Source organism: Oncorhynchus masou, chromosome 23 (assembly GCF_036934945.1).
Source record: "Oncorhynchus masou masou isolate Uvic2021 chromosome 23, UVic_Omas_1.1, whole genome shotgun sequence".
NCBI classification, from domain to species: Eukaryota; Metazoa; Chordata; class Actinopteri; order Salmoniformes; family Salmonidae; genus Oncorhynchus; species Oncorhynchus masou.
Window position 1 is genome coordinate 43,371,310 of NC_088234.1, and position 72,089 is coordinate 43,443,398.

The 72,089-nt window shown below is 41.9% G+C and overlaps 1 protein-coding gene across 1 annotated transcript; it reads right to left on the bottom strand.

Moving 5' to 3' along the window:
- Positions 1-18,798: 18,798 nt before the first annotated feature.
- On the bottom strand, positions 18,799-32,901 carry LOC135510873 (vertebrate ancient opsin). Its single transcript, XM_064932171.1, has 5 exons — positions 32,535-32,901; positions 30,531-30,741; positions 30,117-30,234; positions 29,684-29,917; positions 18,799-19,072 (listed from the first exon to the last, which is right to left on the bottom strand). Exons 1-5 carry the CDS (start codon positions 32,899-32,901, stop codon positions 18,836-18,838), a joined length of 1,167 nt encoding a protein of 388 aa, XP_064788243.1. The 3' UTR covers positions 18,799-18,835.
- Positions 32,902-72,089: the final 39,188 nt, after the last annotated feature.

Consider the following 72,089-nt stretch of genomic DNA (forward strand, 5'->3'; position numbering starts at 1 on the left):
ACAAAACAGTTTTTTTGGTTTCCATATAAACCCCTTGCGTTTCTGTATTATTTGGTTTCTCAACGATCACTTATGGTTGGTCGTTGACCAGCTCCATTATTGCAATAATTAATCGATATTGCAGGTTGATCATTTGAAGAAATTGAAAGTCTCTTCCCCCTTACTTGAATTAGAATTTCCACGACATAGGCCACGCCTATAGAAAGCTGATGGGATTCTCCTTTTTTAATGGAGGCCATCACTCTGTTTTCTAACGCAATTGCATAGCTTATAGAAATGTTGCGCAACATGAGCTCACGGGTTTTCGATTACGGAGCTAGCCAACAACACAGCTAACACAATCACTGAAGCTGTAAAGACTGCAAATTAGCTGCACCATTTCGTTCTACCTTTTTTTCTTTGTACAGTGCCACTGTATATATCTATAAAAATGATGCCAGCTGATTTATGATTTTGACTGGCTGAGAAATGCTGTCTGCCTGTCTGTATTGTCCCTACTCCTGACCCTGACACATGGAGATTGAATGTGAATATTGAAACACTTTTGCAAATGTCGGAGAGACAGACAGCGAGGTTTATACAAATCACCGCAGTTGAAAACTAAATGTTAGTCTAAAAGAAATGTGAGATAATGTCTAGATGCTTTAATAGTGGAGATCAATTTTATAATTTGCCTGGCTGGGCAGATGAGACAGTGGATTGTGCCGTCAGATGGAACAGAGTAAATAGGCATTTATATTGGTTTATTGATAACTTGTGGAGTAGACACCGGTTGGAATGCTCTATTAACCAATCAGCATTCAGGATTATAAACAACTGTTGTGTAAGTATAGCTAAACCCTGCACATTTCCACAATGTATGTCCTTAAATTTAGATTTTAAACCTAACCCTAACTAATGAAGGTGAAGTGTGATGCGTTGGTCAAACAGACCTTCCCCGCATTTGGGTGAATGTGTCTGGGAACAAGATTAGGTGTAATGTGACTAACATGACATCACTTTAGAGCATATGCAATCCTTCAGCACAACATGTCACACTTTATAAAGCACATGTTTATATTTGACATAGTGGGCTGTGTAACTTTTGACACTGGTGATTGCCACACGTTAATGCCACATTTATGATGCCTTTTATATAGTGTAAAGTACGGTTATGATGCTTTATGTTGTGCTTATGAAGGCTTTATGAAGCCTTTATAAGGTGAACTTCATTTAAAGTGGGACAGTCAGCTGTACTCACAAGCGCAGCCTGCCTAGCTACTGCCAGATTGAGAAATATTACTTGACAGGCTCCATTCTCACTATCCGTACATTGAGTGAGACAAATTTGACAGAATTACCAAAAGTAACAAACATTCTAGTCCAAAACCATTTTATATTTTCTAGTATATACCCTATGAAAGTCCCATCATCTTGAGATATCTGTTGCATTGTGTTGTGTGATAAAACTGCACATTTTAGATTGGCCTTTTATTGTCCCCAGCACAAGTTGCACCTGTGTAATTTCTTATAATAATAATTTTTTCACCTTTATTTAACCAGGTAGGCTAGTTGAGAACAAGTTCTCATTTACAACTGCGACCTGGCCAAGATAAAGCATAACAGTGTGAACAGACCGCAACACAGAGTTACACATGGAGTAAACAATAAACAAGTCAATAACACAGTAGAATTTTAATTTAATTTTAATTTAAAAAAGAGTCTATATACATTGTGTGCAAAAGGCATGAGGAGGTAGGCAAATAATTACAATTTAGCAGATTAACACTGAAGTGATAAATGATCAGATGGTCATGTGCAGGTAGAGATACTGGTTTGCAAAAGAGCAGAAAAGTAATTGGGTGGGCTATTTACCGATGGACTATGTACAGCTGCAGCGATCGGTTAGCTGCTCAGATAGCAGATGTTTGAAGTTGGTGAGAGAGATAAAAGTCTCCAACTTCAACGATTTTTGCAATTTGTTCCAGTCACAGGCAGCAGAGAACTGGAAGGAAAGGCGGCCAAATGAGGTGTTGGCTTTAGGGATGATCAGTGAGATACACCTGCTGGAGTGCGTGCTACGGGTGGGTGTTGCCATCATGACCAGTGAACTGAGATAAGGCGGAGCTTTACCTAGCATGGACTTGTAGATGACCTGGAGCCAGTGGGTCTGGCGATGAATATGTAGCGAGGGCCAGCCGACTAGAGCATACAGGTCACAGTGGTGGGTGGTATAAGGTGCTTTAGTAACAAAGGGGATGGCACTGTGATAAACTGCATCCAGTTTACTGAGCAGAGTAATGGAAGCCATTTTGTAGATGACATCGCCGAAGTCGAGGATCGGTAGGATAGTCAGTTTTACTAGGGTAAGTTTGGGGGCATGAGTGAAGGAGGCTTTGTTGCGAAATAGAAAGCCGATTCTAGATTTGATTTTGGATTGGAGATGTTTGATATGAGTCCGGAAGGAGAGTTTACAGTCTAGCCAGACACCTATTCTAGGTCGGAACCATGCAGGGTGGTGATGCTAGTCGGGCGTGTGGGTTCAGGCAGCGAACGGTTGAAAAGCATGCATTTGGTTTTACTTGTATTTAAGAGCAGTTGGAGGCCACGGAAGGAGTGTTGTATGGCATTGAAGCTGGTTTGGAGGTTAGATAGCACAGTGTCCAAGGAAGGGCCAGAAGTATACAGAATGGTGTCGTCTGCGTAGAGGTGGATCGGGAATCGCCCACAGCAAGAGCAACATCATTGATATATACAGAGAAAAGAGTCGGCCCGAGAATTGAACCCTGTGGCACCCCCATAGAGACTGCCAGAGGACCGGACAACATGCCCTCTGATTTGACACACTGAACTCTGTCTGCAAAGTATTGGAGAACCAGGCAAGGCAGTCATTACAAAAACCTAGGCTACTGAGTCTGCCGATAAGAATATGGTGATTGACAGAGTCGAAAGCCTTGGCCAGGTCGATGAAGACGGCTGTACAGTACTTTCTTTTATCGATGGCGGTTATGATATCATTTAGTACCTTTAGCGAGGCTGAGGTGCACCCGTGACCGGCTAGGAAACCAGATTGCACAGCTGAGAAGGTACGGTGGGATTCGAGATGGTCAGTGATCTGTTTGTTGACTTTGGTTTTCGAAGACCTTAGATAGGCAGGGCAGGATTGATATAGGTCTGTAACAGTTTGGGCCCAAGGTGTCTCCCCTTTTAAGAGAGGGAAGACCGCGGCAGCTTTCCAGTCCTTGGGGATCTCAGACGATATGAAATAGAGGTTGAACAGGCTGGTAATAGGGGTTGCGACAGTGGCGGTGGATAGTTTCAGAAATAGAGGGTCCAGATTGTCAAGCCCAGCTGATTTGTACGGGTCCAGGTTTTGCAGCTCTTTCAGAACCTCTGCTATCTGGATTTGGGTAAAGGAGAAGCTGGGGAGGATTGGGCGAGTAGCTGCGGGGGGGGAGGGGGGGGTGGAGCTGTTGGCCGAGGTTGGAGTAGCCAGAAGGAAGGCATGGCCAGCCATTGAGAAATGCTTGTTGAAGTTTTCGATTATCATGGATTTATCGGTGGTGACCGTGTTACCTAGCCTCAGTGCAGTGGGCAGCTGGGAGGAGGTGCTCTTTTTCTGCATGGACTTTACAGTGTCCCAGAACCTTTTGGAGTTAGAGCTACAGGATACAAATTTCTGCTTGAAAAAGCTGGCCTTTGCTTTCCTGACTGAATGCGTGTATTGGTTCCTGACTTCCCTGAACAGTTGCATATCCCGGGGACTTTTCGAAACCATTGCAGTCCGGTTCACTCAGGTCTGGAGTGAACCAGGGGCTATATCTGTTCTTAGTTCTACATTTTTTTAACGGAGCATGCTTATCTAAGATGGTGAGGAAGTTACTTTTAAAGAATGACCAGGCATCCTCAACTGACGGGATGAGGTCAATATTCTTCCAGGATACCCGGGCCAGGTCGATTAGAAAGGCCTGCTCGCAGAAGAGTTTTCGTGAGCGTTTGACAGTGATTAGGGATGGTTGTTTGACTGCGGACCCGTAGCGGATACAGGCAATGAGGCAGTGATCGCTGAGATCCTGATTGAAGACAGTGGAGGTGTATTTGAAGGGCCAGTTGGTCAGGATAATGTCTATGAGGGTGCCCTTGTTTACAGATTTAGGGTTGTACCTGGTGGGTTCCTTGATGATTTGTGTGAGATTGAGGATATCTAGCTTAGATTATAGCATGCCCCAGTTTAGGTCACCTAACAGAACAAACTCTGAAGCTAGATGGGGGGCGATCAATTCACAAATGGTGTCCAGGGCACAGCTGGGAGTAATGATCCTGATGTTTAATCAGTTTCTTCATATGCCACACCTGTCAGGTGGATGGATTGCCTTGGCAAAGGAGAAATGCTCACTAACAGGGATGTAAACAAATTTGTGCACAAAATTAGAGAAATTAGCTTTTTGTGGGTATAAAACATTTCTGGTATATATCTCCTCATTAAACATAGGACCAACACTTTATATGTTGCGTTTGGATTTTTGCTGAGATTTTTGCTCATTAAATCCTAAAATTTCTTCATGAAAATAATTTACGATATACAACGTGTAAAGTTCTATTAATTTACCTTTACCCAATGCCTTTTATGAAGGTTTTCAAGTACAAAAAAATGCAATTGAAAACCTTCTTGAAAAGGCATCAGGTAGAAGGAAATGAATCCACAAATATGAATATAATTTTACATATATCTGAAATGAACATGTTTTCCTGAATTTGATTATACTGTATAAACTTGAAGCCCATTCAAAAACAGTAACCAGGAAGTAGGCAGGACATTCATAGCATATTAGTAATTTCCGGTGTGTGACTTTGGGAACTACAGGTAAAATAAGGGATATGGGAGAGTGCTTGACGACGAAATGTCCAACCTTAATCCTGCAGTGCAACAGATTACTGTTCTTTCTCTGGTTTAGAAGTGCAGCATTCAGTTGTTCGATCAATGAACAATGGATTGATAGATTGACGATTGCAGCTATAAGTAATAGATCAATTTCTACTTTAAGGGATGTCACATTTTTCATTTTGTATTATTGAGTGGAAAGATGGCATGTAATACTTTCACCTTTTCAAGAAATTAAAATAAGCTTGTTTTACAGTGTCATTGATTATACTACTGGCCCTCATTTCCACTGCTTAAGTGCGGCAGATCAGCTGCAACTTGTCTTGTATATGTGCTCTTTTGTTCACTTTTAGTTCCAAGTGTCCTAAGTCTGATGAAGTTTGCTACTTTAAGTTTTATTTTCAACTTTTGTCATTTTAAGGTTCTCCTGCAGTCATGGACCAGATGCTCGAACAGATGTCTCTCATTTGCGCATGTCCCTCTTGAGTCGGTGGCTTGTACCACTCTGTTGCTTGCTGTGACTATTACACAGAAAGGAATGTCGGGCCCCTATGTTGGAGCCTAATTGCAGGAGCTAGTGAGATGGGCAAGGCCAGGGCTAGGGTCTAGGGCAGGGGACTGCAATGTGTGGCTCTGGAGAAGCATGTAGCTCTTTAACTGCTTGTTTGGGGTTCTAACTAGGAAACTGCAGCTAACAATGCACACCATCCTTCACCATCACGCACTTTCTTTTCAGGAATTCTGCAGCGAAAGCAGCATTTTACCTTTCCAGCACTTTGTTAAGTGTTTTAGTGGCCTGATAATGGATTGATTACATGAACAAATTAAGTCTAAATAGTACAGATGATTGAACGTGAAATAGATTAATCCATTCTAGGTCCAGCATTGTGGAGAGAGCCATGTGTCTCACACTTTAGTGAGGTGAAATTAATACGGGAAATGTCTGGTCTGCTAGTGGCTTCCCATTTCACCTCCTCTGTGCCCATTTCACAGTTCCCAAAACCAGTCGAGCCATCACCACCACAGACATCAGCCATCTGTTTTGGATCTGCTCTCTGCCACACAAAATGGCAGCCTGGTATCAGCAGAAAAGGTTAAATCTGGTACTTTTTCCCCAAAAGATAGCAATCAAACAACATGAAGCTTATATTGCATTCAGTGGGGGGAAGATTAGTGTCACAATATTGACGCCGAGAGACAAGCCTCAGAGACATGATGACTTGGTGAATACATTGCATTCAATGAGATTGATGCATTCATACTGTATAGGTCAAGTTGTTGACACAAATCAATTGCCTTCATGATGTCAAATCTCTCTATTCTCTAATCGAGGAATCAACTATTTCATTCAGTCACGGGCCAATTTTTTCTAATAGCTATTGACCACAAAAAGCCCAAAACAGATATATTATATAATATTTGACTAAAACATAATAATTTCTAACCTTGCTTACATTTGTATACGATCAGATATCTCTCTGTTATGCGTGGGAATACCTGGGAACAGATGTTCAACATTTGAATCATTTAGAGCTGATTTCCTGGTGTTTTTAGTATTTTTTGTCCAACAATGAGCCCCCCCCCCTCTCATAATGTTGCTACCTGTATACTAGTAGCATTACAAGCCTACACTGCCTGCAAAGTTTTTTTTACCAGATAATTTAGCCAAAGCATCATAACCTCTCTTTTCTAGCTAGCAACCATATTCAGCTTGCCAACATGTGACTGTGACCTGCTCCAAAATCATGTCTACACATTGATGGGATTGAGACATGGGAGCCAGCCAGCCACATCTCTAACTTGCCAAGTTAGCTAACATCAGCTAAAAATAATTATGCTGATGGTCGTGTTGGTCAATGTCATGGCATTGCATACCAAAAGTTGTCTGCCAAAGTTTAAGCGCCAAACATTATCAGCCCAATTTAGTCAATATAATTGTACTGCTTACCAAAAGTTGAGCGCCCAAAATTGCCTGCCAAATTAGTCAATTTACCATCTAGAATATAACACAATATTAAAGATACTAGTTACAGTGCTTTACAAAAGTATTCATCCTCCTTGGCATTTTTCCTATTTTGTAGATGGTGAAAAAGCGTTTGATTCGGTGGGATGGGATTATCTATTCCAAGTCTTGGAAAGATTCGGTTTCAACGGAGAAGTGATACAGTGCATCAAAACACTGCATTCGTGTCCGACTGCTAGAATAAAGATAATTGGACATTTGTCATGAATGACGAAATTAGAGCGAGGGGCAAGACAAGGCTACAATCTTCTCCTTGTACATCGAGCCATTAGCACAGGCAATAAAACAGGACCCATCTTTAGAGAGAATAACAATAAGAGACAGTGAATATGAGATATGCATGTATGCTGGGATATGCATGTATGTTATTCCTTAAAGACCCGGGCTCAAGTGTACCTAGATTGATGGATGTTTTACAAACATTTGGAACATATTCAGGATATGTGCTTAACGTACACAAGACCCAAGCCCTAGTATATAATTATACCCCACAGGAAAAGCAGAAGAGCAGGTATAACTTCCAGTGGACCTCTTCATCCATTAAATAACTTGGAGTAAATTTACCAAAAGATCAACCCAAACTTTATGACATGAATTATGATCACATCAACAAGACAATATATGATGACCTGGACAGGTGGAATCTTAGTAGTAGAATTGAAACAATCAAAATGAACATCGTGCCAAGGTATCTGTATTTGTTCCAATCACTGCTTATAGAAATCCCGCCAAAACAGTTTAGAGAATGGGATAAACGGATATCAAGGTTTATCTGGAACAGTAAGAGACCAACAATTAGATATACAACATTACAACTACCAAAACACATTGGGGGTATGGCCTTACCAAACCCCCTATTTTGTGTCAACCCAATTGAGACCTCCGGTGTGTTGGTGCAATTCAGAATCCAAATCCAAATGGAAAGACATACGACCCCAGCTTCATCCCTGCAATTCAAGATAGCAGATTTCAACAGTGGATGCAGAAAGGCATCACATCATTTAGTACAATCAAAAGGAATGGGGACCTAGAGAACCTCCAGGATCTAAGTAAAAAACATGGTTTGGATAAACAAGATTTTTACAGATACCTACAAGTTCGACACTATTTCTTAACCTGTCTAGGACTGGGGTTCCGCCAGGGCTCCAAATGCAAATCAACAGAAATCTCATAAATCAAATTTCTCAAACATACAAGTATTTTACACCATTTTAAAGATAAAATTCTCGTTAATCCAGCCACAGTGTCTGATTTCAAAAATGCTTTACAGCGAAAGCTCCACAAACGATTTTGGTACTTCACCATGAAGCCACAGAAAACCCCAGCCATTTTTCCAGCCAAAGAGAGGAGTCACAAAAAGCACAAAGAGTGAACATTAACCTTTTGGATTTAGGGGGCGATATTTTAATTTTTGGATAAAAACGTTCCCGTTTTTAAACAAGATATTTTGAAAAGATGAAAAGATGCTCGACTATGCATATAATTGACAGCTTTGGAAAGAAGACACTCTGATGTTTCCAAAACTGCAAATATATTGTCTGTGAGTGCCACAGAACTGATGTTACAGGCAAAACCCAGATAAAAATCCAACCAGGAAGTGCTGCATTTTTTGAAACCGCCTCATGCCAATGACTCCTTATATGGCTGTGAATGAGCTACGAATGAGCTTACGTTTTCCACGTTTTCCCCAAGGTGTCTACAGCATTGTGACGTCTGTTTAGGCATTTCCATTGAAGAATGGCTGTAAGGGACCATATATGGTATGTGGTCACATGGTGTCTCCCACAGAAAACCTTGCGTAAAATACTGAGGTAGCCATTTTTCCAATCGCTTCTTATGAGAAACCAACTGCCTCGACGGATATATTATCAAATATATTTGCTAAAAACACCTTGAGGATGGATCCTATACAACGTTTGCCGTGTTTCTGTCGATATTATGTAGCTAATTTTGAAAAAAGTTTGGCGTTATAGTTTAAGTATTTTTCAGTAGATTTCTCAGCCAAGCATGGTGAAGAAACGGGAGCTTTTTCGCCTACAAAAATAATATTTTGGGGAAAAAGGAACATTTGCTATCTAACTGGGAGTCTCCTGAGTGAAAGCATCCGAAGTTCATCCGCAGGTAAATGATTTAATTTGGTTGCTTTTCTTATTTTCGTGAAAATGTTGCCTGCTGCCAGCAGAGCCTAGCATAGCATTATGCCATGATAAACTTACACAAATGCTTGTCTAGCGTTGGCTGTAACACATATTTTGAAAATCTGAGATGACAGTTTTGTTAACAAAAGGCTAAGCTTGTGTTTGAATATATTTATTTATATTTATTTCATTTGCGATTTTCATGAATAGGAAAAGTTGCATTATGCTACTTCGCTTGAGGCTATGATTACGCTCCCGGTTACGGGTTTGCTCGTCGCAAGAGGTTATTCACTAACCTTTGATGATCTTCATCAGATGACACTCACAGGACTTCATGTTACACATTACATGTATGTTTTGTTCGATAAAGTGCATGTTTATATAAAACAAATCTTATTTTACACTGGCGCATTACGTTCAGTAGTTCTAAAACATGCAGTGATTGTGCAGAGAGCCACATGAATTCACAGAAATACTCATTATAAATGTTGATGAAAATGCAAGTGTTATGCATGTAACTTTAGATACACTTCTCCTTAAAGGGAGATAAAAGTGATTGACCTGCGAGCACCTCAAAAATGTATCCAAGTATTCACTAACACATACAACTTAGAGAGTAACAAAAAAAACTATTTAAAATCTTTACTTGGGTATTCAATCCTCAAAGAAACAAACTACAAACTATATTAAACAGATATGGGAGGAGGAACGTAACATTGAAATAACTGATGAAACATATTTGAGACACAACAAAGCTCCACCAACTCAAGGTCATGGAGAGAATTCTGTTGGAAGAATGTTATACGTTTCTTAACACCTAAACTGAAATCAAAACAGACTGGCTCCCTACACCCTTGTTGGAGAGAATGTGGGCTATCGAGGGTGGATCACTCTCATATATTTTGGCAATAAATGTAGGAGCATATAACACATTAGATCTGGTAAAATATATATTTTTTTGTACCATCATCTTTGAAATGAAAGAGGAAGGCCACAATGTATTATTCCAGTTTAGGCGCAATTTCGATTTTGGCCACTAGATGGCAGCAGTGTATGTACAAAGTTTTAGACTGATCCAATGAACCATTGCATTTATGTTCAAAATGTTGTATCAAGTCTGCCCAAATGTGCCTAATTGGTTTATTGATACATTTTCAAGTACATAACTGTGCACTCTCCTCAAACTATAGCATGATATTATTTCACTGTAATAGCTACTGTAAATTGGACAATGCAGTTAGATTAATGAGTATGTAAGCTTTCTGACCATATCAGATATTACTATATCCTGGGAAATGTTCTTGTTACTTACAACCTCATGCTAATCACATTAGCCCACATTAGCCCAACCCTCCTGTGGGTGGGGGGGGGGGATCACTGATCCCGTTAAGCAAATGTTTACTCCTGAACTTATTTAGGCTTGCCATAGCAAAGGGGTTGAATGCTTATTGACCTTTCAGCTTTTTATTTTTTAATTAATTTGTAAAAATGTCTAAATAAAAAATTACACTTTGACATTAAGGGTTATTGTTTGTAGGCCAAAAACATCAATCTAAATGTAATCAATTTTCAATTCAGGCTGTAACAACCAAATGTTGAAAAAGTCAAGGGGTGTTAATACTTGCTGAAGGTACTGTATCCTAAGATTAATGCATTAACTGTAATTCAGTGTCTGCTAAATGATGTAAATGTAAAAAGTACTGAACTTTACTGTACTGTTCGGTTACTGTCCTGTACTCTACTGATTGGTTCAGATTTGGTCCGGTCCTGTCTGTGCATAGATTAATACCCACGTATGCAAAGGAGGATATTGCATATTGCTACCATTGAGTACCTACACTGAAAAAAATGCATTATCATGATGACACATGAGGTGATGGAGGAGGACAAATGGCATGACAATGGGCCTCAGGATTTTGTTACGGTGTCTCTGTGAATTTAAATAGCAGATGAGCTTCCCTGAGACGGTTTATGACATTTTGTGCAGAAATTCTTTAGTTTTGCAAACTGAGATTCATCAGTTGTGCGAGTGGCTGTTCTCAGATGATCCCGCAGGTGAAGAACCGGATATGGAGGTCCTGGGATTTTGTGGTTACACGTGCTCTGTGGTTGTTAGGCCTGTTGGACGTACATGCCAATTGCACCATCCCTTCAAAACTTGAAACATCTGTGGCATTTTGTTGCGTGACAAACTGCACATTTGAGAATGGCCTTTTATTGTCCCCAGCACAAGGTGCACCTGTGTAGTGACCATGCTGTTTTATCATTATATGCAACACCTGTCTGGTGGATGGATTATCTTGGCAAATGATAAATGCTTACTAACAGGATGTATACTAATTTGTGCACAACATTTTAGAGGAATAAGCTTTTTGTGTTTGGAAAATTTCGGGGTCTTTTATTTCAGCTCATGAAACATGGGACCAACACTTCACATGTTGTGTATATTTAGAATAAATCAACATGAAGAGGATGTCATTCATATCCATAATTATGCATTTATGTGTAGTACAGATCAGGGACCCATGATGACATTTTGTTACTGTTATTCTATTCTATTCCCAGGTTGTTACGCTCATTTGAATGAGGAGACCAAGGTGCAGCGTGGTAGGGGAACGTCTTACTTTTATTAAAATGAACACCGAAAAAAAAATACAAAACCAACGTAAAGTTCTGCAGGCTACACAGTAACTATACAAAATCAAGATCCCACAAACTAAGGTGGAAAAAAGGCTGCCTAAGTATGATCCCCAATCAGAGACAACAATAGACAGCTGCCTCTGATTCGGAACCATACCAGGCCTAACAAAGAAATAGGAAAACTAGATTGCCCACACTAGTCACACCCTGACCTAACCAAAATAGAGAATTAAAAGGATCTCTAAGGTCAGGACGTGTCACAGGTGTAAATCATTTTCACTTACTGTAGTTCAATAACCAAAAAAGGTTAGGGTTATGATGTCATAGATAAATGTCAAGGTGTCACGTTATAGCTGACACCCTATTCTTCCTGCATCTTAGAATTTTTCATTAGGAGATGAAACAGTATTTAACAGAGGTTTTGGAAAAAGTGGTCACATAAAAAACAGGGACATTTTACTGGAATTCTGTTAGCAAACTTTGCATTTGCACAGTTCTTCCAGTAAATCTGTTTTTGTCAAATGTGCAGTGTAAACTGTTATACAGTGGCTTGCGAAAGTATTCACTCCCCTTGGCATGTTTCCTATTTTGTTGACCTGGAATTAAAATAGATATTTGTGGGGTTAGTATCATTTGTTTTACACAACATGCCTACGACTTTGAAGAAGCAAAATATATTTTATTGTGAAACAAACAAGAAATAAGACAAAAAAACTGAAAATCTGAGCGGACATAACTATTCACCCCCCCAAATTCAATACTCTGAAGAGCCACCTATTACAGCAATTCCAGCTGCAAGTCTCTTGGGGTATGTCTCTATAAGCTTGGCACATCTAGCCACTGGGATTCTTGTACATTCTTCAAGGCAAAACTGCTCCAGCTCCTTCAAGTTGGATGGGTTCCGCTGGTGTACAGCAATCTTTAAGTCATACCACAGATTCTCAATTGGATTGAGTTCTGGGCTTTGACTAGGCCATTCCAAGACATTTAAATGTTTCCCCATAAACCACTCGAGTGTTGCTTTGGCAGTATGCTTAGGGTTATTGCCCTGCTGGAAGGTGAACTTCCATCCCAGTCTCAAATCTCTGGAAGACTGAAACAGGTTTCCCTAGAGAACCTGGATGGTCAGCTCCCAGTATTTTCATGCAGTGTAGTAACGACAAGATTTGGCACAATGTTCATTGTTGTTTTACTAGCTAATGTTAGCTGGCTGGCTTCCTTGCTGACAGTGTTAGTCGTATCCTACAACTGTTTGCTTCCCTAGTTATAGCCTGATGTTAGCTAGCTAACATTGAACCTGGATGGTTAGCTCCCAGCGTATTCATACAGTGTAGTAACGACATGATTTGCCACTATGTTCATTGTTGTTTAACTAGCTAATGTTAGCTGGCTGGCTCGTTAGCTGACATCTTGTCCAATTGTGTGTGATCTTACATGTTGTTTGCCTAGCTAGGTTCATTGTTTACTAAGCTAGCTACATGTCTTAAGCTAAAGTGTACATCATGAGTTGAATATGGCCAGTGTCAGTAAACGTCTGCAAAGAAGTGCAATGAAATTGTTTCCAGCAGAGTTGGTTACACTGTTTTCGTGTTATCCATGGGTAAACAACTCATCGGCCAGAGCTCAACGCTCCGAGGGTGAAACAAGATGGGTGGGGCTAAAGCTTAAGAGGGTGTGAACGGTGCTGATTGGGTGTAGACAAAGAAGAGCTCTTCACTAGACAACAAAACATTCCAAGGCCATTTTCTCAAAAGTGTGTTACAAGTTTATCAACTTTCCCATTGTTCCTCAACAATGCATTATGATATACAAGTTTGTACCTCTACGTTTATCCAATGTAGAAAAAAACACAATTTCGAATTTTGCTACATAAGACCGAATCCAGGTGGTGAGTCAGATTTGTTGCCATGTATATCCTAGAATACGCCAAAATTTAGTAAGAAATGTACACATGGCTGATAAATGAGGCCGTGTTTACATAGGCAGCTCAATTCAGATATTTTGCCAGTTATGTGCGTATCTGGTATACAATCTAATATTTTCCCTAATGAGTAAACAGAAAAAAAAACATATGGAATCTGATGATTTTACCACCTCAACATGTGGATCTGTATCCTGATACAAACCCAATCCTTCATATGTGACCTCTGTCTGGACACATTTTTTTTACCATGACAACCACCCAAATTGAAAGGAACACTGACAGGAAATGAGCATTGCTCCTGGGTCATTCTTGAATGGTGGTGGAACAATGCAGTCCCTTGACTTTGGCACCATGTAAAAACATTGTAAAATATGAAGACCATGACAAATAATACATGTTCTGTTTGATTTAACTGTTATTTATTAAGAAAACATACACTGTGTGCACAAAAAATTAAGAACACCTGCTCTTTCCATAACAGACTGGCCAGGTGAATCCAGGTGAAAGCTATGATCCCATACAGATGCCACTTGTTAGATCCATTTCAATCAGTTTAGATAAAGGGGAGGAGACAGGTTAAAGAATGATTTTAAAGCCTTGACAATTGAGACATGGGTTGTGTATGTGTGCCATTCAGAGGCTGAATAGGTAAGACAAAATATTTATGTGTCTTTGAACATGGTATGGTTGTAGCTAGGTGCCAGGAGCACCGGTTTGGTGTTAACCAACAACACTCCACCAACAGGTCTTCACCCTGACTCTTTGCTGTCACTATATACAGTAGGCTATAGCCAGCTATGAAAGAGCATGGCTGCTCAGAGGACAGACAGACGTGTAGCTTGCAAGAATAATCTAGTAGTATGGTTCAGTGGTGGTCTCAGGCTAGCACCTAACGCAGTGAAAACTCAGACAGTGTTCTGACCAACAAGTTCTGAGCTTACAGCTTGTTGGCTAGTTTATTCTAGGCTAAGTTTCTCCGCTCACCCTATATAGATCTAGCAACTGTGACAATCTCAAAAGGACAGAGTCGGGACATGATTAGGAAGAGGTGGCCTGCATTCTCTGTAAGGAGCCTACATGGTGTGTGTGTGTGATCGGCGGTTTTTTTTTTTCAAAAGATGACTGATGTCCACACTGAGATTCAGCTGGTCCATCAGTGCTATTTGTCCATCACCCTCAGCCTTACCGCACCTCGACACGACAACCAGACGGGGGTGATGGACAGCACCTGTCAGCGTTTGGACTCGATGAGAGTGCAGACTGCTCTGATTTATTTATGGAAGGTCACTTAAAAAAAGATCCATCGGTGAATTATTAAATGAGAGTCGAACAAAGGGGCTTGTTTTGTTTTGCTGCATCATTGACCGCATATGTCCATGGCAGACAAAAGAAACACACATAGATATCAACAGCATTGTTGACGAACCCGCCTCTTGTCTGTCTGGATCATGTTTAAACTATTGCTAACCCCATTTGTGTAAGTACAAAATGGTAAGGGACTATAATAATAGAAACAGAATCAAAATCGGTGTCTAATGTAATGGTGTGTTCAATCATGCCTCAGTATATTTTTTTCTTCTCATTTGCACCCCAGTATCTCTACTTGCACATTCATCTTCTGCACATCTACTGTATCACTCCAGTGATTAATTGCTAAATTGTAATTATTTCACCACTATGGCCTATTTATTGCCTTACCTCCCTTATCTTACCTCATTTGCACACACTGTATATAGGCTTTTTTCGCCAATTGTGTTATTGACTGTATGTTTGTTAATCCCATGTGTAACTTTGTGTGATTGTTTGTGTCGCACTGCTTTGCTTTATCTTGGCCAGGTCGCAGTTGTAAATGAGAACTTGTTCTCAACTAGCCTACCTGGTTAAATAAAGGTGAAATAAAAAATGTAATATGTATGGACGTTGTTATTTTTCTCGAACATCACGTATTGATCTTCTGTGTCAGTGTATGTCACCTCCTCCCACTACACAGCTTCTATCATCTGACCTAGAACATTGTCCGAATGTTAAATGTCTTTCTGAAAGCAACATTTGTCCAAGCAGTTGTGTTGAATGAATCAATACTAAATAAGGGATCACAAGTCTAGCATTCATTCTCATTCTAAATCAATAATAGCTGTGGCCTGAGGACTAGTTGTTGTAATACTGTTTGCGTTATTCTTGCGGGGAGTTAACACTCCATTTGATCCCACATGTGTTGCTGTGCTTCTGGTGAACAGCAGTGGGGAGGTGAAAGATAGACCAAGTCCCGTTGAACAATTGGCAGATTGAAAGTGACATGTTGACCACGGCAGTCAGGCTCCCCTCTCCTCTGGTTCACAGAAACTTATGAGAGGTAAGAGCTGAGAGGGAGACATGGTGCAGGAGTGAAGGGGGGGGAGAGGAGGGAGGCCTCTCACTCTCTCTGTCTCTCTCTCATTGTCTCTCTACCCTTTTAGTGAATCAAATTCATCAAGGTCAAGGGACCCAGGTGTCCCTGATGGCTATACAGGCCAATTTAATCCACAGCAATAGTCCACTGTTAAGTTAAAGCATAAATACAATATGATGCAGGGGACACGCTCTGTAATATAGTCATAATGAAGGAGGTAATGGGACATTGTGACATCCCATACTTTCCATAATATCTGGTTCAATGCAACCTGGGCTAATAAGGATGGGATTGGCTCACTGATACATGCATGGAGAAATGTATATATCAACACAAACACAGATTGAAAATTGATTGTGATAGTGTATGGAAAAGAAAGAATAGAAAAGAATAGACAATGTGGAACTGCGTTTCTCTGAGAATTAAAAATTGAGACGGGATTAAGACTTATCTAATGTAATGTCTGTGGATGTGTCTGTGGATGTGCTATGTTATACATGCTTTCTGTGTATCTCCTCCTTTACAATGGTATGGTTCACGTTGATTCAGAAACCCAGAAAACTCCTTTTAAAAATATATCATCTTCATAATCAACCGTTTTCCTTGTATAGCCTGTGGACGTACCACGTTATGTCATCTCACAGATGCTAATGCTTGCTGAGTTTGCCCTGTTCTCCAATGGTTTTGTACGTCATGATTCAGAGACACAGACATCATCACCACCAATAATTGCTTTTAAAAAATATATTTTAATCCAGTACAGACATGAGTTTTTCTAACAACTAGCATGCATGACCTGCAACTCATGACGAAATAGTTACACTAAAAACACAGCAGAACAATTCTCAACGTGCCACTGTAAGTACAATACAACAAACACTGTCGGAGGTGCATGATAGTCCAGGCAAAAATGAGAAAAATATATAAATTATACTTATTCGTCCACATCTGGACTGCTTCCTCAACTGGTATATCAGTCTGATTCCTGTCCAAATCTCTGATGTGTTCTTAAAAATGTTCCTCTATCCTGTATTCTCGAAGGCGAGTTACCACCCCTACTACCTGCTCATGTATCCTGGAAAAAACAGAACATTGTCATATTGCTTTTGTGTGTGCATTTATTTGTGTGTGTTTTGGTTTTACTATCCTTCTGGAGACTCAACCCTTATTCATACAAACCTTCATTTTCCGGCTTTGTTACATTCGTTCCAATGGGCCAGTGAACAAGACCATGAAGTGTGGCAACGCAAGATTAATTTGTACATGTATGTATTTTTTGAGACTGACTCATGCAATATGATCAGGGTCTGTGCTGTACCCGGCAAATGGATATTATCACATATTATTATGGATATTATTATTATTACTGTTCAACTTATTCAATGATGGTGCTGCACAGAATGGTGAACAAGAGACATTGTCAAGATACATTTACATAAGTTTGAATAACCCTGAAACATATTACTACATCTACTGTAACCAGTTCTGAAGTCAAGTGTTACAGTATCTTGTGCTACAATATTGCTGACTGTAGACCCATGATCCTCATTGTACAATGCTTTTGTGTACATTGCTATGGTATTTATCGGCGCTAATGATGAGCAGAGCTACTCGGATTCACTGGACCCCTTCACAGAGTCCCATATACATTATTTCTCGACATACAATGTACAGTCACAGTGTGTTGAAGAAAGAAAGGATTGTTTTGTGGACTCATCATAAATATACAGTCCCTCAGTGTCCCAGCAGAGCCAGCAGGGGGCCAGCTGCACCAAGCTGACTGTCTTTGTTTTGAATGGAAACTTCGCCATCGAATCTGCTCAAGAAGAGAAAGAAAAATGTACAGAAACATAGAAAGCAATATCCTCTCAGCAGTCGCCATCACAGGCGCTTCAAAGGGGAGAAGAGCTACAGATTAAAGCATTCTGACGGTAGCCAGCTCTCATCTTCTAAGTCTGGCTTTTCTGGGTAAGAGTAGGACTCGACACCTGCCCCCTCTGACAACCGTGATAATGCAGGTGGTGCACGCTCAAGTTGTACAACTGATGTGCAGCGCATTTGGCACAGCATTTGTGATACAACAAAGACTACATCAGTTGTACAAGCTGAGTGTGTACGGGCCCCCTCTAATACAACAAACTGTTAGGTAGCTGATGACAATTAGGCCTACCAGAACAAAAATAACTCACGACTTGAGTAAAGTGGGAGGGAATCCGACAAGCAAATAGGACATTTACAGCCGCAATTTCTAGCTTGCTGAATTGTTAATATTTAATCACTGTCAACAAACATTTAATGTTCTTGTCATAATAATGACAAGTAATGATGGAGGGGACTTAAAGAATTAGCGGTTTTCGAGCTGGAAGAATCTTGTATTGTAGTGGAGAGAGGGCTAACGGGAGGATTAGGTGGCTATGATTGTATAAGAGTCAGGACCTTGGTTTAAGGGCACCCTTTGGGTGGCAGTGTCCCCATCACAGCCTAAGGTAATTGAGGCGGGAAGAATGCCTCTCACTGGCCCTCTAACACCACTTCCAACAGCATCTGGTCTCCTACCTAGACATCAATCAGGCCTAACCCTGCGCAAGCAGAGAGAGGCAGTCAGGGTAGTCTGTCTGCTTGCCATACATTAAAGTATTATGTCCCTCTTTTGTGCTCCGGTTTCGGATAAGTTTCCTCTATTTTTACTAATACATACAAAGTTAACCAGAGAACATTTTGTGGTTACAGCTGGCATCTTTAAACTAACAATTATCACAAGAAGTTTGTGAGTAAGAGAAGATGCATCTGTATAAGAATGGAAAGGGAGGATGGAAAGGCAGTGAGGACTGGAGGTGGAGGGGGGGGGTCTTCTGTTGGCCTACATGGGACAGACTTTGTTCTCTGGGATCGGTAGCTGGGCGACGGTGCTGCACTCGCTCGGGGACTCCTCCTCATTCTTAGGCTGAGCATTGCCGCAGACCGGGATGCGGGCGGCGATGGCTGACATCTCGCCCCCCGTGCAGCTCTCCCCCGTCATTCCCGGTCGCTGCGATGTTGCGTTCATGTTCTCTGGCGCAGGCTTGCCGGTAAAGAGCTGGATCAGACACTTCCTGAACTGGACAAAGTTCAAAGGGCATTATTAGAACAGCCAATCGAAAAGAAAATGTCAGAAAGCCAGTGTTCCTTCAGTAAGAAGGGGGATAAAACATTTTTAAACGGGAATGAAATAAATGTTATTTTTGGACAAGTTCTTAAAGTACCTTCATTGTTTCTTAACATGTAGGCTTCTGATTGGTGCCTTATGAACAGTACCCAGGTGATAAGGTGATAGTCACTTATTGCCTTGCAGTGTGATATCTGAACTGGCAGGATACTGTAGCTCCTCATAAAAAGAAGCAGATAAGCGGTAGACAGTTACATGGCTGTGCAGGTAGGAGATATGCATCATACTTATCAAGAGATGTTCAGCACATATTGCAACACTGCCATTGGTTTTTTGATATTTGTTTAAAAGACAGATAGGATGGAGTACTGACCACCATCCTCCTGCTGAAGAAAACACATCAATGGCATGCCTTTTTTGTCTAAAAGGGTGGGAGAAAAAAACTCTAAAAAGCTCTGAATCATTACTTGTTTCCACATTACCTTGCAGATAAAACTGTTACTTGACTGACCTTTTTTTTGCAAGCTTTTTCTGTCCCAAAAGCAGATTCCAGGAAAACCCTCAATGCATCGCCCCCCAGCAAATGTTGGTTCAACGTCATCACATCATTGATTCAACCAGTTTTTGCCCAGTGGGATGCTGCTTTTGCAGTGAAAGCAATCTCTGCGAACGTGGGAACTTTGCCATTAAAAGTTGCATTGACTACAACCCATGATCGATTTGAATCCTGGCCTATTCTCAAATGGATGTACACTTTAGATTCGCAGTGTTTTGTCCACTGACCTTGAAATCTTTAAGGCTTTAGCAGAGAATACATTTGAGTGTTTGTTTGAGAAAATGTGTTCGCTTGATGTTCCAAAATAGACCAACAAGAAAGCAACTATGGCACAGTATGTGTCATACCAAGCATAAGGTCATAAATGTGTCAACTTAATGGAACTATGAATGGCTTGAGCAAAATAATGTCAACAACACCTTTTCTGTCCCATTGAAAGGCTATTCTGGAGGCTAGATGGTTTTCCAAAATGAAGAAGGCAAACATCATAACATTTCACACCACTCAGCTAAATGGAGAACACATTTCAATTCCCATATTTCTGTGCACTGGACATAGACAGCAGGATTGTGTGTCAGGCGAGCTTTGTTGAGTGGTACAGTGTTTCTGTATAGCTCAGTTGGTAGAGCATGGCACTTGCAATATCAGAATAGTGGGTTCAATTCTTCGGACCACCCATGTAAAATGTATGCATGATGACTCTTGTTTTGAATAAAAGCTTCTGGTAAATGGCATATATTATTATTATTACTAATACTCGTAATAATATGCCATTTAGTATTATTATGGTACAGAGCAGGATGTACTGGCATTCTCCTAAAAAATTGTTTTTCATCTTGCCAAATACAGTGCCATGCAAAAGTATTCATCCCCCTTGGTGTTGTTTCCTATTTTGTTGCTTTACAACCTGTAATTATTATTTGGATTTCATATAATGGACATACACAAAATAGTCCAAATTGGTGAAGTGAAATGAAAAAAATAACTTGTTTCAAAAAATGTAAAACGGAAAAGTGGTGCGTGCATATGTAATCACCCCCTTTGCTATGAAAGCCCATAAATAAGATCTGGTGCAACCAATTACCTTCAGAAGTCACATAATTAGTTAAATTAAGTCCAACTGTGTGCAATCTAAGTGTCACATGATCTGTCACATGATCTCAGTATATATACACCTGTTCTGAAAGGCTCCAGAGTCAGCAACACCACTAAGCAAAGGGCACCACCATGCAAGCAGCATCATGAAGACCAAGGAGCTCTCCAAACAGGTCAGGGACAAAGTTGTGGAGAAGTACAGATCGGGGTTGGGTTATGAAAAAAATATCAGAGACTTTGAACATCCCACGGAGCACCATTAAATCCATTATTAAAAAATGGAAAGAATATGGCACCACAACAAACCTGCCAAGAGAGGGCCGCCCACCAAAACTCACAGACCAGGCAAGGAGGGCATTAATCAGAGAGGCAACAAAGAGACAAAAGATAACCCTGAAGGAGCTGCAAAGCTCCACAGCGGAGATTGGAGTATCTGTCCATAGGACCATTTTAAGCCGTACACTTCACAGAGCTGGGCTTTAAGGAAGAGTGGCCAGAAAATGCCATTGCTTACAGAAACCAATAAGCAAACATGTTTGGTGTTCACCAAAAGGTATGTGGGAGACTCCCCAAACATATGGAAGAAGGTATTCTGGTCAGATGAGACTAAAATTGAGATTTTCGGCCATCAAATAAAACGCTATGTCTGGCGCAAACCCAACACCTCTCATCACCCTGAGAACACCATGAAACCTGTTTCAGTCTTCCAGAGATTTGAGACTGGGATGGAGGTTCCCCTTCCAACAAGACAATAACCCTAAGCATACTGCTAAAACAACACTTGAGTGGTTTAAGGGGAAACATTTAAATGTCTTGGAATGGCCTATCAAAGCCCAGAACTGAATCCAATTGAGAATATGTGGTATGACTTAAAGATTGCTGTACACCAGAGGAACCCATCCAACTTGAAGGATGTGGAGCAGTTTTGCCTTGAAGAATGTGCAAGAATCCCAGTGGCTAGATATGCCAAGCTTTATAGAAGCATACCACAAGAGACTTGCAATAATAATGAATAAACTTAAATAATAATGGTGAATTCATTTTTTTTTCAATGTTCCAAAAATAATATTTTGCTTCTTCAAAGTGGTAGGCATGTTGTGTAAATCAAATGATACAAAACTCCCCCAAAAACATTTTTATTCCAGGTTGTAAGGCAACAAAATAGGAAAAATGCCAAGAGGTGTGAATATTTTCGCAAGCCACTGTATGGCCAGGGACATGAGTACACATGATGTAATGCTAGCAGAGTGTACTGAGTCAAGCATTCCTCTGCAACGATCCCTTTCTCAGTGCAGTAGCTGCTTGTGTACAGTGAATTTTGTGCTGGGACCGAAAAAAGATCTATATGTCTCTCTGTAGTAACTTTCTCTTTCTCTCTAACCTACTCTAATAGCCTTCACAACAAGGCTCATGGGTCTTCATGTAACAGTCAGAAGTACACCTCCAAACTCGCAGAGCCAGGGCTGAACAAAGCACACCCCAATCAGCTTAGAAAGGGAGAGAGGAGGAAGGGATGGGATGCTCCTTGATAATGCACTAAAGTAGCAAGCCTGTCAATCAAGTATTTCCCAAATGTTAATTCTCTTCAGGCTTCACAATGCTTAAAACATGTGTACGTGCCCCTCTGAGTCCTGTGTGGCTCAGTCGGTAGAGCATGGCGCTTGCAACGCCAAGCGTCGTGGGTTCGATTCCCGCTGGGGCCACCCATATGTAAAAGTAGTGGCCCCAGCCGACTTGTAAGTCGCTTTGGACAAAAGCGTCTGCTAAATGGGATATATTATATATTATATACTGTAGGACTGGGCAGATTACAGTCCCAAAATGCCATATAACTTATTTTGTATATAATGTTTCTGCCACCATTTCTTATGACCGAAAAGAGCTTCTACATATCAGGACAGCGATTACTCACCTCGTACTGGAAGATTTATTTATTTATTTATTTTTTTTAAGAGTCGGACACAAAGGATTTACTTCAGACACCCAACAAGGCCCTCATCCCCATCATATGAAGGAGAAAGAGACCGAGATATCGGGGAGGTAGGTCGGGGTGCCTTGTAAGGATCCGTCGGCGAGGAGTAATCTGCCTTTACCATCAGTCCTATTAGCCAACGTACAATAATTGGATAACAAAATAGAACTACGATCAAATATGTTCAACAATGAAATACTGTAATATCTTATGTTTCACCGAGTCGTGGCTGAACGACAACATGAATAACATACAGCTGGTGGGTTTTACGCTGCATCGGCAAGATAGAACAGCCGCCTCCGGTAAGACAAGGGGCACGAAATCGAATAGTAAGGAAGTCTTGAGGTTTTGCTCGTCTGAGGTAGAGTATCTCAAGATAAGCTATTACCCCACTATTTATCAGGAGAGTTTATCTATATTCTTCCTAGCTGTCTATTTACAACCACAAACCAATGCTGGCCCATAGCCGCACTAAATGAGCTGTATACGGCCATAAGCAAACATGAAGCAAACATTCACTGCACACAAGCAGCTACCCCCCACCCCACCCCACCCCACCCCTTGGGTTGTGCCGCTGCTCCAGTTTCAACTGTTCTGCCTGCGGCTGTGGAACCCTGACTTGTTCACTGGACGTGCTACCTGTCCCAGACCTGCTGTTTTCAACTCTCTAGAGACAGCAAGGGCGGTAGAAATACAACTTAATGATCGTCTATGAAAAGCCAACTGACATTTACTCCTGAGGTGCTGACCTGTTGCACCCTCGACAACTACTGTGATTATTATTATTTGACCATGCTGGTCATTTATGAACATTTGAACATCTTGGCCATGTTCTGTTATCTCCACCCGGCACAGCCAGAAGAGGACTGGCCACCCCTCATAGCCAGGTTCCTCTCTAGGTTTCTTCCTAAGTTTTGGCCTTTCTAGGGAGTTTTTCCTAGCCACCGTGCTTCTACACCTGCATTGCTTGCTGTTTGTGGTTTTAGGCTGGGTTTCTGAACAGCACTTTGAGATATCAGCTGATGTAAGAAGGGCTATATAAATACATTTGATTTGATGAAAACACTCATCCAGAGGTGGCGCTCCTAGTGTCCGGGGATTTCAATGCAGGGAAACTTAAATCCGTTTTACCTCATTTCTAACAGCATGTTAAATGTGCAACCAGAGGGGAACAAAAAACTCTAGACCACCTTTACTCCACACACAGAGACACATACAAGGCTGTCCTTCGCCCTCCATTTGACAAATCTGACCATAATTCTATCCTCCACATTCCTGCTTACAAGCAAAAACTAAAGTTGGAAGTACCAGTGACTCGGTCAATAAAGAACTGGTCAGATTACGCAGATGCTAAGCTACAAGACTGTTTTGCCTGTACAGACTGGAACATGTTCTGGGATTCTTCCGATGGCATTGAGAAGTACACAGCATCAGTCATAAATAAGTGCATCAATGACGTCATCCCCACAGTGATTGTACATTCATACCCCAACCAGAAGCCATGGATTACAGGCAAGATCCGCACTGAACTAAAGGGTAGAGGTGCCGCTTTCAAGGAGCAGGATTTATAGGAAATCCTGCTATGCCCTCTGACGAACCATCAAACAGGTAAAGTGTCAATACAGGACTAATATTGAATCATACTACACCGGCTCCGACACTCGTCGGATGTAGCAGGGCTTGCAAACTATTACAGACTACTAAGGGAAGGACAGCCGTGAGCTTCCCAATAATATGAGCCTACCAGATGAGCTAAATTACTTCTAAGCTCGCTTTGAGGCAAGCAACACTGAAGCATGCATGAGAGCAACAGCTGTTCCAGATGACTGTGTGATCACACTCTCCGTAGCCCATGTGAGTAAGACCTTTAAACAGGTCAACATTCACAAGGCTGTAGGGCCAGGCGGATCACCAGGACTTGTACTCTGAGCATGTGCTGACCAACTGGCAAGTGTCTTCACTGACATTTTCAACCTCTCCTTAACTGAGTTTGTAATACCAATATGTTTCAAGCAGACCACCATAGTCCCTGTGCCCAAGAACACCAAGGTAACCTGCCTAAATGACTTACAACCCATAGCACTCACATCTGTAGCTATGAAGTGCTTTGAAAGGCTGGTCATGGCTCACAACAACACCATTATCCCAGAAACCCTAGACCCACTCCAATTTGCATACTGCCCCAACAGATCCACAAATGTTGCAATCTCTATTGCACTCCACACTGCCCTTTCCCACCCGGACAAAAGGAACACCTATGTGAGAATGCTATTCATTGACTCCAGATCAGCGTTCAACCCCATAGTGCTCTCTAAGCTCATCACTAAGCTAAGGACCCTGGGACTAAACACCTCTCTCTGCAACTGGATCCTGGACTTGCTGATGGGCCGCCCCCAGGTGGTAAGGGTAGGTAACAACCCATCCGCCATGCTGATCCTCAACACGGGGGCCCCTCAGGAGTACTCAGTCCCCTCCTGTACTCCCGGTTTACTCACGACTGCATGGCCAGGCATGACTCCAACACTATCATGAAGTTATCCGATGACACAACAGTGGCAGTCCTGATCACAGACAATGATGAGACAGCCTATAGGGAGGAGGTCAGAGGCCGTGTGGTGCTGATTGTGGACTACAGGAAAAGGAGGACCGAGCAAGCCCTCATTCTCATCGACGGGGCTGTAGTGGAGCAGGTTGAGAGCTTCAAGTTCCTTGGTGTCCCCATAACCAATAAACTGACATGGTCCAAGCACACCAAGACTGTCATGAAGAGGGCATGATAAAACCTACTCCCCCTCAGAAGACTTAAAAGATTTAGCATGGGTCCTCAGATTCTCAAAAAGTTCTACAGCTGCACCATCGAAAGCATCCTGACTGGTTGCATCACTACCTGGTATGGCAACTGCTCAGTCTCCGACCGCAAGGCACTACAGAGGGTAATGCATACGACCCAGTACATCACTGGGGCCAAGCTCCATGCCATCCAGGACCTCTATACCAGTCGGTGTCAGAGGAAGGCCCTAAAAATTGTCAAAGACTCTAGCCACCAAAGTCATAGACTGTTCTCTCTGCTACCGCACCGAAAGCTTCTACCCCCAAGCCATAAGACTCCATAACAGCTAGTCAAATGGCTGGCCAGACTATTTGCAATGTCCACCCCCCCTCTTTTAGTTCCTGTTTGCTATCTATGCATAGTCACTTTAACTCTACCTACATGTACATATTACCTCAATTACCTCGACTACCCTGTGCCCCCGCACATTGACTCTGTAAAGGTAATCCCTGTACATAGCCTCGCTACTGTTATTTTAATTATTATTTTTTTTACTTCTCTATTTTTAACTTAACACTTATTTTTCCTAACTGCATTGTTGGTTAAGGGCTTGTACATAAGCATTTCTACACCTGTTGTATTTGGCACGTGACAAATAAAAATGTGATTTGATTTGATATGGCACAAGAGAGAGACTATGGCATGCCAACCTTTCATCACACAGCCACAGACAAGACTTAATTTGCTCAATTATTAATTAAAAACTTCTGCCTGACAACTGTGATCTTTGGGGACTGTGGTTCCTCATTTGTATTTTGAGGGACTGACCTTGTAAGATCAAAGCTCGTTCTTTTAAGAAATATCAAAGGATAATGGTAGAACGTTCCCCCTTGACCTTGCTGTGACCTGTGTATGATATACTTTGAACCTGTCTATGGTATAACTCTGCTTTACTGTACAGAAGTCATCCATTGTAGGAAGCCTCCTATGTCTCTCTGACACTATTGTGTAACTTCCACATAGACCCCATTGCTTAAGGTCAGTTGACTTTTCCAACTGTCCTACATCTGAGGTATGTTGATGCCAGGATCTGCCTGCTAGCTGTCCTTATTTATATTTATTCACATCCCCTGCTCTTTTATAAATACAGTGACCTACTTACAGGACAGATCTAAAGTGGAGCAGCCAGTCAGATGGACCGGCAGAATTCATGCACCCACCGGGTGACCAAAGTCTCCCTGACCAATACAGTATACTATACAGGACAGTCAAACAAGTATGTACATATGTTCCGTTTTTTTTTTACCAAATCAAAAATGTTATGTAAACAGCATGTTATTGAAGTTTTTAGATACTATTTTTGTGATTGTCCTTGGTTTTGAAAAACGTACCCCACCACAGTGATAGACATTCTCAGGCTACTTTGGCAACATGAGGGCATGCAGAAAACAAGAATAAATGCCCATATATCAAAGAGAATACTATTTATTTTGGTTGTCATAGAAGCCATCAGTCCCGAGAAACCAACAGTATCACCACAATGGGAACGAGAAAGCACGCGCATGAGGCTTTGTAACATCCATTTATATCAAAAATATAGATTTGGTTAAAAAAAAGGAAAAATGTGTTATTTAATGTCTTTCACTGACCAAATTCATTGTGGCTTTGTGTAAATCTAAATCTACAAAGTTTTCAGACACCTTAAGTTTTTCCAAATTTCCTTACGTTACAGCAATAATGACAAAGCGAAAAATGTTTTTAAAATTTGTGCAAATGTATTTAAAAAATAAATGAAAACAGAAATGACTTATTTACATACACTACCGGTCAAAAGTTTTAGAACACCTACTCATCCAAAGGTTTTTCTTTATTTGTACTATTTTCTACATTGTAGAAAAATACTGAAGACATCCAAACTATGAAATAACACATATGGAAGCTTCACCTGGAATGATTTTCCAACAGTATTGAAGGAGTTCCCACATATGCTGAGCACTTGTTGGCAATATGAGGGCATGGGTTCCTCTGTGGAGATGGGAGAACCTTCCAGAAGGACAACCATGTCTGCAGCACTCCACCAGACGGACGCACCTCCTCAGTAAAAGGCACATGCCAGCCTAAAGGACTCTCAGACCATGAGAAACAAGATTCTCTAGTTTGATGAAACCAAGATTGAACTCTTTGATCTGAATGTAAAGGGTCATGTCTTGAGGAAACCTTGCACAATCCCTACGGTGAAGCATAGTGGTGGCAGCATCATGCTTTGGGGATGTTTTTCAGTGGCGGGGACTGGGAGACCAGTCAGGATCGAGGGAAAGATGAACGGAGCAAAGTACAGAGAGATCCTTGATGAAAACCTGCTCCAGAGTGCTCAGGACCACAGACTGAGGCAAAGTTTCCGGACAATGACCCTAAGCACACAGCCAAGACAACGCAGGAGTTGCTTCAGACCAGTTTCTGAATGTCCTTGAGTGGCCCAGCCAGAGCCTGGACTTGAACCCAATTTAACATCTCTGGAGATAGCTGTGCAGCGACGCTCCCCATCCAACCTGACAGAGTTTGAGAGGATCTGGAGAGAAGAATGGGAAAAACTCCCCAAATACAGGTGTACCAAGTGTGTAGCGTCATACCCAAGAAGACTCAAGGCTCTAATCACTGCCAAAGGTGCTTCAACAAAGTACTGAGTATAGGGACTGAATACTTATGTAAATGTTTTTTTAATTTAATACATTTGCATACAAAATGGCTTTACATTATGGTGTATTGTGTGTAGATTGATGAGTAAAATGTTGTTTTTACAAATAGGCTGTAGTGTAACAAATTGTGGAAAAAGTCAATGGGTCTGAATACTCTGTATATCTCTCTTTAAATGAGCAGAGAGAAATCAAGAACCCCTGATAATAATATATATATATTTTTTGTTTAACCTTTATTTAACTAGGCAAGTCAGTTAAGAACAAATTCTTATTTACAATGACGGACTACCCAGGCCAAACCCTAAACCAGATGACGCTGGGCCAATTTTTACGCCGCTCGACGGGACTCCCAATCATGGCCATTTGTGATACAGCCTGGAATCAAACCAGGGTCTGTAGCGACGCCTCGAGCCTTAGACTGCTGCGCCACTCAGGATAATAAGAATAATACATTGTTTAACGCATTTCCCATTCTCAATGTGCAGAATATCTTTTGGTAATTGCAAAAAAAACTGGTACCTCCCTGCGGATCGAGGAGCTGATGCATTTTTAAAGCAGCCAGCCAGCATGGACAGTTCTACATTCTATATTTCACGTCATTTATTCATACACCATACATTATTTAAGGACAGGCTAACACCCAAAAACAAACAAAGAACTGTCAGCTGAGTTTTCCTCAAAGGCTTTCATCCCAGGACTAACAATTGATGATGCCTCTCAGCTCTGTGTCAGTTGAGTGAGACTTGCCACAACCTGGCAGAGAACTGGTGGGCATTTTTCCTCCTGAAAACTGCCAAATTGTATTTCCATTCATATTGCAGAATTTAGAGAATTCATAAGCAACAGTCCAGGATTAAATCAGATCAGCAGTAACCCATGTTAGCCGACAAACGCATCATTTTACATTGCTTTTGTTTAGGCGGTGTCAGCGGTGTAATTGCGTTAGAGCTGTCAAATCCGTAATTGGCTGCTCTTGTGGTAATTGTCATGAAACCACACCTGTCCTTAAATCCAACCCGTGTTAGATGTTCAGAATGAGAAAGTGTAGGCTACATAGAAATAACGATACCAATAACAGGGATTTATAGAAGCCTGGCCGAGGTGTAAATTATATCACACATTCCAGTCTTCAAATTTTGTAATGTAGCTGCATGGGATTTCTACTAATGCAATTCAGTGCATCCAATGGCATGTCCACGATAGGTAATGCCAGGAGCAGCTTGTGGATATGACAGCTCTAACACAGTTACACCTCCGACATCACCGAAACAAAAGCCATCACAAACTATGTTACTGTTGATCTGATTGTATCCTGGCCGCATTCACATTACACCTGGGAACGGTTGTCTAAAACCTTGGACAACAATAATAACAGCAATATCACAGTTCCCTACGGTGTAAGCCTTCAATGTAATTAACAACTCTGAGAATGTCATAAGTAGCCATGCGTTCGCGGGGGGAAAGAGGGAGATACCTGTTTGTTCATGAAGACGTAGATGACTGGGTTGTAGACTGCGGCCGTCTTGGAGAAGAAAGCGGGCGCGGCAGCCAGTCTGGGGTCCAGGTAGATGGTGGGACAGGCTGTGACAATGATGGAGAAGGCTGCGTAGGGTGTCCAGCCCACCAGGTAAGCGACGATCATCACCACCACCATGCGGCTCACCTGGCGCTCCGGTTTCTTGGCATTACCCAGCCTGCCATGGGACACCTGAGGAGTGACGTGACAACAAACAGCTTAGGTTATTGAGCTATATAGTCTGTTATGTAAGTTTATTTAAAGGACATAATGACAAGACAATTACAAAAAAAATATTCCCAAGCATGTGCTTGCTAGTCAACCAAGGACTACTTTGGTTCAGTTGCATCCTCTCCCAGTAAGTGCCAGTATTCTATACATGGAAACTGACCTTCCTCAGCTTCTGTAGGAGCTTCCCATAGCAGTAGATGATCACCCCCAAGGGCATTATGAAGCAGGTCACAAAGAAGGTGATGATGTAGGTGTGATTCCAAATGTTGTTGGAATACCTGAGGTCAGAGGAACGTAGATCATAAACATTTGAATTACATTTCCACCATTTTCTACATGGCCCAGTCATATTATGACAATGTTAACTATTCCTTTAAAGGGGATATCTGTAGTTCACACAACCATTTTTGCCATGCCCAAATGCCACTGCAATTCGAAAATCCCAATGCTATTCAAGAATGACCCGTGTGTACCTAAGTGCGTGTATGATACAAACAGGAGGTTGATGTTGCTGTACATCCACAGTATGTTTACTATAGGATGTGTGCCCTCTGCTCTCTCTGTTGCCTCTCACCAATTGGGCTCGCAGGTGGTGCCGATCTTACTGACGGTGTAGCTGCACCAGCCAAACACAGGAGGGATAGTCCAGATGAAGGAGAAGGTCCAGACGAACAGCAGGCCCAGCGCTGCATGCTTCCCCCTCAGACGGACATTCCCCAGAGGCCGGCAGATCACAAAGTAGCGCTCGAAGGACAGGACCGCCAGGGACCACATAGCCACAATCCCTGAAAGAAGGGTATTATGAAGGGTAAATACTGTTTCAAATATGTTTTATTGTGGAACATAGAGTCAAATGTACAAGTTTATAAACAGGATTGTGGGCTCCCTTTGAAATATAGAAGCTAACGGTGAAATGCATGGAAAATTAAAGAAAAGGGGCTAACTAGAAGCCTAAAAGTATTTTAGACTGTTCCTGTAGGATAACCCTTTCTGATTCCAGATAGAGCACTTTTTCGTTCCAGGTAGAACCCTCAAATAACCCTTCGGTGTTAAGGTTCTAGCTGGAACCAAAAGGGTTCAGTTCTACCACAGGGACAGCGGAAGAACACTTTATGGTTCTAGGTAGCTCCTTTTTCAAAGAGTGCATGTACATAATATTCACAAAGCATTGTGACAATGTCAGAGAAAAGGCAGAGCATTATGATTCCAACCACAATAGGATTTTGAGTAACATTCTCAGCGAGAGTTATGCAAATGTGACAGCACTTAGGGTATAGCTACAGCAATTTGCAGGATATATATAATCCATGTAAGAGGTACATATTGAGGTACACTTACCTCAAATAGACTAATGATGCAGTAAAGGTACATTAGGCTGCCTCCTCATAGAGTGAAAAATCTGTACTTAATTACAGTATAATTCACTCTCAAAGGTTTGCTTATGTACTACAGTCTCTGGAGCAAGACTACAGTCTCTCAGAATTGTTGTTGTAGAAAAGCATATAAAGGACCCAAATAAGTGCTATTTGGGTCACACGTGAAATAAGGAGCAGCCCCTATTCCTTTTGTATAATTATGAAAACTGCTCAACTCCATTGCTATACTAATACTATGCTAATGTTAATGCAATGCTGTTACTAGTGTAATGACAGTGATATTACACAGGTATACTTATTATAAAGTATTACCCTACTGCCTTTTGGTTCAAATAATTGTCTGAGAATGCTACAAAGGTATCTACAATCACTTTGCTTTATTAGAAAACTGGATACAACTATGTTAATAATTCATACAGCTTTGTGCATTTACTTCTTTGACCCCAAAAATGTCCAGCTGGGATTTTCTCAATGAGGATGACAATTGTTTTTAACTATGACTGACAATTATTTATCCTGTTGGATCAGAGCAGCAACTTGTGTATAGTCTATCTCGATTCTATTCCATCACGATCAACTAATACACACTAATCCCCAAAGACATATGAAACTGGGCAGGCAGCATGTTCTCTGAAGTCTAAATACTCGGACCAGCAGGGAAATAACCCACTACTGCGTTTGTGACATACTCTCTCCAGGGGCCTCACCTCTCTCAGCATGTCTTACATACAAACCAGCTCAAAAACAAACGGATTAAGGCGTCATACTAAACAGATTACTGCCTTCTGATGTAATGAGTAGCTACTGTAACTACTGTAGCCTACTTTCCCAGCAACAAAGTGTTTTCACTGTTGACTATACGGCTATGTTGTGCAACAAAAAAATGTGTGTGTTTCCTAAATTGGATAATGTTGTCACACGATCTGTTTGTTCTTTTGCCATCAGTTTTAGGTACATTTTTCACCGCAACAAAATGCTTTAAAAGAACTGCGAAATGCACTACAAATGATGGATGGCTTCTTTTCGTCTGTCTTAAAAAAAACTGTCTAAGAAACCAATCTAACAAATAAACAGTCAAATGTTATTCTTTTTGCAACATTTTGGACACTAAACAGCTCCAACACTGACACCTACAGTAAGTGTGGAATTACCCCAGCATCCAATTTATTCAGATACATAACCATGAACCATACTGAACTTACCGAAATAGGTGACAGCGAAACCTTCCAAAACGCAAGCCCAATTTCCAAGGAAAAAATACCCTTTGGCGTTAGTTAGAAAACTTATGGTTCCACCGGTGAGTGACACAAGGAAGTCAGCGAGAGATAAATTAACTATGATATAATTTAAGGGCTGTCTCAGTTGTTTGAACTTGTAAGTGGCCAACATAACAGTGAAATTTTCAAAGAGAGACAGAGATGTTATAACAAACATCAAGGTAGCCAAAACTGCGAAATTCCAAGGTGCAAGATTTGTTATTGGACCAGTGAACGGATCAGCATGTGGTTTGTAGATCTCTGATGCCTCGGTATAAGAAACACCATTTACTGCAATTCTTAAAGTATCCATTGTCCATGTCCAAATAATTGCACGCGACCTTAGAGTAATATTAATATTGCACTTGGGGGTTATGTAAAGGGTCTGAGATTTTGTGGTCCATATGTCTCATTTTCACAACTTAATTTGGACTCATCCTCAGAGTCGCGCGTAAAAAACATTCGTTTGAAAAAAATGACTGGATCAACAGCCATCGCTTGAAATCTTTAATAGACTACTTGTCATTGAGTAGGTTGAACTTCAGATCTTGATATCCGCATTTTGTATGAAATAACCTATTTTGGACCAAAACGACGAATCCACAGTTATTCAGAGTTCAAAGATGATCAAAGTCAGCCTGCATTCTCGAAAACCTCAACGGTAAACCAAAAGGGCAAAAGCAGTGCTGCAAATAAACGGACACTTTATAAATGAATGTGTGGGGGCAGAATCGAAGTCTTGAGAAGGCACACCAACAACTAAATAGGTGACTGATGAGCAGCATCTTGTATGCGCTTATATAGCCGGTAGTCGACTCACTCGCAACAACTCCTGCCCTCGAGGAAACGCAAAACCTAGCGACTTGTCAGATGTGCAAATGAGGTCGGTTTGCGACAAATCCGCTGACTTTCACTTTCATATTGTGAATATGCTTTTTTATGCGTAATTTTGCAACTACAGGCATTTTGGGGCATTTCTAATTAAAAAAAAAACGTTTCTTGAAAATACTTTCATCAATTGAAATAGTTTTTTCATTTTGTGAGGAACCGTAAACTTATTGGCTGTGTCCATTTTATTCGACAATACATTTTACTCCGTTTTCAAAACACTTTTCTGCAGTTTTCATTGCCATCGCATAACAAAACATTCCGTTTTAATTGAAAACTGAATGACAAACAGATTGGATTTTTTTGATTATTTTGATTGTCTGTCTATAGTATTTGGTACTACCAGATTTAAGAAATCATTATTTTAATTCCTTAATCCATAAATATGGGCCTGCGCTGGCTGTGCTTGTATACTTGCACGGAGGCGACCATTGCATCAACAATGCAATGTCTTGCTGAAATAGTTATATATTTCTAATTTTGACAGTAGTTACACTGTAAAGAGGTTACCTTGAATTTGACAGTAGTTTACAGGCAGCTCGGTGGTAAATAATATTCTGTATTTAATATTACAGTACATCTACTGTAATATAAAGATGGTATCGAAGCAAGTACTGTGTAATGACACACAGTACAATACCATAAAATGTACTGTATTATACTTTTTTAAAATAATGCTACCGTAATTGGAATGGATGAATGAAATGTATCGAGGGGAGGGGCTTGTATTTCAGTGTTTTACTGTAATTGCAAGGGATTGGTGCAAGCAGGTTGGCAGCTAGATAAAGTATTTAAACATTACAGCATATTATACACAATGAGTAGCGAAAACTTGGCTACATACACAGTTATCTAATCTGTCCCCTATACATTTTAAATTGATGGGGCACATAGGAGTTAAATTGTTACAGTATTCCACCTCACCGGTGCAACAAATAAAGCCTCTTACAAGGCACGCTTCAAAATGTGTTAATAGGCCCGAAACAACAATTCCAAATCAAATCAAATTGTCACATGCACCGAATACAACAATCTTACCATTCACTCACTGGTGCTCAAAAGGGTTTTGGTGCTCCCAAGATACTATATGATACTTTATTCTGATGGGGTGGAATTACAATACCATTTGAAATACAACAATTTTCCCACAATGCATCATCATTTACGGCAGAGGTGTGGACCGAAGTCACATGACTTGGACTCGAGTCTAACTCCAGTGACAAATTTGATGACTTGATTGGACTGGATAGAAAATAAAATAACTTGACTCCCACTTGGAGCCTCATGATTTGGGACTCGACTTTGACTTGAGACTGATGACTTGAAGTTATCTGGCCAGGTTTTGTAACTCACTTTGTAGCACAGGTTCATAGTGCATTAGCCTACTCTCCACACAGCCAGTGACTGTAGCTGCAGGCAGCATTGTATAATGTAATTATGAAGTTGTATTTGGAATTTGTTGGTCAAATTAAATATTTATCAAATCAGATTTTATTTGTCACATGCACCGAAAACAGCAGGTATAGACTTTACCGTGAAATGCTTACTTACAAGCCCTTAACTCAATTTCTTGAACTGTATTGTTGGTTAAGAGAATATTTACTAAATAAACTTAAGTACAAAATGTAATAACAAGTAACACAATAAAATAACATCGATGCTATATACAGGTGGTACCGGTACCGAGTCAATGTGCGTGGGTACAGGTTAGTCGAGGTAATTTGTACATGTAGGTAGGGGTAAAGTCACTATGCATATGCATCATGCTTGACATTCTTGGATCCCGGCTGGTATGAGAGGGAGAAGTTGGACCGGGTGAACAGTAGGGCCCACCTAGCTTGCCTGGAATTGAGACACTTGGAGGTGTGGAGATATTCCAGATTCTTGTGGTCGGTCCACACATAAATGGATGTTCTACCCCCTCTGGCCAGTGCCTCCATTCCTCCAATGCCATCTTCACTGCAAGAAGTTCATGATTCCCCACATCATAGTTACTCTCCGTGGCATTGAGGCGGTGGGAGAAAAGGCGCAGGGATGTAACTTGAGTTCCAGGGCAGACCACTGGGAAAGGACAGCCCCCACTCCAACATCCGAAGCGTCGGCCTCCACCACGAACTGGCGGGACGGGTCAGGATGTACCAAGATGGGAGCTGTGGTGAAGCCATGTTTAAGATCCCAGAACGCCCGGTCAGCAGCTGGGGACCACGTGAACCATACCTTGGGGGAGGGGAGTGCAGACAGGGGGAAGCCAGGATAAAGCGGCGATAAAAGTTGTAAAACCCCAGGAAGCATTGCAACTGTACTCTGGGCGTAGGCTGGGGCCATTCCACCACCACTCTCACCTTCCCAGGATCCATCTGTACACTCCCTGCAGCGATGATGTAACCCCGAAAAGGGATGGTGGAGCAATGGAATTCACACTTTTCTGCTTTTACAAAAAGCTGGTTCTCCAGGACGCGTTGGAGAACCTGTCAGACGTGGAGCCTGTGTTCTTGGGTGGAACGGGAGAAGACAAGATGAACCGGTTCAACATGTCGTGGAGAACATCATTAACCAGAGCCTGGAACACAGCAGGGGTGTTAGTAAGACAAAATGGCATGACCAGATACTCATAGTGACCGCTGGCCGTGTTGAAGGCCGTCTTCCACTCGTCCCCTTCCGGTATCCACGCCAGGTGCTAGGCATTCCGTAGGTCCAGCTTGGAGAACACGTGGCCCCCTGGAGTGGCTCGAGTGGAGTGGTACCTGAGAGATGGACAGTCATATGGTCGTGCCCTGGGAACACCTCCCAGGCTGGTACTCCGCAGGATTGAGGTCAGGCAATGGCCGTCCCTGGGCAGGCTGCTGACTTCAAATGGCCGGGCTCCAGCCCATGATGCCAGACCAGACCAGACCATTCAATGATGTGATTGTGTCGCTGGAGCCAGGAGAATCCCAATACCACTGGAACCTGAGGAGGCTTAATGAGCAGGAACTGGATCGTCTCGCTGTGGTTCCCTGACACATAGATTGATAAGGGTGGTATAGAGCGCCCGGCCAGTGCTCTAACATCCATGGGAATGGAGAGGGGCTGAGTGTGGATATCCAGCTGGGAAGTCAGGGTAGCATCCATAGAGCTCTCATCGGGCCCAGAGTCAATGAGGACCCGGCGAGATTTCAACTGTTTCCCCCACAGCAACATGGCATTAAAAGGGATGCGAGTAAGGGGAGAGGAAAAGTACTCTGTATGGCCCACCAGAGTACTCACTCCTAATGGTGAGCCTTGTCTTTTAGTGGACAGGTGGAGACGAAATGACCAGTAGTCCCACAATACAGGCAGCTCTTACAGTGGGGCAAAAAAGTATTTAGTCAGCCACCAATTGTTCAAGTTCTCCCACTTAAAAAGATGAGAGAGGCCTGTAATTTTCATCATAGGTACACTTCAACTATGACAGACAAAATTATAAAAATTGTATGATTTTTAATGAATTTATTTGCAAATTATGGTGGAAAATAAGTATTTGGTCACCTACAAACAAGCAGGATTTCTGTCTCTCACAGACCTGTAACTTCTTCTTGAAGAGGCTCCCCTGTCCTCCACTCGTTACCTGTATTAATGGCACCTGTTATCAGTATAAAATACACCTGTTCACAACCTCAAACAGTCACACTCCAGACTCAGAGCAGGCAGAATGGTCAAAACCAGGAAGGACTAGAAAACCGGAGCAAGAACAGACAGGAGCAGGGGAATAAACACTGGTAGGTTTCACGGGGGAAAAATAATTGGCAACAGACACAAACGGAGAACACAGGTATAAATACACAGGGATAATGGGAAAGATGGACGACACCTGGAGAGGGGTGGAGACAAACACAAAGACAGGTGAAACAGATCAGGGTGTGACAATTCCACATTTTGTTGTGTTAAAATTCAAAATGTATTCAATATATATTTTTCTCACCCAACTACACACAATGCCCCATAATGACAAAGCGAAAACATGCTTTTAGACATTTGTATTGTATTTGCATGCAAATGTATTGAAAATGAAATACAGAAATATCTAATTTAAATAAATATTCACACCCCTGAGTCAATACTTTGTAGAAACACATTTGGCAGCGATTACAGCTGTGAGTCTTTCTGGGTAAATCTCTAAGAGCTTTCCACACCTGGATTGAGCAACATTTGACCATTATTCTTTTCAAAATTCTTCAAGCTCTGTCAAATTTGTTGCTGATCAATCTAGACAACAATTTCCAGGTCTTGCCATAGATTTTAATTCAAAACTAACTCGACCAATCAGGAAAAGTCAATGTCTTCTTGGTAAGCAACTCCATTGTAGATTTGGCTTTGTGTTTTAGATTAAGGTCCTGCTGATAGGTGAATTTATCTCCCAGTGTCTGGTGGAAAGTAGACTCAACCAGTTTTTCCTCTAGGATTTTGCCTGTGCTTAGCTCCATTCCATTTATTTTTCATACTGACCTGGAACTGAGTTATTGTTACTCCATTCAGGTGTCCTTCTTTACCATTCAGGTGTCCCAGTCCAGGGTCAGCGGCGATGGTCCCCACACCAGAGGCGGCACCAAAGTGGGGTGAGCCAGAGGTGGAGTGGCGTCTACGTCCCGCACCGGAGCCGCCACCGCGGATAGATGCCCACCCGGATCCTCCCATATAGGCTCTGGTGTTGCGGCCGGTGTCCGCACCTTTGGGTACGGACTCCGGAGGGGGGGTATTGTCACGCCCTGACCTGAGAGAGCCTTTTTATGTCTCTATTTTGGTTTGGTCAAGGCGTGATTTGGGTGGGCATTCTATGTTTTGGCCGGGTATGGTTCTCAATCAGGGACAGCTGTCTACCGTTGTCTATGATTTGGAATCATACTTAGGTAGCCCTTTTTCCCTCCTTTCAGTGTGGGTAGTTGACTTGTGTTAGTGGCACTTAGCCGTCGTAAGCTTCACGGTTGTTTCTTCGTTTGTTGCCGACATTTTAAATAAAAAGGAAAATGTACGCTCACAACGCTGCACTTTGGTCCACTTCTTTCGACGGCCGTGGCAATTATCAAGTGCTTGTCAAATTGTGAACGAGAGACTAATGAAATGTGTGCAGCCTGTGCAAATAACAAAGCGGCGCTCATGTCTTTCATGCCACTTTTTTAAAATCATCATTAGAGTCGCATCATGCAGCCTTAGAATATATTAAATATCCAAACGTTGGGCTTATATGTTTTGATCACAACTAAAGTTGCATAAATAACTCTAAATTAAGCATATAGGAAGACATGTTTCTTTGTTAATTGCTCAACACAGAATAGCCGCATGTTCGCACTCCCTCAAATCTTTTAGAGAAAACCTTTATTTTATTCAGCTATGTTTAATTGAATTCTTCATACTGGTAAAATATACAATAATGCTTTGGAATTCTAAGCAAATCTTGTCTGATAAATGAGCTAGTGTCACCCACAGCCATATGGCATAACCAGACCAGCCTAACATATGAACTATTCTGTTCTTTTGAAATAGACCACACTTTCTTCTTTAGATCTGTCTAAAATACATAATGTATTGGACACACCTACTGGTTGTGAGAATGCCAAGAGTGTGCAAAGCTGTCATCAAGGCAAAGGGTGGCTACTTTGAAGAATCTCAAATATAAAATATATTTGGATTTGTTTAACACTTTTTTGTTACTAGATGATTACATATGTTATTTAATAGTTATGTCTTTGCTATTATTCTACAATGTAGTGTCCAACGTTTTGACTCATACTGTATATATAGTACATATATTTTTTTGCCTATTTGCATGTTATTTTGGAATTAATACGTGTCACATATCAATTTGCAAACAATGTAAAAAATATATATATAATAATTTAATTAATAATGCTGCATACAAACACAGACTCTTTTTTGCTTTGTTGAGTAAGGCGGTTCCAAGAAGCAGGTATTTCAGCCGAGCTCAGTGCTTTCTGTGGTGGTGGATCAGACAGCGGAAAACAGGGAGCGTAGTGGTTGGTAATGTTCTCTAGTTGCGCCGTGATTGGCTCAGTTTGCTGTCACTCATGGGGACACTACGTCGCTACGAGTAGAGCAAAATAATCCAAGCATCTTGGGTGCTGCCATAGACTTATATTAGAACTGCCTATCAAAGAAGAATAAAGGACCCAAACATTACACAACAAGTTGAAAATCACAAATTCAAGAATGAGTGCTAAGGTGCCACTGCAGCCCCGGGTTCAATCGCAGGCTGTATCACAGCCGGCTTTGACCGGGAGAACAGTGAGGCGGCACACAATTGCACAACGTTGTCTGGGTTAGGCCGGCCGGGATGTTCTTGTCTCATCATCCTCTAGCTGATCCTTGTGGAGGGCAGAGTGCCTGCAAGCTGACCTCAGTTGTCAGTTCAACAGTGTTTCCTCCGACACATTGGTGCGGCTGGCTTCCGGGTTAAGCGAGCAGTGTCTCAGGAAGCAGTGCAGCTTGCCTCTCAACATTCGCCAAGTCCGTAGGGGAGTTGCAGTGATAAAACAAGATCATAACTGCCAATTTGATATCACGAAAAAGGGGGTAACGCCATGGGACAGAAATGTTTGAATACATTGGCCATGCTATCAATCCATCATGACTTCTCCCACATTCAAAACAACTGGAAACTCGGAACTGGGAAATCTCAAACTTCAGGGAGTTCAAGATAACTGGGAACTTGGATAAAACTAGCTCCGACTGGGAAGATAATAATTTTTAACAACTCGGAATTCCAAGTCGGGATTTTGGACCTCTTTCTAGAGCCCACATGAAGGACTGCCACACCACCTCCCTGTTCAAGTGAGCACAACAAGTTGAGTCCAAAAATGTATTGTATGCTGCATTAAAAAATGTAGCCTCCATATCATTTTATACACAAATGATATAGGTTAAATAGGGGAGAGGCGTTGTGCTTTGAGGAGTTGTTTCATCTGTTTTTTTAAACCAGGTTTGATGGTTACCTCATCTCTTTACCCCACACATACAATTATCTTTAAGGTCCCTCAGTTGAGCAGTGAATTTCAAACACAGATTCATCGCAAAGAAGGGCACCCATTGGTAGATGGGTAAAACAAAAAAAGCTGACATTTAATATCCATTTGAACATGGTGAAGTTATTAATTACACATTGAGTGGTGTATCAATTCACCCAATCCCTACAAAGATGCAGGTATCTCTCCTAACTCAGTTGCCAGAGAGGAAGGAAACTACTCAGGGATTTCACCATGAGTCCAATGGGGACTTTAAAGCAGTTACAGCATTTAATGGCTGTGAGAGAGAAAACGGTGCTGAGCATAGGCAAAATCCTAGAGGAAAACCTGGCTCAGTATGATTTTTAACAGACAATGGGAGACACATCTTATCATTCAGCAGGACAATAACCTAAAACACAAGACAAAATATACACTGGATTTGCTTACCAAGATGACATTGAATGTTCCTGAGTGGCCTTGTTACAGTTTTGATTTAAATTGTGCTGAAAATGACTGTCTAGCAATAATCAACAAGCAACTTGACTTAAAAAATAATAATAATAATAATTTGCAAATATTGTACAATCCAGGTGTGAAAATCTCCTAGAGACTTACCCAGAAATACAACTGTAATGCTGCCAAAGGTGATTCTATCATGTATTGACTCATGGGTTGAATACTTTTGTAATCAAGATATTAGTATTTTAAACAAATATTATAATTTTTCTTCCACTTTGACATTAGAGTATTGCAATTAAATCAATTTCAATCCCACCTTGAAACACAAACAATTTGAGGAAAAGTAAAGGGGTGTGAATACTTTCTGAAAGGCACTGTTTTGATTCTTTAGGGCGAGGGGTTTGTTAACTTTTTCAGCCTTGGACCCAAATGAGAAATTCAACATGTGCCCTTCTGGGGGTCCTAAGCAAGATTTGGTTGGGGGAAACATTTCAGTGGCCCACCTCTTGACAGCAGAGAGAAATTGATTTCCTGCAATTCTACACGTTTTGCCATTGGGAGAGAAAATGCTGCAGTTTTAAAGCAAGTTTCTTGCAATTCTACACATTTTCTCCATGGGGTGGAGAGAAATGTTTTAAACATAATAACAAATTTAATGCAATTCTACAAGTAATTTTCTTATGGGGAAGAGATAAGAAAATTGCAGTTTTAAAAATAATTCCCTGCAATTCTACCCATTTTGCCTTAAGATGGAGATCTTTGCAGTTAATTTCTTTGCATGCTAATTTCAGCAATTTTACACATTTGGCCATAACTTATACCATGTTAATATGTGTGGTGGGGGGGGGGGCACGTGCCCTGCTTGCTCGGTTGGTATTCAACCATGATTAATACAAGTTTATATAGTTGGCTAGACTAACTTACCAATCAAAAAATTGTTAGCTGACATAACTAATTGAGTGACTGTCACGTTCTGACCCTAGTTCTTGTGTTATTTGTTTGTTTTAGTTGGTCAGGACGTGAGTTGGGTGGGCATTCTATGTTTTGTGTTTCTATGTTGGTTTTCTGTGTTCGGCCTAGTATGGTTCTCAGAGGCAGGTGTCGTTAGTTGTCTCTGATTGAGAATCGTACTTAGGTAGCCTGGGTTTCACTGTTGTTTTGTGGGGGATTGTTTCCGTGTCTGTGTTTGTTCGCCACACGGTACTGTTCCGGTTTTGTTCACGTTTATTGTTTTGTATTTGTGTTCATGTTGAGGTTTTCATATTAAAAACCATGGACACTTACCACGCCGCATATTGGTCCTCTGATCCTTCTCGCTTCTCCTCCTCAGACGAAGAGGAGGAGGAAAACCCTTACAGTGACCGTCAGTGACTGACATAAGAGAAACTGCTGGTGCACAACCAAATTTCGAAATTGCACCTTGGGTATTCTACTATTGTACATGAAATTGGGGGTCTTTTGTAGCTCAGTTGGTAGAGCATGGCGATTTTAACACCACGGTAGTGGGTTCGATTTCCGGGACCACCCATACTTAAAATGTATGCACTTATGACTGTGAGTCTCTTTGGATAAAAGCATCTGCTAAATGGCATATAATATATAATCTAACTCTAACAGTAAATTGAGACCCTGACTTTCAAAAGTAAAAAATAACAAAAATAAATACATTAGCATTATGACCCATACTTTCAGAAAGACTGTTTTAGGCATTCAGAATTGTGAAAAGAATGCATGCTGAGGGCAAATAGCGACCCACTATAAATTATCACAAACCCAAACGGGTCTATAATAGATAAATACAAAATATGTTAAAACTTCCACCGGTCTCACCTTATTTTTTATTTTTAAACATTTTTTTATTTTTGACCCCTTTTTCTCCCAATTTCATGGTATCCAATTGTTGTAGTAGCTACTATCTTGTCTCATCGCTGCAACTCCCGTACGGGCTCGGGAGAGACGAAGGTTGAAAGTCATGCGTCCTCCGATACACAACCCAACCAGCCGTACTGCTTCTTAACACAGTGCGCATCCAACCCGGAAGCCAGCTGCACCAATGTGTCAGAGGGTACACTGTGCACCTAGCAACCTTGGTTAGCGCGCACTGCGCCCGGCCCACCACAGGAGTCGCTGGTGCGCAATGAGACAAGGACATCCCTACCAACCAAGCCCTCCCTAACCAAGACGACGCTAGGCCAATTGTGCGTCGCCCCACGGACCTCCCAGTTGCGGCCGGTTACGACAGAGCCTGGGCGCTAACCCAGGGACTCTGATGGCACAGCTGGCGCTGCAGTACAGCGCCCTTAACCACTGCGCCACCCGGGAGGCCCCTTGGTCTCACCTTATTAATAGTGAGCATGCAACTTCAAATAATTTCTTCCACTCTTCCCTACCAACGAATTGAGGAAGTTCTGAAAAGCCTGACAAAGTTTTAGGATATTTTTCCACAAAAGTGAAGGACATTAATGTTAATAAAGGACATGAAGTGAAGTAGGAAGCCCACGATTTGATATTAATGTGTCACGACTGGTGTGTGGATATTTGGCCTGGCAAAGTGGTTTTATGAACTGACTGAATGGGAGCTGATAATTATTAGGTTTTTACTCCACTGGTCTCAGCTGGTCTTCAGAAGAAATTACGAGCCCTTATTGTCCGAGACCAAGGAAAATTGTGGTTAGAGCGTTGGACTAGTAACCGGAAGGTTGCAAGTTCAAACCCCCGAGCTGACAAGGTACAACCTCAAGAGTTAACCAGCCGTGGGAATGGGTTTGGTATCTCATGTTTTTATATTTTAACAGCAAAGTTAGGTAAGTTGGAAAGTTGTGTAGTAGAGCTTTGTAAACAAAAAGGGAATAGTGAAGTGATCTACACAATTTTAATGCGGACCAGCCAACCTTTTGGTACAGGATGCAGTGGTGATTATTAAAACTGTCACCTGTGATAAAGTGAAGGGCGCTACGGTAGGCTGCATCCAAAGGTTTAAAAGTAATACGTGGCTGCTGCAATCTGGTGTCACCATAGTCAAGAACTGCATGTACAATCTGCTTCCTGCTATTTAAGGAGAGGTAAGATCTATTTCTAAAAAAGCTCATCCATATGTTTTTTTTTAAACATGAAGTCTTTGTCAATCCTAATGCCCAGATATTTATAGGCAGGAACCAGATTGATGGGAGAACCATCCAATGAATAAATATGTAGTCCATCTGAAACTGTTTTTTGAGAATTTGAGAACAAGATAATGTATATTTAGTATTGCCCGTGTTTCCAGTTTTAAACCAACTAGGGCTTTTCTGTAAGGCAACATAGCCTGACCAACAGTTGGGGCAATGGCATACATAAGTGTCATCTGCATGCAGTTTTAAAAGATAGACCAAATAGTATTTATATACAGTAAATAGTAAAGGGAGAGGTCCCAATATCTTATAATATCCAGGAAACTAGACTTGACACCAACAGAAATCACGCATTGTGTCCTATCTGACAGATAATTATCAAACCACTTGCAAGAAACATGATCCAGGCATATTTCAGTCAGCCTTTGAATGAGAATGCAGTGGTCAACAGTGTCAAAGGCCTTGAAAAGGTCTATAACTAAGGCAGCATAATGGCTTTTACAATCTATGCAATTTAAAGCCCCTTTGCAGTCTTTTTAATTAAAATGTTTTAATAATCTCTTATGTCTAATAAATCACTGTTAATTTTGTCCAAAATATATATTTTTATTTCCCCGAGCCTCCTTGTGCCACTGAAATGCTCAGCCTGATCATGTGGGCATTAGGAAACAAAATAAAATAGGAAATTACATACACAGCCTGATTGGCTGATAGGATGGTCTGGAGCCCTTACCCCTTCAAAAAACAACAACAAAGGCACATGTTATTCAACCGGTCAGTTGGAGCTGGAGTTGGACCCTGAAAGGAACAAACTTCTGCTGTACAGGTGTGTATGATACTTTGTTTTGTCATTAAAAACAATAGGCATACATAATGCATCATCATTTTCTATTTCATTGTTGTACTGATTTCAATAGGTCACCAGCAGATGCAGGACCAGAACAGCCTGTCTGCCATCTATTCATTGCAGAATGCCATGATTATCTACAGGGAAGACAAAAGGCCCTCTGCATCTGAGGCCAAACACAGTAAGCAATACTAAGTACTGTGAAGTACTGTATACTTAGTATTGCTTGCTGTGTTAGGCATCTGAGATTCAATGGCCCACGGTAGAATCTTCAGTGTCATCACAACGTCTATTTCATCGTTTTGCAAAATAGACTTTGTGATGATACTGGATATATATTATTTTTTTAAATTCTAACGAGTAAACACTCTTGAATTAAGTTGTTGAAAGTAAATAAAGAAACTAGAACTGCAATGAAAGGTTGTCATTATTCATAAATTCTCTTGTCAGTTATTTACGCAACGGAAATGCAAGCGCGTCTGTTTATGATGCATTCTTCATTGTAAACTGCCAGAGTGCTCCATTGTGGCACATGCATTTGTGTAAATGAAACTGTCTACATGTATCTCGGGTCATAAACACGGGTATAATGAAAGTTAAAATCATGGCATATACTGTAAGTATCTTTTCAAGTTATTGATTTTACAACTCAAGCTCTGCAAGGTATAAGTCGTTCACAGTAATAGTTATTTCTATTTGAAACCTTACAAAATAAGGAACACCTGTTTTAGTGACTGACGGTATTTCTCAAAAGGTCTATGGAATTTTCCGTGATCAGACACTTTCTCATGGGGATAGTAAATGAAACACATTATGGGCATCAAAACAAATTTCAGAAAGCTTTGAGTCTTACATATCATAAGAAAGGCATTACACGAGTTATTTAATATGAATAAAACAATAACTTTATTGAAAGAATAAGGTTAGGGGAGTACATTGTCTCATTCAAACCTAAAAACAAAGTGCAAGTTACATCATAACCATAACATCATACACAAATGCTTGCCCTTACCACGTCATATTCTTCGTTCTATCTTTCCTGTAACAAAGACAACCATTTCTAGAGTAGCACATTGAAGTTTCACTCTTTCTGTTCTGACAACCAGCCAAATGTTAGTTTGGTCTTTGATCTGTTTGTGCTATACAGCTAACTCCTATGTAAAGCCAAGCCAACTGTTATGGTACCATGGCACGACAACTATCATAAATTAGGAGTTGGCAAGACAGCATAAACAGAACTTGGACCAGGCTATAGCATTTCTATGACCTGCACCACCAGCTTGGTCTGTACAGCAGGCACCATCAGCATCAACCTAGGAGGGTTAGGGGGGGAACCAGTTTAGCTGCTTCTCTGCCAGTCGATGTTCATCTGTCTGTCCTGCGTGTGTGTGTGTGTCTCATACCTTTCGTCCTAGTCTTCACCAAGTAACTGCTCATCAAAAGCATCTTCTTCCAAGAAGTCCATGACCTCATGGTCCTCCTCATCCTGCAGGCCTTCTTCAGTGATGACCCTTTAGCCCAAAAGAAAGGGCATCATGAATGGAATGGAATTGTGTAGCTACAAGTTATCAACCTGTTGGTAAAGTGACAAAGTTACATTTGAGAAAACGCAAAAATGTCATATCTGATGGTCCATAACTCAAATAATGTGATCATGTAGCAGTCAAACCAGCTAGACCTCCAGCTTGAGCTTTCATAAGTCATGTGATCCATCATAAGGGTTATACATTCATTTTTGCATTCAACAGCCAGAAGGCTGACCATATTTTAGGAATCATATCACAGATGAACATACACCTAATGAGAAATCTAGCTCGCTCATAATAATAATAATAGCTATCCTCTTTCTTCTGGCTGGCAAATTAATAGCTGCAATTCCAATCACAAGCCAGTTTGTTTTCACTCTAATACATAACTAATGATAAATACTCTTCAAATTGTAACTTTTAGCATTTTATTTTGTACAGTCATCAAAGAAAAGAAACATAAAAAAGACAAGACACAAACTAAATCAAGTAGGCTACCATGTTCTGTTCTGGGTGACTGACAGCTTGGCTAGCTACCATTATTTATCTCAGACTTTGGTAACTAGCAATCTAGCTACAGTAACATTATCTGAGGAGACACTATAGTGGCCTGAAAATACAGACTTTGGTAACTACATTGCTAAAGTAACATCATTATCTCAAACACTTTAGAGATATTGTTAAGAACTGAAGACCCAAAAGCGGTTTTAACAGAAAACAGAGTTCTTTAATTGCATAAATCCTCTTCTAACGTTAGGCAAGTAATGCAGGATGCTCCTGCCAGGCAGAACAGGACAGGACAAGGTGGAAGCAAACGAGACGACAGCTTGCCATCATTATCATGAAAGTTGTCAAATCAGAGGGGGAAGAGAGAACAGGTGGGGAAGAGTGAATACTAGTTAGGGGAGATGTAGAACAGCTGAAGAATGAGAGACAGAGAAGGTAACCTTAAAAAGACCAGCAGAGAGAGACAGAGTCAGGAACAGACATAGAGATATGGCTATCTGGTTCTGTTCCTCAATCTTAGCTAGCTAGCTAAAGTTATACTCCAAAAATAATCTGGTGACATCACAGTGATGACAAAAGATTTTCGTAATAATGATTTGCTTTCTTAAGGAATGTAATTGTCTTTCCAAGTCACTATAATGCACTTTAGACTAAATCTTCATCACACATGGCAGAGCAGAGAATGCCATTGATTAAATAGTAGAATGTTAATTCGGGCATCTGTCCTCAAGAGAACTTTCAAAACAATATTGTGATGAAGCAGGCAAACCATGACTAGCATGTCCTTTAGACACACATTTAGTCCTCTAGACACATCATGAATGGTTGCTGCCGCTGCCAATTTCAAGATCCATGCGATGCTTGATGGAGCTGCTGGGAAATCGACATGCTAACGAACTAGCCTGATTTGCAATATTAGCGTGCAGAAAAATGTATCGAAGACAAATCAGACTAAGTGATTGTTCAGATGGAATACAGTGGAAAGCAGCCATGCTGCACAATCTCTCTTGCTTTTGGGTGGGACCATGAGCGGCGGTTGTCAAAGTAGTATAACTTTTCATTACAATTACATTTCATTATAGTACAACGGTTTGATTTGTCTAATCTTAGCAATTTCTTCTTAGCTGAGCCGTCTTTGTATCAAAGATAATTGCATAATTATCTTATTTCGTCGTCCTAACGTATCTGCCCAGCAGCTAGCTAAGCAGCTAGCTAACATCCACTGTCCACCAGCACTGTAGAAACTATTACACTCAACAGACTCGACAGCGTAGTGTCAGCTAGCTACATAGTTGTCTTCGCTGTCTTCGTATCCAAGATAATTGTGTAGTTTAGAGTGTGTAGACTTAGAGTGATTATCTTAATTTACCGAGGTTAGCTAGCCAGCTATTTGTCGTCCTTAACGTAGGAGATGCTAAAGCTAGCCAACAGCTAGCCAACCTCTACCGAATTGAACTTCAACTACCCGGTCAACATTCACGTCGCTCCACAGGTAGTATCACATTTTCATTTCACTTCATTACAGTACAACGGTTTGATTTGTTTGATCGAGAGCCAGCTACATAGCCGTCTTTGTATCTAAGACAAAGCCTAGAGCGATTTTCTAGGAGCTAGCCAGCTATTGTCGTTCTTTTAAGGTAACGTAACAATCAATGCTAGCTAGCCAGCTAGCCCCCGAATAGCAGCACTGTAGAAACTATTACACTCGACGGAACGACTTGATTAGTGTAGTGTCAACATCGCAGCCACTACCAGCTAGCCTACTCCAGCAGTACTGTAGCATTTCAATCATTTTAGTCAATAAGATTCTTGCTACGTAAGCTTAACTTTCTGAACATTCGAGACGTGTAGTCCACTTGTCATTCCAATCTCCTTTGCATTAGCGTAGCCTCTTCTGTAGCCTGGCAACTATGTGTCTATCTATCCCTGTTCTCTCCTCTCTGCACAGACCATACAAAGCTCCACACCGCGTGGCGGCCACCCTGATCTGGTGGTCCCGGCGCACGACCCACGTGGAGTTCCAGGTCTCCGGTAGCCTCTGGAACTGCCGATCTGCGGCCAAAAAGGCAGAGTTCATCTCAGCCTATGCCTCCCTCCAGTCCCTCGACTTCTTGGCACACGGAAACATGGATCACCACAGATAACACTGCTACTCCTACTGCTCTCTCTTCGTCTGCCCACGTGTTCTCGCACACCCGAGAGCTTCTGGTCAGCGGGGTGGTGGCACCGGGATCCTCATCTCTCCCAAGTGGTCATTCTCTCTCTCCCCTTACCCATCTGTCTATCGCCTCCTTTGAATTCCATGCTGTCACAGTTACCAGCCCTTTCAAGCTTAACATCCTTATCATTTATCGCCCTCCAGGTTCCCTCGGAGACTTCATCAATGAGCTTGATGCCTTGATAAGCTCCTTTCCTGAGGACGGCTCACCTCTCACAGTCCTGGGCGACTTTAACCTCCCCACGTCTACCTTTGACTCATTCCTCTCTGCCTCCTTCTTTCCACTCCTCTCCTCTTTTGACCTCACCCTCTCACCTTCCCCCTACTCACAAGGCAGGCAATACGCTCAACCTCATCTTTACTAGATGCTGTTCTTCCACTAACCTCATTGCAACTCCCCTCCAAGGACCACTACCTTGTATCCTTTTCCCTCTCGACTGCCCCTACTCGGATGGTATCGCGCCGTCCCAACCTTCGCTCTCTCTCCCCCGCTACTCTCTCCTCTTCCATCCTATCATCTCTTCCCTCTGCTCATACCTTCTCCAACCTATCTCCTGATTCTGCCTCCTCAACCCTCCTCTCTTCCCTTTCTGCATCCTTTGACTCTCTATGTCCCCTATCCTCCAGGCCGGCTCGGTCCTCCCCTCCCGCTCCGTGGCTCGATGACTCATTGCGAGCTCACAGAACAGAGCTCCGGGCAGCCGAGCGGAAATGGAGGAAAACTTCGCCTCCCTGCGGACCTGGCATCCTTTCACTCCCTCCTCTCTACATTTTCCTCCTCTGTCTCTGCTGCTAAAGCCACTTTTTACCACTCTAAATTCCAAGCATCTGCCTCTAACCCTAGGAAGCTCTTTGCCACCTTCTCCTCCCTCTTGAATCCTCCTCCCCCCTCCCCCTCTCTGCAGATGACTTCGTCAACCATTTTGAAAAGAAGGTCGACGACATCCGATCCTCGTTTGCTAAGTCAAACGACAGTGTTCTGCTCACACTGCCCTACCCTGTGCTCTGACCTCTTTCTCCCCTCTCTCTCCAGATGAAATCTCGCTTCTTGTGACGGACGGCCGCCCAACAACCTGCCCGCTTGACCCTATCCCCTCCTCTCTTCTCCAGACCATTTCCGGAGACCTTCTCCCTTACCTCACCTCGCTCATCAACTCATCCCTGACCGCTGGCTACGTCCCTTCCGTCTTCAAGAGAGCGAGAGTTGCACCCCTTCTGAAAAAACCTACACTCGATCCCTCCGATGTCAACAACTACAGACCAGTATCCTTCTTTCTTTTCTCTCCAAAACTCTTGAACGTGCCGTCCTTGGCCAGCTCTCCCACTAGCTCTCTCAGAATGACCTTCTTGATCCAAATCAGTCAGGTTTCAAGACTAGTCATTCAACTGAGACTGCTCTTCTCTGTATCACGGAGGCGCTCCGCACTGCTAAAGCTAACTCTCTCTCCTCTGCTCTCATCCTTCTAGACCTATCGGCTGCCTTCGATACTGTGAACCATCAGATCCTCCTCTCCACCCTCTCCGAGTTGGGCATCTCCGGCGCGGCCCACGCTTGGATTGCGTCCTACCTGACAGGTCGCTCCTACCAGGTGGCGTGGCGAGAATCTGTCTCCTCGCCACGCGCTCTCACCACTGGTGTCCCCCAGGGCTCTGTTCTAGGCCCTCTCCTATTCTCGCTATACACCAAGTCACTTGGCTCTGTCATAACCTCACATGGTCTCTCCTATCATTGCTATGCAGACGACACACAATTAATCTTCTCCTTTCCCCCTTCTGATGACCAGGTGGCGATCGCATCTCTGCATGTCTGGCAGACATTTCAGTGTGGATGACGGATCACCACCTCAAGCTGAACCTCGGCAAGACGGAGCTGCTCTTCCTCCCGGGGAAGGACTGCCCGTTCCATGATCTCGCCATCACGGTTGACAACTCCATTGTGTCCTCCTCCCAGAGCGCTAAGAACCTTGGCGTGATCCTGGACAACACCCTGTCGTTCTCAACCAACATCATGGCGGTGGCCCGTTCCTGTAGGTTCATGCTCTACAACATCCGCAGAGTACGACCCTGCCTCACACAGGAAGCGGCGCAGGTCCTAATCCAGGCACTTGTCATCTCCCGTCTGGATTACTGCAACTCGCTGTTGGCTGGGCTCCCTGCCTGTGCCATTAAACCCCTACAACTCATCCAGAACGCCGCAGCCCGTCTGGTGTTCAACCTTCCCAAGTTCTCTCACGTCACCCCGCTCCTCCGCTCTCTCCACTGGCTTCCAGTTGAAGCTCGCATCCGCTACAAGACCATGGTGCTTGCCTACGGAGCTGTGAGGGGAACGGCACCGCAGTACCTCCAGGCTCTGATCAGGCCCTACACCCAAGCAAGGGCACTGCGTTCATCCACCTCTGGCCTGCTCGCCTCCCTACCACTGAGGAAGTACAGTTCCCGCTCAGCCCAGTCAAATCTGTTCGCTGCTCTGGCCCCCCAATGGTGGAACAAACTCCCTCACGACGCCAGGACAGCGGAGTCAATCACCACCTTCCGGAGACACCTGAAACCCCACCTCTTCAAGGAATACCTAGGATAGGTTAAGTAATCCTTCTCACCCCCCCCCTTAATGATTTAGATGCACTATTGTAAAGTGGCTGTTCCACTGGATGTCAGAAGGTGAATTCACCAATTTGTAAGTCGCTCTGGATAAGAGCGTCTGCTAAATGACTTAAATGTAATGTAATGTAAATGTAGGAGGGAATTTGTAAATAAACAATGAACATTAGTTGGTAATCAGACCACAGGGTGATGTTACACGGCAAGCCAAAATTACATCCCCACCCAGTCTGAATTTTTTCAAACAGCTCTTACACAAAAAGGGCAATATCATAATTTTCACAATTTGAGTGTTATTTCGACCGCATAGGGCTCTATTTTAACAAACCTAATGCAATAGTCAATCTAAGCGCTGGGGGGGGTAGTACTATACATCCGAATCCACTAATTTGAAGGGGTGTCCACATATAATGCCTTGCAAAGTATTCATCCCTGTAATGAACACGATGGGAGACAGAGAGCTGGTTTCAAGCGCAGGGCGCAGCAGGTGTTTGTTTATAAAGGTCCACAGGAGGAGACTGGGTCCTGGGGCAGGCAGAGGGTCATACACAGGGGGTCCAAAAAGGCAACAGTACAGGCAGGGAAAATGCTAGTAACATCATCCAAAGTAGTCCAAATTGGTGAAGTGAAATGAGAAAGATACCTTGTTTAAAATAAATAAAATAAATCAATAAAAATGGAAGAGTGGTGCGTGCATAGTATGTATTATCACCCCCTGTCACATGAGTTGACGCTGGAGACGAAGCAGGTACGAGGAGTAAAACATCTAATAAAGAATGGACATGGAACGAGACAGGAACAGCGTCAGCATACAAGACACAAAGACAAAAAAACTATCAATGCATTAGCAGGGAATAGAGCTGGGGAACTGACAAATATAGGGGAGGTCATAACAGGTGATGAGTGAGTCCAACATCTTTGATGCGCGTGACAAGGGAAGGCAGGTGTGTGTAATGGATGATAGGGGTGCGTGATGCAGGGCAGCCTGGCACCCTCAAGCACTGGGGGGGAGGGGGGGGGGGGCAGCATGACACGCCCTTTGCTATGAAGCCCCTACATAAGATCCGGTGCAACCAATTACCTTCGGAAGTCAATTAGTTAAATAAAGTCCAACTGTCCAACTGTGTGCAAATGTAAGTGTCACATAATCTGTCACTTGATCTCAGTGTATATATATATATATATATATATAAATACCTGTTCTGAAAGACCTCAAAGTCTGCAACACCACTGAGCAAAGAGCACCACCAAGCAAGCGGCACCATGAAACCCGAGGAGCTCTCCAAACAGGTCAGTGACAAAGTTGTGGAGAAGTACAGATAGGGTTGGGTTATAAAAGAATATCCGAAACTTTGAACATCGTGCGGAGCACGATTAAATCCATTATTAAAAAACAACAAAACTGCCAAGCGAGGGCCGCCCACCAAAACTCACAGACTAGGCAAGGAGTGCATTAATCAGAGAGGCAACTAAGAGAACAAACATAGCTGCAAACCTAACACAGCTGCAAAGCTCTACAGCGGAGATTGAAGTATCTGTCAACAGGACCACTTTAAGCCATGCACCCCACAGAGCTGGGCTTTAAGGAAGAATTTCAATAAGCATTTTTCTACGGCTGGCCATGGTTTCCACCGACCATTTCGAATCCCACCATACATTCTCCGCTATGCAATCTGGTTTCAGAGCTGGTCATGGGTGCACCTCAGCCACGCTCAAGGTCCTAAACAATATCTTAACCGCCATCGATAAGAAAAAATACTGTGCAGCCGTATTCATTGACCTGGCCAAGGCTTTCGACTCTGTCAATCACCACATCCTCATCGGCAGACTCGATAGCCTTGGTTTCTCAAATGACTGCCTCGCCTGGTTCACCAACTACTTCTCTTATAGAGTTCAGCGTGTAAAATAGGAGGGCCTGTTGTCCGGGCCTCTGGTAGTCTCTATGGGGGTGCCACAGGGTTCAATTCTTGGACCGACTCTCTTCTCTGTATACATCAATGATGTCGCTCTTGCTGCTGGAGAGTCTCTGATCCACCTCTACGCAGACGACACCATTCTGTATACTTATGGCCCTTCTTTGGACACTGTGTTAACAACCCTCCATACGAGTGTCAATGCCATACAACTCTCCTTCAGTAGCCTCCTATTGCTCTTAAATACAAGTAAAACTAAATGCATGCTCTTCAACCGATCGCTGCCTGCACCTGCCCGCCCGCCCGTCCAACATCACACCTCTGGACGGTTCTGACCTAGAATAGGTGGACAACTACATTTACATTTACATTTCCAGACTCACATCAAACATTACAATCCAAAGTTAAATCTAGAATTGGCTTCCTACTTATCCTTCATGTCAGGACTTACAAACCTGGGTCTGGTGAAAATTCACTTAACTTCTGACATCAGATGGAACAGCCACTTTATTTAATAAAGTAAAAAATCTTCAAATACATTCCAAAAGGTGGTAGGTAAAGCACAAAAAAGAAGAGATACTCACAAATAAATAAACAAAAACCAGAATTCCGTCCAGGTCGACAAAAAAGAACACTAGGGCTGGGTGCTAACATACAAACACAGAGCACAGAACTGAGGGAAACAAAGGGTTTAAATATCCAGACTCACATCAAACATCTGGGGACAAGGGAAAAAACATAAGGTTAAATCTACAATTGGCATCTAGTGAAAAAACCCGGAACAACCCTGGCCAAATCCTGACACTTCACTCATGCTGCCAAACATACCCTTGTAAAACGGACCATCCTACCGGTTCTCGACTTCGGCAATGTCATTTACAAAATAGCCTCCAATACCCTACTCAATCAATTGGATGCAGTCTATCACAGTGCCATCCATTTTGTCACCAAAACCCCATATACTACCCACCACTGCGACCTGTACGCTCTTGTTGGCTGGCCCTCGCTTCATCCTCGTCGTCAAACCCACTGGCTCCAGGTCATCTACAAGACCTTGCTGGTTAAAGTCCCCCCTTATCTCAGCTCGCTGATCACCATAGCATCACCCACCTGTAGCACGCGCTCCAGCAGGTATATCTCTCTGGTCACCCCCAAAAACTAATTCTTCTTTTGGCCGCCTCTCCTTCCAGTTCTCTGCTGCCAATGACTGGAACAAACTACAAATATCTCTAAAACTGGAAACACTTATATCCCTCACTAGCTTTAAGCACCAGCTGCCAGAGCAGCTCACAGATTACTGCACCTGTACATAGCCCATCTATAATTTAGCCCAAACAACTACCTCTCCCTCTACTGTATTTATTTATTTTGCTCCTTTGCATCCCATTATTTCTATCTCTACTTTGCACATTCTCCCACTGCAAATCTATCATTCCAGTGCTTTACTTGCTATATTGTATTTACTTCGCCACCATTGCCTTTTTTTGTTGCCTTTTCCTCCCTTATCTCACCTCATTTGCTCACATTATATATAGACTTATTTTTCTACTGTATTATAGACTGTATGTTTGTTTTACTCCATGTGTAACTCTGTGTTGTTGTATGTGTCAAACTGCTTTGCTTTATCTTGGCCAGGTCGCAATTGTAAATGAGAACTTCTTCTCAACTTGCCTACCTGGTTAAATAAAGGTGGAATAAATTCAATGTTAAAAAAAGAGTGGACGAAAAAAATTAATTTAACAATTTGCAATGTTTGAATTTCTAACTTTATTTACTAAACAAGTAATTCCATTATTGCCGCCAGCCAGCAGACACATTATTGCCGCCAGCTAGCAGACACATTATTGCCGCCAACCAGCAGACACCATGTATAGCTTTGTGAAATATGAGGCTTAAGATGAGGAAATGACGACTAAAATAGACCTACCAGTGTGTGTGTGTACGTGTGTCTCTCTCTTGGTTTCTTCTACCAACTGCAGTCTTTTCAATGGGCCTATAACCCAGATAAAGTTGATGAAAATGTTGACATTCTCCTCACATGTTGTTCCACAAACTGAAACCGTTTCTCTCTGTTTATGTTTGGTGCATTAGTACAATTGGATTTGGAATTGAGTTAGTGCTGAGGCAAAACAGTCTAACTTTCCTCTTTGAATAAATGCCTGTTGAATTCCATCCCCCAGGTGTGTAATGAAGAGATGACCTATGAAAAAACATCAACGTCCTCTCTCCACCTCCAACCCCAGCAAATGTTCGCCTGCTCTGTGGACCTTTTCAACATCAAACAGCTAGGGTGAGCGTGTGTGTGTGTGTGTGTGTGTGTGTGTGTGTGTGTGTGTGTGTGTGTGTGTGTGTGTGTGTGTGTGTGTGTGTGTGTGTGTGTGTGTGTGTGTGTGTGTGTGTGTGTGTGTGTGAGCGTGTGTTGGTGTGTGCGGCGTTGGGGGATAAGGTTTGGGTGAGTCATTTTGATGACACTCATCCCAGGACCTTTTTTATGCCCGCCTCTGGTTGGCATTAAACGACTCCCTCTCCCTGGGCAGCAGATGCTTGTTCAGCTCATTTGCATTTCTCTTATCTGCCACATGAGACATCCAGACTACCACCTGTCATGAAACAGAGATAATTGTCAGCGACACCTTTCCAGGAAGTGCAGGTAGGGAAATAGACCGACATTTAAACCCCTATTAGTTTAATGGTAGTGCCAAAGAAGGATGCAGAACCAGGGCCTGGTTGGAAATAGGACAGCAACCAAACCCTTTCATGGTACCATTACTACAAACCACAAGAGTGCACCATTGTCCTTTCAAATGTGTATATTCATATATTTTAGCTGTTAAATAAAATAAAATCGGAAAAGCCACAAATGCAGGACATTTCTATGTTTTCTTCCCTGCCATCTCGTCCCATTTACCCATGTGTTTTATAATGCTCCCTAACATATTGCCTTCAGAAACTTTCACTCCACTTGACTTTTTCCACATTTTGTTGTGTTACAGCCTGAATTTAAAAATGTATTCAATTTAGATGTGTTTTTGGCACTGGCCGAGACACAATACCCAATATTTTTAAATGTATACAAATTATAAAAATCAAAAAGCTGAAATGTCTTGAGTCAATAAGTATTCTACTATTTTGTTATGACAACCCTAAATACGTTCTGGAGGAAAAGTTAACTTAACAAGTCACATAAGTTGCATGGACCGTCTGTGCAATAATAGTGTTTAACATGATTTTTGAATGACTACCACATCTCTTTACACCACACAATCAATTATCTGTAAGATCCCTCAGTCGAGCAGTGAATTTCCAACACAGATTCAACCACAAACACTAGAGAGGTTTCACAATGCATCGCCAAGAAGGGCACCTATTGGTAGATGGGTAAAAAATAATACAAAACTCTGACAGTGAATATCCCTTTGAGCATGGTGAAGTTATCAATTACACTTTGGATGGTGTATCAATACACCCAGTCACTGCAAAGATACAGGCATTCTTCCTAACTCAGTTGATGGAGAGGAAGGAAACCGCTCAGGGATTTCCCCATGAGGCCAATGGTGACTTTAAACAGTTACAGAGTTTAATGGCTGTGATAGGAGAAAACTGAGGATGGATCAACAACATTATAGTTACTCCACAATACTAACCTTATTGACAGAGATAAAGAACAAATATTCCAAAACATGCATCCTGTTTGCAACAAGGCACTTTAAAAAAAAAAATGTATTTACCTTTATTTAACCAGGTAGGCCAGTTGAGAAGAAGTTATCATGTACAACTGCGACCTGGCCAAGAGAAAGCAAAGCAGTGCGGCAAAAACAACAACACAGAGTTACACATGGGATAAACATACGTACAGTCAATAACACAATAGAAAAATCTGTATACAGTGTTTGCACATTAAGTAAGGAGGTAAGGCAATAAAATGGCCATAGTGGGGAAGTAATTACAATTTAGCAATTAACACTGGAGTGATAATGTGCAGATGAGGATGTGCAAGTAGAAATATTGGTGTGCAAAAGAGCAAAAAAACTCAAAGCAAATATGGGGATGAGGTATGTAGTTGGATGGGCTATTTACAGATGGACTATGTAAGCTGCTCTGACAGCTAATGCACTACAGTAATACTAGAAAAAAATGTTGCAAAACAATTAACTTTTTGTCCAAAATACAAAGTGTTATGTTTGGGGCAAATCCAATACAACACATTACTGAGTACTACTCTCCATATTTTCAAGTATAGTGGTGGCTGCATTAAGTTATGGGTATGTTTGTTATTGATTAGGACTGGGAAGTTTTTCAGGATAAAATAAAAACTGAATGGAGCTACGCACAGGCAAAATCCTGGTGGAAAATCTGTTCAGTCTGCTTTTCCCCAGACACTGGGAGAATAATTCACCTTCAGCAGGACAATAACCTAAAACACAAGGCCAGATTTACACTGTAGTTACTTACCAAGAAGACAGTGAATGTTCCTGGTTGCCCGAGTTGGTTTTGACTTAAATCTGCGGCAAGACATGAAATTGGTTGTCTAGCAATGATCAACAACCAATTTGGCAGAGCTTGAAGAATAATGGGAAAATGTTGCACAATCATTTACATTTTAGTCATTTAGCAGACATGCTTATCCAGAGCAACTTACAGGAGCAATTAGGGTGAAGTGCCTTATTCAAGGGCACATCAACTGCCTTTTCACCTAGTCCTCTTGGGGATTCAAACCAACAACCTTTCAGTTACTGGCCCAACACTTTTAAACACTAGGCTACCTGCCTCACTGTAGTTGTGGAAAGCTCTTAGAGAGACTTACCCCAAAAGACTCAGCTGTAATCGCTGCCAAAGGTTATTCCAGCATGTATATTGACCCAGGGGTTTGAATACTTCTTTAATCAAGATATAGTAGTGTTGTATTTTTCATAATTATTGGAGAAAAAAATTTGTGTCGATTGTTGACCAAAAATGACAATTAAATCGATTTTAATCCCACTTTGTAACACAACAAAATGTGGAAGAAGTCGAGGGACATGAATACTTTCTGAAGGCACCCTATGCCATTTTTTTTAGCGAGACCATGGACAAAATGAATGATGATTAAATGCTTTCATGGTTGTGTCCCAATAATCTCCTTTCTTCTGAAGTGTGCACTCGTTCACTACTCTCCACAGATTTTAAATCGTGTTGATTGGTGTTGCCATGGTCTAAATGGGCGTTTCAATACATACTACTAGTCATTTCCTTTCAAATCCATGAATGGAAGTGAGCAAGTGCACACTACGGTAGATATAAGAGATAATCGGGACACACCATGAACCACCCATGCCAGAAGAAATCATGGGTCTGTCTTCACACTTCCCAGTAACAATGGTGCTTCAATGGAAGTCATCTGAATGCTATTCCATGCTATTCATGGCCTATATGTATGCTAATTACTTCTTTGTGATCAGATACAACTACATGCCTTGACATACTGATAACATGCAAACGTCCCATAGAAGCTGTAGTAACTTTTATGAGCACACTGGACTGGAGCTTTGGCGTTAAACTGTTCATTTGTTATAACCTTTAATGATCGTGCTGGAATGGATCCTTCTGTGCTAAACTGTTCATTTGTTATAACCTTTAACGATCATGCTGGAATGGATCCTTCTGTGCTAAACTGTTCATTTGTTATAACCTTTAATGATCATGCTGGAATGGATCCTTCTGTGCTAAACTGTTCATTTGTTATAACCTTTAATGATCATGCTGGAATGGATCCTTCTGTGCTAAACTGTTCATTTGTTATAACCTTTAATGATCATGCTGGAATGGATCCTTCTGTGCTAAACTGTTCATTTGGTATAAAATGACAATCGCACAGCCTTTCTCATGGGAAGGAAGCTCTGACACCCATAGTGGCTTAACCTTTCCAAAGAGCTCCATGCTACTTGCACTGCAGCAAATGTCGCCTCACTTCTTTTTATTGGTATCCTGTTCATCTCTACCATCTAATTCCTTAAGATTTTGGGAATTAGTTTTATATCATATAATGTTGCAGACTTGGTTTGATCTCGCACCTTTACTGAACTTTTTGTTTGTGTCAGCTGATGTGAACATTTGAGATGGTGAGAGTTGCTCGAAAGAGAGAATGTGTTCTCAGTCAACTTATCTGTTAAAAAACATGGACAAATGATAAAAAAATATGAGCAAGAGCTCCCATTGACAGATTATAGTTAGCTAACGCACTTTTGCATATCGCGCTGTAATGTACATTTGACCTTATTTTAGTGCTCCAAAAACGTACCACTTCCAGGTCAACTGTAATATGAATACCATTGTAAAGCACAATTTCTCCCCTTTCCAGCAAAATCAATGATGAGACATTCATGCTGCCCGTCTCTAAATGATTTAAGAAGGCAATGAGCGCCGTCAGATGTGGAAGCGAAACCTAATGCGCGATAGGGAATGAGGGAAATTAGCTGTGTGGGGAAACGGCTTTTTTCACTCCATCTTTCCAACATCACTTCTAAAATGTAAAGAAAACATGATAAAGAATTTATATAATGTGTCATTACATACCTATTTGAAGGTTTGTGTCGAATTTGAATCTGATTTTTAGGGCAGCGCTAAAGTTATCTTCAGAAGCAAACAGTGATGACGCGAAAAATGAATGCATTCAGTTGTACAATTGACTAGGTATCCCCCCTTACCCTATCCCTGTCCCCTTTCTTGTTTTTAAACCGGGAGAGAAGCGCTACACGTAGTGGAGGGAGGCTGTACGACACAGAATGAGTTGCATTATGCGCGCTGTACGTTACGCCATGACACGTCACAATTTAACATACAGCGTCAGAGGGGTCAGTTTAAAAAAAACTTCTCTCCAATTCTATCAAATAACGCTTAAATAAAAACGTAGTTCACACCCCAGATTTGGCTGCCAACACAGTCCCCCATAGTCCCATTAGGTTTCATTGCAGCCTCATTTGATCGTCTCGGTTGTTCAAATTTGTGCGAAATGGGGTTAGTCAACAGCAATAATCAGGAGAAAACAATTTGGTAATCTAGGTGACCTGAATCCTGGGTCTAGGCAGGGCTATGGGCCGATGAATCAGCTAGTTAGTTAGGCTATTCTGTCTTGACAAGCTAACTGGTCTACACTTGATTTGAATTTGTTCAGCTACGGACAAAGTCAAACTGCTGTTGCCTCCTACCCTGACCGTGAGACAACACATGCTAGCAACTCCAAAGTAACATAATGGCGGTATTCATTTCAAACTCACCTCCTGGCCCAGCGCTGGTGGGTAGCTCGTGCATGCGATTTAAAAAAAATACAATAAAACGTCATTTGTTTAAATAAAACGGGACTTTATTCATTGGAGGGCAAAAGGGCAGGTGCTCCAGCAACCCTAGGCTCTATCTGTGCACGTGCCTGGGTCTTGGTGATCCATCATGATCCTAACCAGGAAGGCAAAGTATCATCATGGCCATATTTTTTTTTACAGAGACCCATGTCTGGGGCAGCTCTAATTGTTGGTAAATGAGAATGGCCTTGGGTGAGGCTGAGGAGCAGCTGGCTGGCTGTAGGGACCTTCACAGGTCCTTACAGCCGTTGGAATCACAGCCGTATGCCCTCGGGTGCATATCCTGCCCACAAACATGTTCCCAGAGAGTTTTTGATTGTGTGTGTGTGTGTGTGTGTGTGTGTGTGTGTGTGTGTGTGTGTGTGTGTGTGTGTGTGTGTGTGTGTGTGTGTGTGTACGCATGTGTCCTATTGAGGACACAGTCCACTGATAGGTATCTAACCATGTAGGAAATGTATATTAGCTTTGCCTGTGACTTTGAATAGTAGCAAACACATCATATGCTTCCACTTTCTGAAATGTGGAATCCTCTGACACATACGGATGCTGCATTGAGAACCATTCAGACTCCAGACACTGAAAGTTATTCCAACATGCATCACCTTGATTAAACTATATTGAAAACACAGCTTGAGATGCAATACGAGCAATGACACAGAAGGCATAGGGATGGGAAGTGAAGACAGATTCCAGAAAATCAGGACAGTCCCAGCTGTTAGCATGGAAACTTTAAAGATGGGTTCAGGAGATGTTGACGTGTTTCTGTTGATTTCACCCTTATGGCACCTCAGACCCTCCCCTGTCATCCCACTGATGCCACATGGGGATCAAATCAGACAGGATTCTCAGTATTGTATGTCCGATCTCCCTCTATCACAAATACTATTTGAAATTGTTTAGTTAACTTTAGCTTGCCTGGAGTGTCAGAGAGGCACGGTTTGTCAGGGTTTTCCTGTGGTGAAGTAGAGGAGGACCAAAACGCAGCGTGGTTATATTGATTCATGTTTAATAAAAACAGATAAACATGAACACTACAAAACAATAAACGTGGAAAACCAAAAACAGCCCTATCTGGTGCAAAACACAGAGACAGGAACAATCACCCATAAACACACAGTGAAACCCAAGCTACCTAACTATGATTCTCAATCAGAGACAACTAATGACACCTGCCTCTGATTGAGAACCATACTAGGCCGAAACATAGAAATACCCCAAAACATAGAAAAACAAACATAGACTGCCCACCCAACTCACACCTTGACCATACTAAATAAATACAAAACAAAGGAAATAAAGGTCAGAACGTGACACGGTTTGCGTATTTGCAATTATTATATTGGTTTCATTGCGCCAGGCAAGTTCAGTCAAGCATAGATAAAGTATTTTAAATTCATTTTAATTTGAACCAAGGTCTGCTCCATCACATAGCAGTGTCCTTTACTCCCTACATGATCAACACTCGGTCAACAATAATAAGTCAGTCTCCTAAATGCCATCCTACAGCTAAGACAAATCTGATCAAATTGATGACCTTTAAAGATGTTTCTCACATGATATCAGAGCCAATGGACAATTTGAAGGAACGAGAAGAAATGGTAAATGGTGTAACTCATTGACAACCCCAGTCTTGGAGTTTGAGAGTAGACACCATATGAAAGGCTAATGAAGCCGTCAAGCGTATGTCCTTTAAACACGTAATGTTCAGGTCTCTTTTCTCTCGAAGGCGTGTTTACTGTATCAACTGAACTGAAAAGGGCCACGTTTAAGATCTGCAACAAATATTTCAGTTTGTTTCACCTTTTATTTTTTACATTTGTTTTGCAAAAGCAACGTTGGTGTACCTTGGACAAAAAAAACTAACATACACTGCGTTTCTCTGGTCCCAACCTTCAACTGTTGACCCACTACAATAGGAATAAGACAAAAGTGACCATAGTTCCTACCTCCCTCCGCTGCCCTTTCAGCACTCTCATCAGGATTTCTATCACGCTCTTTGTGCGGAGGAAGTCTGCCTATTTCCCCCTCTCACTCGGATGCTCTCCTCCACCATATGAACACTTAGCTAGAGCTGATGGGATTAAATCAAATCTAAATGTATTTGACACATTGCGCCGAATACAACAGGTGTAGAACTTACATTGAAATGCTTACTTACAAGCCCTTAACCATCAATGCAGTTAAGACAAAATAAAATAAACAGAGGTAAAAAATGAATAAAATATATTTTTTAAATAAAAAATAAGAACATAGGGAGCAACAATAAAAGAACACTAGTGAGGCTATATACAGAGGCTACCGGTACAGAGTCAATGTGGGGGGCACAGCTTAGTCGAGGTAATTGAGATAATATGTACATGTAGGTTGGGGGGGGGGTTTAATGCAAATAGTCTGGGAAAAAGTTGTATTGATTAGTAGTTCAGGAGTCTTATGGCGTGGGGGTAGAAACTGTTACGAACCCTTTTGGACCTAGACTTGGCACTCTAGTACCGCTTGCTGTGAGGTAGCAAAGAGAACAGTATGGCTAGAGTGGCTGGAGTCCTTAGGGCCTTCCTCTGACACCACCTGGTATAGAGGTCCTGGATGGCAGGAAGCTTGGCCCCAGTGATGTACTGGGCTGTACGCACTACCCTATGTAGTGCCTTGGGGTCAGAGGCAGTTACCATACCAGGCAGTGGTGCAACCATGCTCTCTATGGTGCAGCTGTAAAACTTTTTGAGGATCATCAAATTGATTTATATAGCCCTTCTTAAATCAGCTGATATCTCAAAGTGTTGTACAGAAACCCAGCCTAAAACCCCAAACAGCAAGGAATGCAGGTGTAGAAGCACGGTGGCTAGGAAAAACTCCCTAGAAAGGCCAAAACCTAGTGAGAAACCTAGAGAGGAACCAGGCTATGAGGGGTGGCCAGTCCTCTTCTGGCTGTGCCAGGTGGAGATTATAACAGAACATGGCCAAGATGTTCAAATGTTCATAAATGACCAGCATGGTCAAATAGTAATAATCACAGTAGTTGTTGAGGGTGCAACACGTCAGCACATCAGGAGTAAATGTCCGTTGGCTTTTCATAACCGATCATTAAGAGTATCTCTACCGCTCCTGCTGTCTCTAGAGAGTTGAAAACAGCAGGTCTGGGACAGGTAGCACGTCCGGTGAACAGGTCAGGGTTCCATAGCCGCAGTGAGAACAGTTGAAACTGGAGCAGCAGCACAGCCAGGTGGACTGGGGACAGCAAGGAGTCATCATGCCAGGTAGTCCTGAGGTATGGTCCAGATAAGACAGGAGACAGATATAACAAACTGATCTTAGCCCCCCGACACATAAACTACTGCAGCATAAATACTGGCGACTGAGACAGGAGGGGACAGGAGACACTGTGGCCCCATCCGATGATACCCCCGGACAGGGCCAAACAGGAAGGATACAACCCCACCCACTGTGCCAAGCACAGCCCCCCCCCCCCCCCCCACACACACACACACACACACCACTAGAGGGATATCTTCAACCACCAACTTACCATCCTAAGACAAGGCCGAGTACAGCCCACAAAGATCTCCGTCACGACACAACCCAAGGGGGGCATCAACCCAGACAGGAAGACCACATCAGTGACTCAACCCACTCAAGTGACGCAGCCCTCCTGGGGATGGCATGGAAGCGCACCAGTAAGCCAGTGACTCAGCCCCTGTAATAGGGTTAGAGGCAGAGAATCCCAGTGGAGTGAGGGGAACCAGCCAGGCAGAGACAGCAAGGGCAGTTCATTGCTCCAGTGCTTTTCCATTCACCTTCCCACTGCTGGACCAGACTACACTCAATCATAGGACCTACTAAAGAGATGAGTCTTCAATAAAGACTTAAAGGTTGAGACCGAGTCTGCGTCGGGTAGGCAGACCATTCCATAAAAATGGATCAATATAGGAGAAAGCCCTGCCTTCAGCTGTTTGCTTAGAAATTCTAGGAACAATTAGGAGGGCTGCGTCTTGTGACCGTAGCGTACATTTTTTATTTTACTAGGCAAGTCAGTTAAGAATAAATTCTTATTTTCAATGACGGCCTAGGAACAGTGGGTTAACTGCCTGTTCAGGGGCAGAACGACAGATTTTGTACCTTGTCAGCTCGGGAATTTGAACTTGCAACCTTTCGGTTACTAGTCCAATGCTCTAACCACTAGGCTACACTGCCGCCCACTGCCTCCCATTCTCCCAATCTTCTTCTGGATCATCCAAATGCTCTCGAGCAAACTTCAGACGGGCCTGGACATGTACTGGCTTAAGCAGAGGGACACGTCTGGCACTGCAGGATTTGAGTCCCTGGCGGTGTAGTGTGTTACTGATGGTAGACTTTGTTACTTTGGTCCCAGCTCTCTGCAGGTCATTCACTAGGTCCCCCCTTGTGGTTCTGGGATTTTTGCTCACCATTCTTGTGATCATTTTGACCAAATCGGAAAGATAGGTAGGAACAAGCCCATGTAATGCTTTGTAGGTTAGCAGTAAAACCTTGAAATCAGCCCTTGCCTTAACAGGAAGCCAGTGTAGGGAGGCTAGCAGTGGAGTAAAATGATAAATTTTTTTGGTTCTCGTCAGGATTCTAGCAGCCGTATTTAGCACTAACTGAAGTTTATTTAGTGTAATTTTTCTGCAGAAATAATGTTAGGCAAAACATAATGTTAGGTTGAGGATTTAGAAATGACTGTTTCTATTTGTAACCCACAACTAACAAAGTATTCTCAGGGAGATGATCAAGAGATTCAATGATAAGAGATCATACTGCTGGTGTCCTTTACAAAGGAGGGGAGCTATTCAACAAGTCGATGAAGGGGCCGTTACTGCATCAATGCCCACTACAATACGGCTCCCTGGAGATTTTGTAACATTCTTATGTCATTTTGAAAGTAGAACTTTTAGGCCGTTGTATATCCAAAAAGTTGTGTTATTTTTTGGGGTGATTTGACCAGAACTTAAATACACATCCAGGACAGTGAAGAAAGGGTTTTGAAATTGGCAAGTGGGGTCACTTCTGAGTTTCTTATAAAAGGCGATGTCAAGCAGTAGTCTGACACTCATTTACATAAACTGTCCTATCCATGAGTACAACCGACCCACCCTTATCAGCAGGGCAGGTAACGACTGACGTATCGGATTGTAAATCAAGCAAAGCTTGTTTACCTTCATTAGGTAAATTATGGAAAGATATGTACGCATGTTTGTTCTTATTAGGGAGATTACCAACATATTTTTCAACAAGTCTACAATACGTCTCAATAGAGTGATTGTGATTGGCTGGAGGTACAAAATAACTTTTACTTCTAAAAAGGAGTCGTTGAAATGTCAGGATTAGGGGAGCGAGAATATTCGCTTAAACGGATGTTTCATTTGTTTTTTTACGTGTCTACCTCAACATCGAAATCATTACACTGAGTTGAAGGCACAAAAGACAACCCTTTATTAAGCAAGGAGACATGGGCAGGGCTTGATAAATTAAAGACACTTAGTCCCATGGGTTCTGGGACCGTGTCAACAATCCCCTCTGCCTCTGGTCCACCTATGCTGGACCTGGAAGAGGGACCATAATAAATACAAATACAACATTTTCCACCAAAACCACTTGACAATGGTAGATTGTTACATTTGGTTTACAACCAAATGAAAACAGTTGAATTGAAACTCTCAAAACTCTTTCCGGTATGAGGTGGTCTGCCCATGAACAAGCCACAAAAGCATTATGCCTCAATTATGCCAATGTTAGTCAGTCGTTTCTAGAAGTATCTGAGGATGAAAATCTAACTCTGGCGACTTGCAATGAAGCTCTAAAACTATACCCAAATGGATAAACTTGAGATTTTCCCTGCAATGCACTTCAAGCAGGAACTGGACCTGTCTAACACTGTTTGTTTGGTGGACCTGTCTAACACAATCCCTACCATTGTGTCGCTGAGTTGTCGTAGCACTGCTGCAAATGTAGATTGTCCCATGGTCGTTGGCAGTCATAATGTAAGTATCCTTATTCATGTCCCTATAACTCCCCAGAATACCTCTGTCGACCCTATAGCTATTGTATGCAATAATTATACGCCTACTAACCTTAGTTTTACTGTTAGCACTGAAGCGGTTTGCCCTGGTAGGAAGGCCACTTTGTGCAGCTCACCCTGCTCTATCAGCTCAAATATAAGTATCACTGTCATGTCTACCTTTGACAATCCTCAAAGTAAGGGAATATAAAACAATCAAGAATACCAGAAAAGTGCTAAAAGTACCCCATATTAACATATGTAGCCTAAGAAACAAGGTTAATGAAATTTAGAACTTGCTAGTAACAGTTAACATTCATATACTGACTATCTCTGAAACTCACTTAGATAATACCATGGTAGCAATACTTGGTTTCAACATCTTCAGAAGAGACAGGAATGCCAATGGTGGAGGTGTTGCCATTTATGTTCAGAGTCATATTCCTGTAAAGCTTAGAGAGGAACTCATGTCAAATGATGTTGAAGTAATATGGCTACAGGTTTACATTCCTCACCTAAAAGCCCATTCTTGTGAGACGCTGCTATGGACCACCAAGTACTAACAGTCAGTATCTGGATAATATGTGTGAAATGCTTGCTAATGTATGTGATATCAAAAGAGAAGTATATTTTTTTGGTGACCTAAATATTGACTGGTTTTCATCAAGCTGCCCATTCAAGAAAAATCTTCAAACTGTAACCTGTGCTTGCAACCTGGTTACGGTTATCAGTCAACCTACCAGGGTATTTACCCACATGTATTGATCACATCTTTACTAATGGTGCAGAAATCTGCTCTAAAGCAGTATCCATGTCTATCAAATGTAGTGATCATAATATATTAGCCATATCAATGAAGTCATAATTACGTTTTGTAGATGTAAAGAATATTTGCTGGTCTTTAATGAGGATTAACCAGACGCTGCATGTAACAGTATAGATATAAAGATATAAAGAATGATAGTAAAAAGGTCTCTCCTCGCCCCAGGGACCCTCTGCACACATCATCGACAACAGCCACACTCGAAGCATCGTAACCCATTGCTCCACAAAAGCCACGGCCCTTGCAGGGCAAGGGGAACGACTACTTCAAGGTCTCAGAGCGAGTGACGTCACCGATTGAAACGCTTTTAGCATGCACCCCGCTAACTAGCTAGCCATTTCACATCTGTTACAAGCACATGACAAATGTATTCAATTATTTATTCCAGTTACTAATAAGCATGCACCCATTACGAAAAGGACTGTAGAAACTGTTAAATCCCTCTGGATTGATGAGGAATGGAAAAAATTGTATGGTTGAGAAGAATGAGGCAAAAGGAATGGCAAATAAGTCTGGCTGAACACCCAATTGGCAAAAGTACTGTAAATTGAGAAATCATGTGACTAAACTTAACAAAAAGAAGAATAAACTGTACTATGAAACAAAGATAAATTACAGTGCCTTGCGAAAGTATTCGGCCCCCTTGAACTTTGCGACCTTTTGCCACATTTCAGTTTTATATCTTTATGTTTGAAGCCTGAAATGTGGCAAAAGGTCGCAAGTTCAAGGGGGCCGAATACTTTCGCAAGGCACTGTATGTATTTAATCATGAATATGTTTTTGCTCTTTATTCTTTGTTAAATAGCCAAAAAGATTGGAGAAGTGGTTTACCCATACATCTCCAGTTTGGATAGATAATTATTTGTGTTGTTGTTTGTTTAGTGTTTTCCCAGAAGTGGTTAGAATCTATGGATTCTTCAATTACATTGACCCGATTTCTGACGTGCTGTTCCTTTTTCCGTAGTGTATTTCTGTATTGTTTTAGTGATTCACCATAGTGAAGGCGTAGACTCAGGTTTTCCGGGTCTCTATATTTTTGGTTGGACAGGTTTCTCAATTTCTTTCTTAGATTTTTGCATTCTTCATCAAACCATTTGTCATTGTTGTTTTCTATTTGAGATTTTTAGATTTGATAGGGAAGCTGAGAGGTCAAACCCATGAATAGCAAAGCACCCTTTACTGGCTCAAACAGCCGACCAATCAGCATATTACCAACCCTTAGTAAACTTTAGGGGGAGGGGGGGGCAAATGTGTTTGACCAGATACAATGCTATTTCACAGTAAACAAATGAACAACAGATTTTCAGCACACTCATAGGGAAGGGCATTTAACATGTACGGCACTTATACAAATGACTGGCCGAGCTAAATTGATAAGAAAAAGATTGTGGGATCGTTTGACATTATCAATCATAATCTCCGGCTGGAAATACAGATGTGTTATGGCTTTACATCCCCTGCTATATTGTGAATTCAGAGTCCCCTTTCTAACAGGACACAGGGGGTGTTATTTAAAGTGGAACTGACAGCGTTTTAGCAATATTAAAATCTGATCATATACACCTCCAGGAAGAGTATGACACTTTTTTTTCAAAAACATTTTCTGACAACTGAGCTCCTAAGTATGGTCCTTTCCACGTTTTCATAAATTCATAGAATGTTTGAGAATGACCTGTAGCAATATGGAGAGGCCAGGCGGCCTTGCATTTGGACAATTAATAGACACTGCAGGTAATAAAACGTAATAAAAGCATGTGTCTATTCAGACCGCAGCGCCATAGCCAATCACAGCTATAGGTCAATATTCAAATAAGCCATTTGCCTGCGATCATTCACTTTGAACTGGATGTTCACACGCAGTAGCAACAGCACGTCTTTAGATCATTAGAACACATTAGCCAAAAGCCACCTGAATGGATTTCTGCAAATACCACAGGAGTCCTCTTATATTTTGGGAATTTCAGTCCTATTGATCAATCAACCATGAAAAGGTAGGATCTATCTCACGCAGTTGCCTATGCACATCAACAAGATCAACAACTAGCTAATGCTAGCCAGAACGAGATGAGCTAAAATCTAATGAGGGAAAATTCGATAAACCCTCAAACTTCTTCAGAGCCAGTTGGCCTTCAAAATTACGCTGATAGACATTGTTGCCTGCTCGTCCTTCTGCAGCTTGCCTGCCAATACATGCCTGCCCCAACTCACATTTTGACAACTGATTGGGAACTTCCCGCTGCCAATCGAAGGGCTACTTCCTCATTAAACACACTTGGCATCATCAAGATGCGAATGTTTATTTTCTACACAAGTTTCATCCTAAGAACAGATTGTAGTGGTAAAACAAAAAGGTAGACATTTTTTTGGTGCCATTTAGGGAAAATATAATTTTAAGGATCATTCCAGTCAGAAGAGGCTCAGCGATGGTTCATTTCAATGCATTTGCTATGGCCTCTATGGAGCCAGACAGCTGCCAAAAGGTTGAACGTACATATCATTAGGATCGTAAGAAAATCTATACATAAATTGCTATGATCATAAGAAAAGCCATGTATGAAACGCAGGGATGTCACCCCCCTAAAATATGAATTATGCTGCTGCAGAGGCTATTGCACACGCTAGTGACAGGTAGGTCTACTTGTAGCTAACATTTGGGTTAGCGTTAGCTACTGCTGTGGCTTGAGACTGCTAGCTAACAGTAAACTGACAGGAAAAGGCTCTGACAGGACGGATTCACGAAGATAGGCTACGATGTGAATTTGTGGTAAGTTAGAACAGAGAGAGTTTTCACTACTATAGACTTTGGTCATAATCAAAGCTTTCTTAACCAGTGTAACAGACGTTGCGAGCTAGCTAACGGTGACGTTAACCTCTTACATCTATGGGGGCGCTATTTCATTTTTGGATGAAAAACGTTCCCGTTTTAAACAAGATATTTTGTCACAAAAAGATGCTCGACTATGCATATAATTGATAGCTTTCGAAAGAAAACACTCTGACGTGTCCAGAAATACCAAGATATTCTCTGTGCGTGCCCTAGAACGTGAGCTTCAGGCAAAACCAAGATGAGATGGCATCCAGGAAATGACAAGGATTTTTGAGGCTCTGTTTTCCATTGTCTCCTTATATGGCTGTGAATGCGAGAGGAATGAGCCTGCCCTTTCTGTCGTTTCCCCAAGGTGTCCTGCGCGAAACAAAAGTCACCTGCCAGTATTTTTCCATGCGACAGAGAGGAAAGCAAGCTTCCACGAACTGCATATCAATGAAGAGATATGTGAAAAAACACCTTGAGGATTGATTCCAAACAACGTTTGCCATGTTTCGGTCGATATTATGTAGTTAATCCGGAAAAAGTTTTACGTTGTAGGTGACTGAATTTTCGGTTCGTTTCGGTAGCCAGACGCAATGTAGAAAAGAGTTTTCAGGAAAAACTGCGCATTTGGTATGTAACTGAGAGTCTCCTCATTGAAAACATCAGAAGCTCTTCAAAGGTAAATGATTTTATTTATTTGGTTATCTGGTTTTTGTGAAAAGCGTTAAATGCTACTCAAAATGCTATGCAGTGTACACAAATTAGTCAATTTCTATGGTTCAAAAGCATATTTTGAAAATCTGAGATGACAGTGTTGTTAAGAAAAGGCTAAGCTTGAGAGCAGACGCATTATTTTCATTTTATTTGCGATTTTCAGAAATCGTTAACGTTGCGTTATGCTAATGAGCCTGAGGCTTTAGTCACAAACCCGGATCCGGGATGGGGAGTTTCAAGAAGTTAACGGTGTCTTTTAAATTCAACATTTTTTTTTCACCTTTATTTAACCAGTTAGGCTAGTTGAGAACAAGTTCTCATTTGCAACAGCGACCTGGCCAAGATAAAGCATAGCAGTGTGAACAGACAACACAGAGGTACACATGGAGTAAAGAATTAACAAGTCAATAACACTGTTACGGATACAAGTATCCTGTGTGTGTATCCTGTGTGTGTGTTTCTTTTCTCTCCTTCTCCCCTCACAGGTGAAAATCATCACACCCCAATCAGTCACCAATCAATCATCACTCCCCAATCAGTCACCAATCAATCATCAATCAGAAGACACACCTCCTCCTGTTTCCTACCCAATCACAGTTCCTTTCCCTTGGTTTAAAAACCCTGTCAGGTGTTTGCTCTTAAGCTCAATCTCTCTGTAAATGCCATGTCTGTAGGTTTCTCTGTTTCACTCTCTCTTTGTGTATTGACCTCTCTTTTGTTTGAGCACCTCCCATATCACTTTGTCATCACCTGTGAGTATTGTTT

Coding starts and splice junctions, on each gene's coding strand:
- LOC135510873 (XM_064932171.1), bottom strand. CDS start 32,901: ATGGATACTTTAAGAATTGCAGTAAATGGTGTTTCTTATACCGAGGCA. Junction 29,918..30,116: donor TCCTACAGAAGCTGAGGAAG/GTCAGTTTCCAT, acceptor GTCACTCCTCAG/GTGTCCCATGGCAGGCTGGG. Junction 19,073..29,683: donor ACGTCTTCATGAACAAACAG/GTATCTCCCTCT, acceptor AACTTTGTCCAG/TTCAGGAAGTGTCTGATCCA.